The 62,269-nt window shown below is 44.2% G+C and overlaps 2 protein-coding genes across 8 annotated transcripts in view; one reads left to right on the top strand and one right to left on the bottom strand.

Moving 5' to 3' along the window:
• Positions 1 to 3,220: 3,220 nt before the first annotated feature.
• On the bottom strand, positions 3,221 to 34,913 carry PASK (PAS domain containing serine/threonine kinase). 2 transcript variants are annotated; one of them, XM_019543032.1, is made up of 17 exons: positions 34,710 to 34,913; positions 31,957 to 32,189; positions 30,349 to 30,519; positions 26,951 to 27,091; positions 26,215 to 26,349; positions 25,578 to 25,871; positions 25,019 to 25,172; positions 20,717 to 20,864; positions 18,152 to 19,431; positions 17,200 to 17,381; positions 14,651 to 14,818; positions 13,877 to 14,002; positions 10,759 to 10,893; positions 9,609 to 9,808; positions 7,309 to 7,442; positions 5,794 to 5,940; positions 3,221 to 5,231 (listed from the first exon to the last, which is right to left on the bottom strand). In XM_019543032.1, exons 1-17 carry the CDS (start codon positions 34,879 to 34,881, stop codon positions 5,107 to 5,109), a joined length of 3,945 nt encoding a protein of 1,314 aa, XP_019398577.1. In that variant the 5' UTR covers positions 34,882 to 34,913; the 3' UTR covers positions 3,221 to 5,106. The 2 variants fall into 2 exon arrangements, with proteins under 2 accessions (XP_019398577.1, XP_019398578.1); XM_019543033.1 differs by lacking the exon at positions 3,221 to 5,231 and having other exon boundaries at positions 5,795 to 5,940; positions 9,536 to 9,808.
• A 2,692-nt stretch (positions 34,914 to 37,605) lies between these two features.
• PPP1R7 (protein phosphatase 1 regulatory subunit 7) overlaps positions 37,606 to 62,269 on the top strand; it is a 26,399-nt gene continuing 1,735 nt past the window's right edge. For 2 of the 6 annotated variants that reach the window (XM_019543029.1, XM_019543026.1), the window contains exons 1-9: positions 37,606 to 37,708; positions 38,382 to 38,504; positions 45,076 to 45,131; positions 46,186 to 46,251; positions 50,106 to 50,236; positions 51,558 to 51,720; positions 56,483 to 56,599; positions 57,749 to 57,853; positions 59,667 to 59,753. In XM_019543029.1, coding sequence (XP_019398574.1) covers positions 37,666 to 37,708; positions 38,382 to 38,504; positions 45,076 to 45,131; positions 46,186 to 46,251; positions 50,106 to 50,236; positions 51,558 to 51,720; positions 56,483 to 56,599; positions 57,749 to 57,853; positions 59,667 to 59,753 — 891 coding nt within the window. In that variant the 5' untranslated portion in view covers positions 37,606 to 37,665. Of the gene's footprint in view, positions 37,709 to 38,148; positions 38,227 to 38,381; positions 38,505 to 45,075; positions 45,132 to 46,185; positions 46,252 to 50,105; positions 50,237 to 51,557; positions 51,721 to 56,482; positions 56,600 to 57,748; positions 57,854 to 59,666; positions 59,754 to 62,269 lie in introns of all 6 variants that reach the window. The other 4 variants (XM_019543031.1, XM_019543027.1, XM_019543030.1 and 1 more) reach the window with 4 other exon arrangements.

Genomic DNA, 62,269 nt, shown 5'->3' with positions numbered 1-62,269 from the left:
TCCCTGCCCTGCTGCATGCATGCCTGCCTGCCAGCGCCCAGCCCAGCCCTCCCCGGCCAGGGACCAATTCAGCGCGGTAGCTGGGGGCGCCGCCTCCTGGCCCGCCCTACTTCCCCTTGCACACACACCCCCACCCCTCCCCTTTCGTCACACGTTTGCCGCACACCAACACGCCCCCACCCAAGGCACACCGCCCCTGCCCGCCCCAGGCGTTCGCACCAGCCACCCCGGGCCGCGTTCCTCTTGCGCATCACCAAGCTCTTGGAGGCTGGTAGCATCTGAAAACAGGTACTAGGCCCCCCAAACCTCCGGCCAGGGACCAAGAAAGAAGGTCTGACTGGGCTGCATGCAACAGCAGGCATTAGGGAGTTGCAAACAGGTCAGAGGCAGCTGTTTTATCTCAGGGCATTCTGTTGACTGACGGAACGTGCTGCCAGGCGACTGCTCAGCTTCGTTCTCAAAGGGCTTGCTCAGATTTTCAGAGGAAAGGGGCACTGGCACGAATTTCGCAGGGTAGCTAGGGGCACAGGCTCCACAGGACAACAGCTGAGACCTTCACCACTGGCAGCAGGGTAGAAAGTGACAGTCATCCAAAAGAGGACTGTTCTGTGCGTGAGTTAACACCGGTTCTTGGGGAGGAAGCAACACAGGTCTGCCCAACGTACATTACAGGTCTCCAACCTACAGGATTTCTCAGAGGGGTAATTAAGAAGCAGATGGGGGTGGTCTGCTTGGCCCCAGCCTTTTAGACTTCCACAATGTCTCTGGCAAGTTCCTCTACCTGGATCTCTTGTCTAAATTACCTAGTCAGGGGACTACAGCTAATGTGCACTTGTAGACTGTAGGCTGGTTTAGAGGCCAAAAGCTAAGTGGGCATGGATATAGCCCTGTTTCAGGATAGAGAGATGCTAGAAGGCACGCTGGGAAAACAAGTGCGGATCTCCTAACTGCACCATGGAAGTTGTTGTGAAAAAGTTTGCGTTTCTGAACCCTAGAGGGTTTCCAACCCGAGTCTGATGTCTAAAATATATATGCGCTCCAGCGGGGATTTAGAGGTGTACAGGGAAGGTGCCAACGAGACTACTAACTCCCTCTCGTGAGACCAGGCCATGTCCAGCTTGTTATTTTCTTGCCTCAGCTATCAGAACCTCCAGTCACTTGTTGACAATGGGGCCAGTACCCCAGGCAATGCCAACTGCCAGTGGCACTGACTATCCCCACTTCATGGCAGTGTTCCTCCAGCTCCCACATGCTGGCCTGGGGGTACCTGACCCAGGCTGTTTCTTTCCTACCACTAGACCCACCTTCAGGTGTTGGCCCCTTGCTTACTTCTACGAGCCTCAGGGGAGGGCAAGATGGATTTGAAGGCCTTCCAAGCTGGCCAACCACCCCAGTCAGTAAGGCACCCGCAGCTGTCTGGTGCAAACCAGGCCCAACATGCTCTGCGCCACCGAGGACCCCCCTGCCCCTCTTCCTGGCACAAAGCATAGGCACAGAACTCCAAGATACCTGTCAGGGACAAACCCATGAAGCTGAGAGAAGCAGTGCGGGCAGTTGCTTGCGTCCAGGCGTTCCTAGCTGACCTCCGGCCCGCTTCCTCCTCAAATGCTCTTCTTTTGCTTCCTGCTCAAACTGTCAGGTTCTGCAGCCGAATTCCAAGGGCTCCAAGTCTTGTGTGCCATGGCCACTTAACATTCTTCCTGTGGGAAGGGAAAAACCCTGGCACTGCTGTAACTTTGGAAAGGAGGAAAAAGCTCTTAAATTGGGATTGGCATAATGGACTGGGGATACAGACAAAGGCACCTCCACTCATCTTCTCAGGGGTCTCCCAGTTGAGTACTCATCAGACCCAATCCTGCTTGGCTTCTTTAATTGGGTGAATTCAAAGTGAGGAGACCCTATCTGCCTCCTCTCTCCTGTGCTATCTATGCCTAACTCATCTTTATTGCTATTCTGGTAGTTTATTTTGCAGGGCACCTGACTTCATGCTCTAACCAGCTCCTTCACACACTCCCACAACTCCTGTTCTTCTCCAGAATAAACAGGAAAACACTGCTTGATGTTATAATTAACTAGCTCTTTGTTTCATTTTACTTGCTAAGGAGAAAAAACAAAAACAGTTGTTAGTTATCACCAGAAATTCTTTGAAAGCCCTGCCTGGCCCAGCCCATACAGAGGTCTTTTCTGACCCAGAGATTCCTTTGACACACAAGATCTAAAAATAATGCACGTGTATAAATATGACCAGTATCCCTCAATACAGTCACATGTAAAAATGCTCAAGGGGAAAAAAAAAAAAAAAAAAGGATCATGTTTAAACACTTAAATAGGTACTAGAATGAAAGGAAAGGTAACTGCAGTGCTACAACCAAGCTACACAATATTTTGATTTCCAAGCAGTTAAGAGCACTCTCAGCAATGCTACATACGATATGACTAAAATTAAGATGAAACCTGAGCTCAATTAACTTTGTTTATTTTTGTTCAGTTTTTAAATGTTTTAACATTAAGATTTCCCAACATATTCTGTAATAGATGACTAGTTGTCATCAGACACCCAAGAAATCATTTTTACCACCAATGATGAAAAAATATTTTTTTTTGGTTAAAAGCAGGTTCTCTCTTCTGGAAGGAGAACTCAGATTCAACATCTCCAGCCCTTCAAGTTTAAGGAATTATCCTGAATTCCTGGATGACAGAGTGGGAGCATAGCATGATAAAAAAGGAAAGAAACAACTGTGAACTGGTAAGGCTTACAACCAGCTACTCTTGCTGGACTTACAGTTAAACTTCTTTTAAGTTCAGATTAGGTCTTTTATTCGAAGTCCTCCATGGAAAATCACAATCAACAGAAAAGCACTTATTTCCCCAGGCTTACAGAACAAACACTACCTATCTCTGGGCTTTAAAAGTAAGCCATGCCGCCTTCCACCAGGCTGCAAAAGCTTTCCAGACTCGCACAAACTTCTTCGCCCCCTCTCTTGCAGCCAAGGCCCTCTCTTTACTACTCCCAGCTGGGAATCCACCAGCAGCCTGATTCCCTACACCTGTCCCTAGCTGTACCTTCTGGCTTCTTAGAAGGGCTCTGCAGCTTACTTTTCAATAACAGCAACAGCAACAACAACAAAAAAAATCATTTTTTTTTAGAAAAGGAGAAGGAAACAACGTTTAAACAAAAGGAGTGAATAAAATGAAAAAAAAGCAGTCAACAAGACAACACTTTAGAAACTAAAATGTTTATTCTGTTCACCGTTACAGCACTAATTGGATTAAAAAAGCAAATAAAAATATACTCTGCATTGTAAACATTTGAACGAGGCATTAGAAATCCTTCACTCTGAGTTTTAAACTATGAACTATACAATACAATTACGAAACACACATTGGTATAGAGTTTTCCTCAAGAAACATGTTAGGTGCATTAGCAGCAAAGCCACCCTGCAGAAAGATGATCCAAGCCCAACTGCACACACCATAACCCTTCATACTTCTTATACTAATCCCCTGAAGCATCAGGCTTCTATGAGGACAATTTTTGTTAGTACTCCTAGCAAGCCAGTGCTCACACAAAACTGCAACAGTGCTTATTCTCCAAGGAGTTAGATGGCAGAGTCCCATTACAGCCCTGGCTTGTGTTTCCAGTTTCTCCACCTCCTCAGCATGCATGCACATCACACTAAAGCAAATCTTCAAAGTATTCCCTTTTCCATTTACCACGCAGACTGACAGTTCCTTTGAGGCTGCAGAAAGGGCTGAACCCAAACAGCACAGCCAGAATTGAGAAAGTTGCTCCACACAAGAGTGGTAGCTTCCATGGACTTTATATAAATTATTACAGGATTAAACCAAGAAAAAGTTATTACTGAAGTCCTAGTGTCCCAAGTAGCTATCTACAGCCATATCAATGCATACGAGCCTGTTCCTGAAGATGTGCCTACCACCTTATTTACAGGGAATTACAGAACATGATGAATCTGGGTTGTACTGTAGCAAGGATCACCTGAAAAAGCAAAACATGCATTTCTGAAATCCTGGAGATGAAACAGAAAATCATGAGCCAATGTAAGTTTATAAGTTTGCCAACATCTCCATCTTTTTTGCATAAGTAACTCTAACACACTCAGGATCTTCCAGCATTTCCACAGGACAGAAATAAAACAGAATCCACACAAAGTACTTTTGAACTAAGAAACAAAAGGAAATCAACAGATTCCACCAGGGCTTTTTCTGTAGGCTTCTTTCATTACTAGTTGTCAGAAACCAATCACTTTAAGAAAACAGCTCTTAGCTTCCCAGTACTATTAAAGATATTGGGACCAACAACTAATCAAGACTTGTACAGAAGCACAAGTTCTCCTCTCTATTCAGAGAGCCTCAAACCAGTCAAACAACCAGAAAAAAAGGCTCTTTAGCCTCCCATGTGCTAAGATTATTTCATATTAATAGGATTTCAGCCAGAGTCCTAGTTCCTAACAGCGCACGTTCTGAAGTAGCTTATGCTGCAGATGATTCTGCCTCCAAACAACTAGATAGGAATGTTGAGTTTCTAAGCAGGGGAGGTCTGGCCCATGCCAGAAACAGTATGCCTTGGAGTATGCACATGAGAGTCTACTGCCATAGGTTTTATCTTTGTATTAGGAATTAAAGCCATCAAATGCCCTGTCCAAGACAAATCCTAAGGCCAGTGAAGACTATTTGATAAACATGTAGTTGAATTAGCTTCATGGACAGTATTTACTCCTTGCAGGTGAGCTGGCCAGACTGTACCTTCTCATAGGAAGTGCTTATAGTTTCAAGGAACGGATAAAGCTAGCAAGAGAGGAGACTATCTTACAACTGACTTTTAGGGTGAGACTGTTTGACTTTCTAGGGCACTATGACAGTAAATCCATGGAGTCAATGTTGTAACATTAAAAATATTTTTCACTGGCCAGGAGATAATAAACCTCTATCACTAAGTGCTTTAAAATGATGCTTCCATCAGCTTACTGGGAAGAGAGTAGGGAGATTTCCACTGCAAAGAGCAGATTTTGTGGTATCTTCAATACACTAGTCCTGACACTGAAGAGAGAGAAACAGCTCTTGCTCCAGAGTAGTGAATGTTCCTTACAGCTGGAGATCCATGAGTTCATTTTCACAACCGCTCAAGTTCTGCTCACTCCCCAGACCAGGAGCTGTTGGGCCATCTCTGTGACTGTGCTCAGAAGAACCATTTCTGACATTGTTGCTTTCTATGGAAGAAAGCAAGAATGGAACAGGATTGAGGGACAAGCCATGAACACCTTTTTTCCCACCAGTCAAAATGCAGTGGCCTTAAGTTCCAGAAAATGAGCCTACGCAGACATAACAAACCTCTGTATAGGCTAAGGGTCTAACATAATAAAGTCATATCAGCTGGTGCAGTTTGAACATTGATCAAATTACCTGAGATGTATGCATGCCTACTAGAATTCTACTTATGTAAAAACTTCCCCGCTACACTACTCCTCTGTCTCTCTCTCTCTACCAGCCAGTCAGGAGTTCACTAGGGAAACAATCTTATCCAGAGTCTTTGTCATTCAGGATTTTACTGACAGTTCAACTTGTGTGAAAACCATACTCCTCAACAGCAGCTACATTTGACAGTCATAGTGGTAACACAGACAGTTTATGCATTGTTATGATCTGCCAAGTCATATGTCTAACAGCTATAACCTGCTAGTCATACTTCTGCTGCTTCTTTTAAATCTCACTTTTTAGAAGTAGTACTTGGAGTGGTGGGATGGGGCAGTCCTCTTCAGCGTGACTTCTTACCTGGCTTACTAAAGACATATACTTCTTCCCAGGCGTAATTAGCCAAGTTCACAGGCTGCTTCAACCAAGGATCCTCTATCAGTTTTTCAAGAGTTGTGCGCTGCTCCAAAACAGGATGTAAGAGTCCAGAGATCATATTTATCAGATCTGTGATGTAGAAAAAAAGAAAAAACTACCATGGACAACAAGGAGTATGGAGCTGCTGGTAACAACACAGTAGTGCATGCTGGCTAAGCAAGTTTGTGTTCTATACCCCCCAGCCCATTCAGCTTCTAATCACAGATCCTTCTTGCCATCACCAGCCCCCCAGCCTCTCCACTCTTATTTCCAGTTATTTCAGTCTTTCTTCATTCACTATTTGCTTGGTGGTAAGAATGATTTAAGGTAGGGGCGGCCAATCTGCAGCACAAGTGCCACAAGTGATACGGACAGCCTTTGCAAGTATGGCAAGCAGCAGGCAGGACAGCAGCAGATAGAGCAGAAAGCAGAGCAGGCAGGGGAAAGGGATTGGAGAGGCACTCAGAGAAGATACAGAGCTAATTGTGGCATGCCTGCCTAAAAGGTTGTCCTCCAGTGATTTAAGGCTTCCAGATTATACAAAGAGCAAACCAAAAAACAGGTAAGATACTGGTGCAAGAGAAAAAAAACAAGCCACCCACATACACACAGATCTTTTGTGCATGTTATTTTTATTAACTTTCCTTGTGCCCACTAGCTGCCCAAGTCACTTACTCTCAGATTGCTTCCTTCCTACACATTCCTAAATAAGCACCAGCTTTGGTTCACATTTTTGGCTTGGCAATATACTTACAGCTCAGGAAAAGCACCAGCAAATTCCTGCAGTGTTAGAGGCACTTAGTATGAATAATAAAATTCTTCTAAGACCACCTACAGAGAACTTGCTGATGAAAGACTCATCAGCCCACCACCTGCTTGTTATTTTCTATATGGAAGCAAGGACAACCATATTTTCCTTTTAGGCCAGGTCATGACATGAATTCTGAAACCACAAACACAAACAAGCAAGCTGTTACCACATTCCAAAGGGGGTTCATAGAGGTAAGGAAATTATTAGTAAAACACCTTACACATCGAGATGTATTGGTTGACAGTGGTTCAAACAGAACAAGACCTTCATTTGAGCCATGCAAGTGGTTGCTAAGGGCCTTAACTTTATCCAACAGACTGATCTTTCCCACCAAAATTATCTGTCTAGACAACTCTTTTTTTTTTAATTAATCTGTAAGGTCCTCCAACTGAAGCTTCTAGTTCGAAATGCTGCTAATGCACATAAGCAAACAGATGCTTCTATAGGTGTAAAACGTGAAAGAATATTCATTAATCAAAGCAAGGGAAGGTGCCAATTTAGAAGTCAAAGCCAGATGACAACTGACTTAAACTGAAAGCACACATAAGAAAGAACAGAAAGGAGTGCTCTCAAAAACAGAGGACGTAAAGAAATTAAGATACACTGTGCACTTTCTTCAGAGCTCCTGAGATCAGTGCAAAACTAACCTTCTGATACAGGGCAAGGAGGATTTAATACAGCCTCCATGGTCTCCTCCAATTCGCAGAAGGGATTCTCTCCAAACACTAGGGTGTAAAGGGTGACTCCAAGTGACCACATCTCCAACTCCGGTCCCTCGTAACTACAAAGAGGAATACAAGCCAGGTTACATCTCTTCCCCCACCGTGGGGCTGGATGAAGCCCCCTCCCCATTGCTGATGGGTAGGGCTCAGGCTGGGCTGCCCCCACTCTGCATGGTCAGATGTTGTTTGCCATACTGGCCTCAGGCACTTGATTGGAACCACCATTTAGCCTCATTCAGACCAAGCGCTGTCCATTTGGTCCACCAGGGAAAAGGGTTGAGCACCACTGGGTTAAGCAGATAAAGATGTACACATACCCTGTTAGGCAACCCATATTGCCTTCATCATGACAGCCATGCACACAGACTCTCACTTTTCCCTCCCACCTTTTCCTCTTTATAAGTTTTGCAGTCAGTCTGGAGAACATTTTTGCTAGCAAAAGTGAAGTCAGTGTTTGTCACTGACAGTTACCACCCAAGTCTCCCATGCACAGTTCCAGATCTCAATCTCACCTGCAGGACTTCCTACTCTATTAGCTGTTAACCTCTCCTAAATAGAAACTGATAAATTATGCAGTACTGCAAAGCAATTATGTGACTCAAATTAACAGACACTTTAAGGAAACAGCCAGTTCATTTCACCTATTCACTGTGTAGAGTGTGACACTAAGGCCCCTGGGACATGTCCATTTAAAGACACCATGAGATCTGTCTAATCCCCAATCCCAACAATGGTGCCTCCTGCCATAACACATGCACATGGCCGGAGGCACGATTTTGGGATCAGGGATCAGATCCCAATCACGCTGCTTCTACTTGCCAGTGTATCAGCAGCCCGGAATCATAATATTAAGCGCCCCACTGCACTACCAAATTGAAGCTGGGTGCCTGTGGGATTGGGGTCAGGGCCGACAATCAGCTGATTATCAGCTGCAGCCCTGCTACACATTCAATTTAAAGCATCATACTAACCAGCCATAAAAATGTTCCACATTTTTATGGCTGGTTTGCCATTTTCAGCACCTTAAATTGGGCACACAGGTACATCCCTTGCCATTTGTGCTGCAACTAACACATTAAATCACAGCATAAACACAATGAGTAAAGGAGGCCTAAGCCTCATTCACCACGAGTAAGTACATATATCTGCAACAAATACCCGGTAGTCCAAGGACAAGATTATTTCCTCCTTCTTCACCCCAGGTCAAAAATTGATGGCCGAAGTTCCAAGACACAGTTAGCTCAGAGGGGGTGTTCCCTGCACATAATTCTAACATATCCTCTGCCAGCAGAATCCCATCATTTAATACAGCTAGAACGATGGTAGCGTGCATCATGCAGAGCTAGAAGTGCCGTTTTGCATATCTACAGGCACCAAAGCCCACACAGGTTAGGTGGCTGAATAGGTGTTCCAAGGTTGTGCTACATCTATAACACTTGCTGGTGGCCTGAAGAAAATAATGGTTCATCCGCTCTCTTCCAGTTGCTATACAAGTAAAGGTTATTCATTATTAAAACCTACCTGGAATCCCATGTAAACAGATGGAAATAAGAAGAAAAGGCTACCAGTCTCTACCAGCAATCCACCACCAGTGTCAGGAGGTGGCAAGAAAAGCCTCCTTCAAAGACTGGACCTACAAATGGATCTGAAACCAGCAGCCTCCACTTGGAAAGATACATTTAAAAAAGAAGGAGAAAAAAATTGATGCCTGGGCAGTACATACAGGTCAGTAGTACCTGAAGCACCAAGAAGGTGCTTGCAGCAGGAGGACTATGGAGAAACATATATTGAGCAAGAAACAGATGTACGGGGAAGCAAGCAGGAAGAGGGGAGCAGAGATGAGAGTGGGAGATGATAAGGAAACCAAAGGGAAGTTCCCAGTGAGAACTAGGGCCAGTCTATATGCATTATCCCCAATTAACATCATGTGTAGACTCTGACTGCAGGTCAAGAGAGTCTACAGCAGTGTCAAAAATCAAAAATATCTGTATATAGAGAAGCCCTTAGAAGTAGTTTCAGCCATAGCATCTGTTCCAGAGTCTTCCTGACATTTTTGTTGATTTGAGACAACCCCTTTCTCTAATAGATCACAAGAATCAAAAGAAATCTGGCTGTTTCCTTCCTTGTACGATGAGAAGAGCTGTGATCTCACCCACTTGTTTTCCTCTGTCTTAAGTGCATAGCTGACATGGAAAACAAGTATTTTGCTCAGGTTTATTACATACGGATTGCCCGAAAGCACTTCTGGTGAGCAGTACTCAATTGTTCCACAGAATGTGTAGAAGAGTTTGCCAGGTTCCAGATAAGCAGCTGAGCCAAAGTCAATCAGTTTGATCGAGAAGTCTTCTGCAATGATTATGTTTTCATCTTTGATATCCCTGTGGATGATATTTCTGCAGTGGAGATAACCCACAGCCGACACCATCTGAAGCAAAAGAAGAACAGAAGTCAACATACACCTAAGTGAAGGGCTCTTCCAGAATAATACACAGCACATCAGAATTTTTTTAGGCACATTATGTTCTCAGTTTTTTACTTTAATAGACAGTCCATAAGACAGGGAACTATATCAAACCGGAAATGGCTGTCCTAGTATCACATCAGTGGAATTAGAAAGCCCTTTGCAAAGAAATGTGGATGCAAATTAAAATTTCTCCCTCCAAAAACATCAGGCATGATTATGATGCACCGTAGCCATGTTGTGCTGTTTACCTGGGGTTCAGAATGCCTGCAATTGCTGTCACTTTCTAGGCTTTTTTTTCACTAAATCTAAACTTTGACCAGTCTCATTTATTTTTCCAACAGCACTGTTCCCATCATTACAGGCCAACAAGGAATTTTAGAAATATTTTTCATGTATAAACATAAAAAATAAACATATATACAATTAAGACAACACACTGAGATTTTATATGAAGAAGATGTTTTCACTCCTGAATATGCAGTCACCTTCTGCATGATTGAGTCCACGGTGCCATAATTAAGTCTCACAGTTTGATCACCAAGTCTAGCGCTGAACATTAATTTTGTGCTACCATAATCCAAACAAGCAAGAAAAGCAGGTAAGCAGGGGACAGCGCTCCTGGTCATTACACTTATACTGACTGCCAACAGAAAAGCATAATCTTTTAATGAGGCTTCAGCAACATTTGTGAAGTTCCCCTCCTGTCACCCCAAATCAGACAGTGGCCTTTTAAAAATTTAGTATTTCAGACCACTAGAAATCAGCACTTCAAAATATCCAAACAGTGTTGAGCACCATCACAGAAGTATAGCAAAGCATACAGATTAGTCCTTACAAATGAAATAGAACTCCTGTGTTAGCCAAGTTTCCCTGTCATATAGAGATATGCTTTATTTCAAAACAGGTCTCACCTGTCTGAATATATAGCTGACCAAGGGCTCATCCAAGTTTGGTTGATTGTCAATGAATGTAAAGAGATCCAGACCTGATCCATGTTTCTCCATCACTAATTGAAAAAAAGATCCATTTTCTAATACGTCCAGCACCTATAAACAAAAGGCACCCTATAAAATGCTTTGGTCCTCAAACCAGTTTACAAATAGTAACCTCTAAGTCAAGGGTAGGCAACCACTGACCCGGGCACCAGACTGTGACATGCAAAGACATTTTGTTTGTCATGCACATCTCAGAGCAAAAAGTAGGGAATGGGCCAGGGCACTGCCACCAGAAGGATAAGGCCCCTCGGTGCTACCCCACCGTCCACCCCTGGCATGCCAACATATTACAAGTCAAGGTTGTGGGTGTTTTTGGCACTTGGCCCAAAAACATTTTCGAACCCTGTTCTAATTATTATAATTTTTTAAAAAATTAAGACTAAATGACTCATTTTAACATATACTAATATTTTTGTTTCAAAGGAAAGATTTTGCTTCAGTTGAAAAAGTGAAGGACAGAAATCTAAATAAGTAAATTACTTCTGAGAATAATACATGTTAAGCCATTCCCATGCCATGCCAAAATGTGAATTGTTAATTTTAAAAATCCACTATTTTGGTGCTGAAAATATAAACCTCTCTCAGAGCCACTTTCATATCTGTGCTCCCAACATATGTCTGGGGCAATGGTCACTAAACAAGTGATAACATGCCACAACATGTTTTCTGAAGGAAAGCATTACAGCCAATTTCCTTTCATCTTCAGGAAGCAAGGTATGATGTGATATTCCTATTCTTGCAGGCAGAGATGAGTCAGCTGCTGGCTCTTACAGGGGAAGCCACTACTTGCATTTTTCAAGCAGCCATCTGTGCTCCAAATACAGCTGCTCAGCAAATTATTTAAACAAAAAAATAAGCAATTAGAGACACTTAACAACTCTTACAGGGAACCAGGCACTATTATTTGTGACATACTAACAACCAGGGGTTAAACCTGGACTTAGGTTAGATTAGAACAAGGGTTAACAACCCCCAGCACGTGTGCTGAGCATGGCACACGAGGCCATTTTGCTCAGCACACCACAGCCAACCCAGGCTCTGGATAGCTGCTGCCATCAATGGAGCCTGGGCTGCTCCCAGCAGGACTTGCAGCATCCCAGCTGCCTGCTGGGAGCAGCCCAGGGCTCCCGGCTGGCAGCAGCTACCCATAGCCAGGGCTGGCTGCAGGTGGGAGGCTGCAAACAGCTGCACCAGGCTCTGGAGCCCAGGCATCAGCTCTGTACCAGCATGTGCACGCGCACCTCAAAGCAGGCAGTGGGGGAGGGGCCTGCGGCAGCACAACCCTGGTCTCTCCCCTGCTCCTGTCACAGAGCTGGTGACTGGGCTCCGGAGGTGCGTGCGCAGTTGCCGCCACTATGGAGATGATGCCGGAGCTGTGGAGCCCGGTGCAACTGTTTGCAGCCTGCCTGCTGCTTGCTGCAGCTGCCCAGAGCCCAGGCTGGCTACAAACAGCTGCGCCAGGCTCCAGAGGGGGCGGGGGGGAAAAGGGCAGCAGGGCATCCTCCCATGTACCCCATGCCCTCATTTTGTTTTTCTGGCATGCCAGCACTCCGGCACCTTCCAAGGTAGGTATTGTGGTGTTTTTCGGCACTGTGGCCAAAAAACATTGCCTACCCCTGGATTAGCACAATGAATCAAGGCAACAACGTGCTTTCTACAAGTCAACTAAACTGGTCTGCCAACACTGCACTCCTACCCCACCCCAAAATGGCCTTGAACACATACATTGATATTAGAACAGTCGCTGTATCAGAATAAGAAAAATTGAATGGATATTTCAGCTTTGTAACACTTTCTGAATAAGAAAAAGATAGAGCCTGTCAGCATTTTCAGTGCCCAGTATGGAGTCCTACTTCTCTTTAGCTCAAGAATTTATAAAGGGAACAATCAAACTCTGGTTTTAAGCTCCTTTATGTTATCAGCTCACTGCAACCAGAAATAAGTCCACTAAGAACATCAAAGTAACAGGTATGCAAGATGTTCAGAAGAAGGCTTCACCAGTTTCGTGGTGATCAGTTTGAGCTCCTGATGAGAACCAATGTCAATAAAACAGGTCCTTCACATCTTGTGTGAATTACCCATCTTTTTCTACATATCCCCAGAAATCTAAATTGTAAATTAATTTCTCAGCAATCAACTCTGAGACAGGGAGAGTCCTAAACAATCATTATCTACTCAGACCTTTCTATAAACCTCAGAAGTTTCCTTTCAATTAAAAATCCCATAAAAGAACTCATCCTCTATTTAAAGAGAACAGTAGCTAACCAGAATGAGTCAGATGAACACTGTGACAGTCATGCAAAATTTAAAAGCCATTCTTAACTGAAAGGCAAGGATTTTTTGTGGGCGATAGATTTTACTGGATCAATTGCATGGCTGAGATGAAGTCAGACAAGGCAAGGCATTCTTCAACAGGTCTGCTGTTGACGAACTGTAAATATAATCCCTAGACCATCATGACTGCAGCCTCACTCCAACACTACCATTTTCAACTGTAAAAAGTCTGTTTCCTGCCATTAAAGCAATGTGTCTTAGAAAGAAATCTGGACACAAACTGAATCAGAGAACTCCCGTATGGCATGAACGCAGGTACTCCTAATTTTGTGGAACACTCACAATACTCCTCATGCTGAATAACACATAGTAATCAGTCTTAATATCTGCATGATCAGATTTGCATAAAGATCATTAACCACAGTAAACATTACCAAATGTTTGTGAGCTGACTAGCCAGAGAGCAAGATTCTTAAGTTATGCAAGTCTAACCAGTCTGTTAAAGACCCCAAGGCTGTTTTACTGTGATGCGAGAGTGTTTTGGTCAGTTTGTTTAAAATCTCAGAATTAATTTAAGTAAAATCGTATTAAGCATATGCAAAAATATGAATATCCATTATGATTGCTACTTAAAAATCTAAAGGACAAGGAATTCTATCCATGGAAAACTACTTCCTGATCCAAGATTAGTTTGAAAGGTGGGAAAAAACTGAAGGCAGTTTGAATCTTAAAAGCTGGGTGCTCTTAATATGTTATGTACCTTAATAATGTTGGGGTGCTGCAGCCTTTTTAGGACTGCAATCTCCTGAGTAACTTTCCCCAGCTCAGGATCTTCTACCCAGCAGTCTTCCAACACCTTCTCTTTCCAAATGAACTTCACAACAACCTGTACATATAATAAAATACAGGATGGACTAAAATGATTACAACCTTCCTAAGTTCTCTAACAGGCTGTTTTGCAAAGGGTACCCAGTAATTCAGAAAGTTAATGACAGAAATTCTGGTGATTTTCACATTTGCATTAACTGCAAGTCCTTTCTTAATGCACCAACATTTGGATTCTAGAAGTAATCCAGTATGTGTTACCCATTGCTCTTAACACATACATCACCACTTGCTTTCAATTGGTTCTCTGAACTTAGTTCTCCTTCTCTTATCAATCAAAACTAGGGCACTCCCGTTGAAGTTATGGGAATTGAATTGTAAAGCTAATGATCTATTCTATTCAGGTCACTGAAGGATCAGGGCCTCATTTGCAGTTTGCCTCTCTATCTCTCTATACTTCTTGAGGAGCTAACTCCAGGGTATTTGTTGAGATAGGGCCACAATTCTCTCAGACTTTCAATTAACTGAATTAGACCCAAATTGGTTAGCAGCGTATTTGCCCATAGCCTATTTAACAAGGACATACGAATCCCTTCCTGGCTAAACTGCCAGCGGCAGAGGGTTTTGGTAGCTTGGGGTTGCTATTCTGTTCCAGGATACCCTGGCTCGTTCAATAGTTGTTTTACATGAATAAATATTTCTCCTTCACCTCCTCATCCTTATTCTTGCACCTGGCAGTCCAGACAAAGCCAAAAGCTCCTTTGCCAATGAGACTAATTGTATCATATTTCTTTGCATATTCTCCCTCGCAAGCCCTCAGTCTTTCCAGCTCTTCAGCTCTTCGGGAGTTCTCAAACAATGGTGTTGTTCTGATCACCTGAAATAGGAAGTATAGAAAGAGGTGAATGAGAAAATGAATAAAACATTTATAAAAAGAAAGATAAAGCTATTTAAATGGAAGATTCCTTTTCACAACTACAGGGAAGATTGCCAGTTTAACTCTGATAAAAAGACCTACATATTATAGGAACCGAACTAAAAGTTTTTTCCTTTAGTTCAGCAGCTCAACTCCCACAGTTACCTAGACTGGAGAATCCAGAGGATGGAAGAGAAACGGAAGAAAATGCACTTTGATAATTATGCAAATTTCTATAGGTAAAGAAAAATCACCTTAAATTACCACCACAAGATAGATGGCCACATTATCATATGAACAAGGAACCAGATCACTTAATATTTTAACTTGTTCAGCTGTAGATGTTCTCAACAGTCAGAACCATGAAGGTTTTAAAACCCAGTCAGGATAATTTATTTCACTGACCTAAAATATAGCATAAAATTCCACAGCTGTGCATGCCACGTTGAAGTGTGAAAGCATGTTTTTAATGGTTCTAAATGTAATGCCCATTAATTTAATAAACTATTCTGTGCCACCTTTCATTTAGTAATCATTAAAGAGTGACTGAAGAGGTTTTTTTAAATTATATTCTGGAATTTGGAATACTTCAATCAAGCCCATTCTCTTTTGTTCTTTATATAATTAAAAAAAACCACTTTAATTGGATTACAGTTTAAATCCCATAGTACTGTATATTGTTTTGGCAGGGAGAGAGAGAGAGAGACTGTACACATCTAACTGTGCATTCACCCGGTTTCATACTTTGTTTAAAAACCACACAAAGAAACCTATTTGTTTTTTTTAAACCATTATATGGTGCTTTACATTGACCTATCTAGGAAAGTTTCTCTTAAGCATATACAAAATACACCATTGTGTTTCTCTGTACTGAGGAGTGACATTTGTAACTGCTGAAACTTAAAAAAACCCCTAAGGCATGTCCCCATGAGCATGCGAGTTCAGGGGCACACATTTCCCGTGGGACAAATAGCAGCAGCACATATTTGTGCTGCTGCTATTTGTCCTGGGCACACCCCTGCACACACTCCAGTGTGCAGCAGAGGGACCTGGGTGGGGTAGGGGAGGCTGGGGCCAGCACCTGTGCTGACCCTGACAGCCTTACCTGGGGTCCTGGGCCAGGACAGTGGCAGCACCAAGTTGGCCGCTTGGAGCCTGGCTGGCAGCCAGAGTATGGGTCTGATTGGCCAGGCTTCAGTTTCTGGCAGCGTGTGCTGCTGCCACATGTGCTATGCCACTTTTTCTTAGCAGTATTTTTTTTTTTTTTTACACTAGAATCTCCTGGTGTCAGAAAACAAAACAAAACACCCCCCTACAAAAAACACCATGCTGCAAATTAGAAGCACCACATGCAGTTTGCAGCACCTCAAATGGCTTTGAGGCACTACAAGCGGCATGTGCACACTTGTGAGGATGCACCCCTCTGTCTATATTCCTAAAACCCTAGAATAACCATATCATAATCTTTACAAAATCCAAGTTTAAAAAAGGTAACCTTGGGGAATCACCATTTATTGGATCTAGAGAAGTCACTAATGTCTGTTTCTATAAGATTAAAATAATGCTATTTTCCCATTAGAGGAATTACACTGGTTAGAGCATGTCAGATTTGCAGCCTACTATTAATAGAACAAGCTATGTTCTAACAAACTAAAAAATAGTCCTAAGAAATGCTGTTAGGTTCCACTCTGTTTAAGGCATGCATTACCATGTCCTTGATAATTCTCCATATTTTGTGCTGAAGACTCATTATGGCAGCTGGAACCAACAGCATATTACCTTGAGATAAGTCAGTTTGCTAATGTTTCTTTAGCCAAGTATTTCCTTTTTTTTAAACTTAGCACTTCCATAAATCAGTACTAAGAAAGATGAGGTGATGGGGAATGAGGAAAAAAGGCTCCATTAGTAAGGCTAAGGAAAGTCATACAAATCTTTGCACATGGCCATGCAGTACACCCGATACAAAGCTTTGGATGAAATGTGCCAGTGTAACTAAGCTGATTTGAAAACTGGTCTAGTTAGATTGGTTCAAACCTCTATTCTGGACTTAAAACACTACACTGAACTAAACCAGTTTATCTTATCTGAATATTAAAGACAGTTCAGAACATCTAAGCTCTCCAAAAAACTTGCGGAATAGAAAAGTTGTTTAAAAAAAAAGGAAAGTTTGTTATGCTAACAAAATGTCCTTCATTTCTACAGTATGCATCATGGGTCAAAACAGTAACAATATCTTCCCCAACTTAAAAGCCACTACAAAGCATATTTTCATTTCAGCTTCAGCTTGGGGAGGATGCAGAAAGAAAAGAGACTTTCAATCATTAAGTGATAGAGTTACTCACTTCTCCCAGACTGAATGCAGACAGATCTGCTACAGACTGGGCAGAACTGGTTAGACTGGAGAGCAAAAGCTGAGTCTTTGCTGCTGCTTCTTTTTGGCTCTGAAGGAGGTCTCTCACCACCCAGACGCAAAAGAGTGTAGCAGGGTCCTGCAGTTCCACACGCTTCACTTCAAAGAGTATGCCTTCAGAAACACAGGTCCCATCAAACAAGCATTCAGACCCACTTAGAACAGTGTTACATCAGAATAAAACACCCCCACAAACAGAAAGAGAGTTAACTAGTACACAGAAAGGATTCAGCCAGCTACTCTCATACTTAAGATTAGAAGCCATTAAGATTTTCCACTTTATGCTCAGATTCCAAAACTCCTTCCTAAACTAATTCCTGTTGACATGAAAAGGACTTTGCCATTGAATAAAGTTTAAGAAGTGACTGTTAGTCAAACTGTTATAGATTTTTAAGAACAACCAGGGAACAGAAGTGACTTCAACGTGAGAAGTAGCAAGTTGATATAAAGGTCTGTCACAAGGGGAACTATGGAGGAAGCCATCGAACAACAAACTGTATGCATAGGAGGCCACTGAATTGAGCTGAAGGAGCAAGCAAAATCTGTTTCAGCAGATTCACACAGTTTTAGCAGCTTTCAGTTAAAAAGGCTATTATAACAAAGAGTCTCAAGTGTGTTTTGAACAATATCTGAGACTATTACACAATTAATTTTTAGAATAGGTTACTTTTCGTCCTTTGCTATTTACTTTTGCATTTCACACCGTGTGGAAAATGAAAAAAGACTGGCCCTCAGCATAATGTTTTTCCCTAAGAAATGCCAGAGTCTCCTTTCTCCTGACTTTGAACCTCTAACCTACAACTCACTGTATTTCTTCATGAAGGAAAGAAATACCCAGACAAGAGCTTCAAAAGGACAGACAAAGTCTCACTTTTTTCACTCACTCAGACGAGAACTATCCCTGTGATAGCAGTTCCCAGCATAGCTGCCTTCCAGGATCTCGGTCAGGAGAGGTGCTGATGGGGAAAGCATGCCTTCTTGTTTCACAGGGGTGGACGTTACTTGTGTCTTTAAGTTCTGCTGCCCTAACATTGGATGTTCTTCTTGGGAATTCACAGCAGTGTTTAGTGGGCTCCTGCTTAGATGTTCCCTCACGTTCTCTGCAGAGGTTTCAGACCCTGTAGTAGAGACCTTAAAGGATTCCTTCTGAGCATTTTGTAAATGTTTACTGGAATTCTGCCAACACTGGCCACCAGTGGAGGAAACACCACTTAACAGCTGTTCTCCCTGTTCACTTGAAGAGGCACTGTTCTTCTGAGCATGGATGCTGTTCGCATTTAAACCACAGTCCACTGCATAAAACAAGGCTTTCTTCACAAAATCCAAAGCAGCACTTGAACCATTGGCTGATGGCAGCCCTGCATTAATATTCAGATCTAGTTCCCCAAGGCCAGAGCAAACACAATTCAGTTCAGTGGCCAGTTCTTCATTTTCTTTGTCCTTAGTGGCAACTGCTGACACAGTGGCATCACAAACTGTTAGACTTCCTGAACACATATTACGAGAATTCTTCTTTCCACCTTGTGGGAAGAATGAAGTAGCATTCAGCATACAGGTGTCTACTGCAACATACTCAGAGCTGGAGTTTTTAAAAACAGACTCTAAGTTTGTATTTGACACATGGACTTGCATGTCTTGTTTGCAGTCAGTTTTTGCTCCAAGCCAAGTTTCATCCAAAGTTGGTGTCCCAAAGGAGAGACAGGTAATGTCAGAAGGTCCAGTCAAAGTGGTATTGGTTCCTAGATGGTCTTTTAAAGTGCAGGGAACAGGACTTGAAGCAGCAGCAGCTGAAGTAGCCATTCCTGAAGATTCAGTAGAAAGCTGACACTCTGTAGTTTCACATGGTGATACAAAGCTCTGTTGACTGTTCAGATCTGGATGCCCATCTTGTAACAAGCCAGACAAGCTACTGGCACCATTGACATTCACCTTCAGTGTCTCAGGTGGTATCAGACATGCATTGTCTCTCAAATGGACTTGTAAGCCTGGACCTATAACAGATGGCTCTGAAACAGATGGTTTAGAAGAGTCTGCTGCAGAAAGGATCTGGTGCATGTTATTAAATTCTACAGTTTTGTTTGCACTGAAGACTCTGTCATATTGGCTGTCAAGCAAAGACAGTTTGTCATGGGCTGGCAAGTCATCAGCATCAATGTAGTCCACACTGCAGGGATAAAAAAGTACTGGTTGTGTAAAGGTTGCAAAAAGAACACGAAAAGTCAATGCACAGACCTTCACTAACCATTTAACCTTTTCATTTGTCCTTTTTAAGACTCAAACAAAAAAAATGAAAAACACTTTTGGTGCTAACTTTGTACCTTGTGGCAAGTTGAAAGTTTTAATGTTGTAGAGCAGCAGATGGGACTGGGCACTAAATGTAGTTCCAGTAGAGCCCTAAGAAACAGATCTAAAACAAGAAACAACTTTCCACAACTTCCCTTTAATTAACTTATTTCTGACTGCTTAAGTTCTCAGGTTTAATTTTATCTAACAGTATTACTATTACTGCAGCACCTAGGAACACTAGTAATTGATCAGCAACCCAAAGTGACAGCCACTGCATAAATACAAAACAAAGCAACTGCCCTTGATTCAGAGAGCACACACTGTGGTTATAAGACAAGAGGAAATAAATGGATGTAGACAAGGGAACAAAGGAAAACGGAGACCGTATAGTCAGGGTAAGAGGCCAGTGTCATAATGAAATGGTTGTTTATCAGCTTACTGCTACTTTTCTAAGTTTACTATTTTTAATTCAGGGAAAGCATTGAGTGAGGTACAATATGGCCAGATACAAGAAGCTTACATTCTCTACTTAAACTGAATGGACAACCAAGTCCTTATGCAGAATGACTTTGTGCTACAGGGGAGCAAAGAAAGGGAAGAGCTGTAAGAAATGCAGTGTGACAGATAGGCTGCCTTGCTAAAAGGATACAGAATTCTACAGGCAGGCTATTAACTAGATGAGCCAAAACTAGTACAGTGATACTTTGTACAGTAGCCTTCAAAAGGAAATAGCTGCCATTATAATTTGGTTCCATTTAAATTGATTTCCAACACTGGCTGGACAAGGGGCCAAATAATGTTAAAAAACAATACAAATGAAACTTGCGAGAGCACTTCTTTACCTCTGTTTCTGGTTTAGTGTCTATTTCTCTCTCCTGGGCTAGAAGAAAGTGACCGTTGTGTGTCAGAGTTGGGAGTTTGATAACTGAACAGTCTTAGTGTGGGTAGGACTGAGTAAGAAATGAAATTAGGCAAAAGTCTTTTCTTGTCTTTCAGATGGGGCCTGAGCTCTAGAAAACGAATGTTCATGCTCCATCTACTCACCCACTGAAGCTTTACAAATAATGGAAACCACTCTTCTTTGCAGTTGCTGCTAACTGGTTTGGGTTTGGCTTTTTTTTTTTTTTTTTAAGAAGAGTTGATAGTGTGTGTTTAATATCTACCCTTTAAAAGTTGTGGATGCTACTGCATGGGATGAGACAGAAGATGCCAGGTGACTCCCACGCTCTAGTTGGGTCTCTGCCCTTGGAAAGAAGTCTTCTCCCTGACTTGCTGCTAGCTTTGCTTCCTCCTCTTGTAGCAGAACTGCATCTGTACCAGTAAGTTACAAAACAATCTTGATTTAGTCTTTAATCCATACTAAATTAAAAACCTAGGAGTTGCCCTCCTGTCTTTGTCCCATACTTGATAGGTTACTCAATGGACTTGACCATGGCAACAAAGCAGACCACAACTCTTGCACACTCCCAGCATAGCAAAGTGCTCCCTTATCACCAGGGATCCTGGTTTTCTCTGATAAAAATTGCAAATTCTCTGATAAAAACCCCCAAATCCATTATTAAAATTAAAAACCCCCCACAACCTCCCCCTAGCCCTGCTGGTGCCCCTCACTTGCCCCCAAAGCCATCCCAACCCTGCTGGTATCCCTCATTGCCCCAACATCCCCCCCGACCCTACTCGTGCCTTTTCCGCCACCCACAGCTCCTGCCCCCTGGCCCTGCTGGAGAGGGCCACCAGCTGCCAGAGCTATGGGGCCAGGGACCCAAGTCTGCAGCTCCCTGCCCCCAACAGCACAAAAGCAGCATGGAACCAGCTCCCCAATGCTCCACCTGCTCAGGTACGGGCAGGGCTAGCTCATGGCCCCTCCACCCCTGCCGGTGCCCCACAGCCATGACCTGCAACCCCCCAGCCCTGCCAGAGGAGCCCCCAACCCCCTAAAAGCCCCACTTACATCAGGCTTCAGGACAGAAGAGTGAAGCTGAGCTGAGTGGAGCTGTGGCCGACTGAGAGCCTCAGGCCCCACCCTTCCCCTTCTCCCTCCGGGCAGAGTGGGGGGTTTCCTGCCTGGTTGCAAACAGCTCTTGTAGGCTGGAGCTCAACCAGCTTGCAGAGCTGTTTGCAAAAGCAGGGAATCCGTGGGTTTCTCTGCTAAAAGGAGAAATCCATGTTTTCTCTGATAAAAAGGGGAAATCTGTGGTTTTCTGTTAATCTGTGGGAAATGGAAAACCAGGATCCCTGCTCATCACATACACAGTAGAGAAACAAATAAAGCGGGACTGCTATTTAAGACTAAAACATGAGCCAATGCTCAGAGGCCTAGGGAAATCCTAGGGCAAATACATGAGTTTTAATATTGGGGTAATTTTGGAGTTTGAACCGGAGAAGAAAATTTCAGAGTTGCTCTTGTAATCACACACAGGAGAGCAAAGGGTACAGCTGGCAATCCAGCCAATTGACTGGTCAAATATTGTCAATTGACTGCATATTTTTGATTGGTCAAAGATTATAGCAATTTTACAAAAGCAAACTATACTTTTTTTGCAATTTTGCAATGGAAAAGTTGTGCTTTTTCTGTGTCTTATTTGGAGCAACTGGCAATTTTTTACAATTTTTGACCAGTATTTGACCGGTCAAACTTTATTTGACTGGTCAAATACGCAACCCTAGGAAAGGGTAAGCAGCTGAGAAAAGACACAGCAAGATGGGAACTAGAACCCCATTATGGGGACGTGAAGACAGTGCAAGAGTGAAGAGGTAACATAAAACAAACACAAATTATAATATTTACAGATAAACTATGCTGAATGCAGCTACAGAATAAAAACATAATGTGAATAAGCTAAGACTAATTTCCATAACTGTTCCTGAAGAACCAACGTAGTAAAAGATAAGTCAGTGCTTCAATGAGGAAACACATGAAGACTTTTTTTTTTTTTTTTTTTTTTAAGATGACTGTTGGTTCTAAGCACAAACATCAAAAGGAATGCTCTATTCCTAGGTGTCAGAACAGTGTAGTAGATCCAAAACCTAATGGAAAAGTGAAACATTTACTCAAGTCTTGATCTAGCAACCATTTGCTTCATGTATTTTATGCCAGTCATTTACTCCCACCTCACTTCTCCAAGCTCATGGCTTTAGAGCCAAGCTCTCTGGTGGCATGATTTCAGCACCTTCAGCGGAATCCCTCCTGAAGAGAAGTTAGCCTTAATGTTCAGCTGCCAGAAAGTGTCTTGGCACAGACTCATGCTACAATAAGAAGCTCTATCTTTTGCAGTATAAGAAATCCAAATCCTTTCTTGAATTATTACAAAGGAATGCTAGTCAAGATGGATTTTCTTGTAGGAAAGAACCTTCTGAAACAGTTTGAGTTTAAGACTCATCTAGCCTACTTTCCAAGTTACTTCTTACCTCTACAAGATGTGCGCATACGTGAAGTTGGGTTTTCCTACAAGAACTGGATTATGCTCAAATTTTCCCTAAAATACATTCCAGGCCCAGCATGGAAGAAACCTACACAAAAGGAGAACACTGGAAAGTATTGACCTTAAGATAGGAGTTATAATGGAAGCCTTCATAAAACCTTATCCAAAATTCTATCAAACAAATGCTAACCTAAACAGTGCTAATTTACAATTTGAATCTACTGTACTGATAGAACCTATACAGATTGGAAGCCATGGGTTTTATTCCAAAAGGAAACCCATGAATTATGTTGTTAACAGATGCTGACAGTATTATTTAATACTGATCCTCACCCACACCTGAAGACTTGATGCCAGAGACCAGCTATTAAGACAGAAAATAGTTCAAAATAAGATGATAAACAAAAAACACTGTGTTGGATGGCAAGACACACCACTGAAAAGTACTTGGTCTTACTTGAACTGGATACTTTTAGTAAGGCATTTTATAGAAGGGTTGTGGTGAGCAATGACCTGGTAACTAAAGCCAGCCACACAGTTTTTTAGTTCAATATGGCTCCCTCAAAATAAAGCATCCAGCATTCCAAGTTTATAAGAGCTTGTTAAAAGGAGAAAAAAAAGTTACAGGCAAGATACCTCCAATGCCAGCAGATCTGTGTTTGTTCAAAGGACTGAGTGTACTGAACGCAAATTTCTGAAACAGTTTTCAGAAGTACAGGCCAATCTTTCTAACTGGGCATGATTTCAGTAGAGAATGCCACTGCCCATCTATTTCCCAGAAGCACTGAAGAAGCGCAATTCTTCAGATGCAAACCATTACCCCAGAGATGCTGCACCAGAACAAACACATGAAAAAGCAAAGAACTAAAAAACAGGTGGGCAGCACCTTACAATTACTTTAAATGGTTATGTTAAGGACCAAAATTAACCATGCAAAATATCTTTTGCTAAATCGAGATGTTAACAGCAACACTGAACAAATGGAGTAGATCTCACAGGAGCGCAGTAAGTTCTTTGTTCTTCCCTTGCTTTCATATCAGAGTAGTGATCCTCAAGGTGGAACCTGCTATCAATTGCCAGTTATCTTGTCACATTTAAAGTACTTTGATCTACTGTTTTCTTGTAGCTTGGTTTAACAATTGGAATCTTTTTATAATGTCATGCTGGAAGGTTTTGGAAGCAATCAGCAAGTGTGCCTTGGCTCTGTAGTAATAACAGATCTCTGACAAGTATGTTAGTCATCCTTCACTCTGGATGAAAAGAAGTAAAATTAAATTTCCTTTTTGGCATAAGAGAGTTGAAATAGAAAGCCACTGCTGACATTACTGTCCATACAGGAATACTAAGCAAGTACTCACTCTGAGAGATTTAAGAGTAAACCAAAATCCAAAGGCTGGTACATTGTTTAAAAGATGGCTGTGATTTTCAAAGTGAAAAATGCAAGAAGAAGGAAGCTAGTAGTAGCAAGACTATGTTAAGTATCTGAGAAAGAAAGAGAGAGAGAGAGTGTATACAGTCCTTCCAGGCAGCGTTGTCTGAAAAGGTAGGCATGGAAACTGAGCAAAGAACTGCCTCCTTTGGTTCCTCCTGTGTTCAGGGTACTAGCACTTTAGTCAGTCTTTCTAAATACATAGTATTGGACCAAAAAAACCCAAAAATTCAGCCTCTGTGAACAAAAACAGCCCAGCAACATAGTTCTGAATGTTGGCTACTCAGTTAAGACTAAGGTACAAAATATTAGGGATTTAAAAAATGTTAATACCATAGGTATGCAGAACTCTACAGTAATGTTGTGTTTGAAAGATCTGAGACATTGAAAAAGGTGCTATACAAATTCAAAGTATTACTTACTTATGGTGTAGTCATTTCTGAGTTGACAGGTTCTTTGTTTCTTGTCATGAGGAATGAGAAGTACAAATTTCCAACTATGTTCTGTTACTGATTATTTCAAAGATATACTTTCAGCCAGATAGAAATCTACACCTTTCACAGAAGAGATGACCACTTTCTGAGATACACCACTATCTTTTCTAGTAATTTTACCTTCACTACTGCCTGCTGGACAGTCTCCTTTAATGTCTCCAGAGATGCTTCCATTTTCTGTCTCTATGCAGTCATCAAGAGAGGGCAGGGGCAGATGGTGGTCATCGGGTTTCCCCATGTTGTTATAGAAACCAGGGATCAGGAACGTGATGTTCTAAAATATAAAATCCAACATTTTGAGCTTAGACTGCCTGTTTGCTAGAGGAGAGCTGGTACCCATGACTGGGTGCAGGGAAGGGGAAGAAGGTGAAGAAAGCAACCCAACCTCATCTTTGTGGAAGGTAAAACATTAACCACATCAACAACTGTGAACAAGAAAATGCAGTCTGCACTATCCAAAATTCATTCCTTCTAATTTCTTCACATCAGAGGGCTGAGCTTTTATGACAAATTTACTTGGGCACATTCCATACTAAGTTCTTACTGAACAAGAGGAACTAATTATTTTGCTGACAGACAGACTCAACATCAAAGAAACTTTACAACATTGATAGACTTTCTGATGTACACCAATCATTTGAGGATGGGGAGGTAGAGAAGTTTAAAATCAGAGCCTCACCTTTCCCAGCAGCTCTTTTTTCTCATAACCAAACAGCATTAAAGCAAAACTGCTGTTGATGCCATGGATGGTGCCATCTGGTTGGAGCAGGATAAGCCCACTGATGGTGGTGAAAACCCAGACTGTAGCAGAGTAAGAATAGTCCTTGGAAGGTCCTGTGTTGCCCTCTTGTCGGACTCCATCCTTTAGCTCTGGGGCTTTGTCCTCATCAGGAAAGGTAGCATTCAGCTTTAAACTGAGGGGAAATGTTGTGCCCTCTCTGGCTCGGCCTACAGATCTCTGGATCTTGAGATTCTAAAGATACGCATATACATATAGCAGATCAAATTATGCACACAAAAGCATTTGAGACACAAGGACCAAACCCAATGTCCCCCACACTCTTTTTTACCAAAAGACCCTAAAATGAAAGTGAGGGGCCTTAGTTTAATTCCTAGCTAGGAAATGCCTGAACAATAGCCAAAAATCCCATCTGGAGTGGCTGCAAACCTATTATCAAGTGATAAATCTGTCATCAAAGGCTGCATTTGTTTCATAACTGGTAAAACCAAATCAAAGTAAATCCAAAGAGAAGTGGAGGATCTAAGTCACCAGTGTGAAGAGCAGGACACAGGTTTGCTGGTAGCCTGTACTGTACCTTTGGAATTTTCTTGCCAGGAGGAGGGATTTGCACCGAGGGAATCAGATCTGTTATATAGAGCCCAACTACTTCTTCCAATGATGTGTAACCATGGAGATGAGTAAAAAGAAGGTCACATGATGTAATCTCTCCCTTAGGAAAAAAGTGCATATGCATATTGTAATCACAATGTTTTAACTACAGTCAATCCCATTCCCAGAAAGCAGTTTCTGATGCTATCAGACAATGCTTATAAAAAGTGCCTATAGAGACAGAAAGCCAAAGACAGTCCTGGAGTCGCTATACAGATGTGGCATGAAGAAAGGCCATTGTAATGCACACAATCCATTGCCTGCACCTCAAATCCTCATGTGGTAAGTGTGTTGGGAGGGCAGGGCAGGGTGAAGAGTGAGATTCCTTCTATAATTTTCCCCAGCTAAAAAAGACCCAAGAGGTTCAGGATATTTGTTAAATCCTTTGCAGTACTCTAGCTATTCTAGCCCAAGACATCCTTTAAGAAGAAGTTGCACATTCCAACATGTTTAGTTGAGAATGTCAAGAAGGAAATGAACTGGTAAAGTTATGTGGGAGAAACCTGCACAGGGTCTACTCATACTATCCAGCTTCAGCCAGTGCTACACCCAACTTTCAGGTCAGGACTACCCAGCTGTTTACTGAAGCTTTTAAGACTTCATAACTTGCTCTTGTGCCAAATTGCCATCTCATTTTGTGGCTAACCGACCAGAACACTCACATTGCTTCTGAAGGAAACAGAGGCAGAGAGTCTTTCCACTGGTTCCATCACAACCATGCAGCATTGATTATCCTTGCTTCTCATTCTTCTCATCCAGACTGAGACGGGGATCTTTTCATTCCTACAGTCTATAACATCCACCTAGAAACAACAGGACCAGCATTGGATGCAGCATAACTCTATGCCTCGCCCTTACCTGTCAGCTTTCAGATATGAATTTTGATTTATGATCTCTGCCCCTCCCAGTGTTTTAAAAATACTTTTTGTTGGACATCTAATGTTTCTGAACTGGGCAAAGTCAAAAAGTCTCATTGCTTGTTGGCAAATCCCCTTGCATTCATTAAAAATAAAATAGTTAAATGAGAACCTCTCTTTGTATTAGAAGGACTTTTATAAACTGTTCTGGCCAGGATCACAAGAATGCATAGCTGCGTCATTGAATCAAAGATGAACTAGGAGTAAGACAAATGTAAGTCTTAAAGCAACAGTGATCCCAAACTTATTATAAGGCACTGAAACCTGAAAAAGTGTCAAAGCAAGCTTTCTCTTTGTGTGTACCTACAATGTGAACAAAGCACAGGAAACTGAGGAAGTCTTGCTAACGTTTCCTTCCCTTCCCCACTTACTCATCCTTGGGGCCTGGAAAAAGTAAGTTATTTTCTAAGTTACACCAGAAACCTAGGCCAGTACATAAAAGCCCAGGATCATAAGAGACCAAAACAACTCCTTTATATATATCCTATTCCTAAGCTGCAGTCTGCAACCAAGAATTTGCCCAATGCATGTGTACCGGCCCATTTTCCATCTTTCCTTTTATTGTATAAACATGCACGAAGGCACTATAGATCTATATATTTCTCTCCAACGTTACAGCTCAATCGAATTCTCCCTTGACACCCCCCCCCTTCTTATTCTCCCGACAAAAATCCTGTTTAGGTTTTCCAAATCTGAAACAGTATGCAACATTAAGACTTCTTTATGCTTAAATCAATCAAACAGCTTTGACTTCTAAACTTCATATGTGGCATCCCCAATTAACATGAAACCTCAAGAAACAGTACCTTTGTTTTGCTGGAAAAATATGGCATTAACATATAGGGGGCTGGCTGTATACAGCCTGTTATTTTCTTCAACCTCAGCTGAAGAGTTTCCTGAAATGTCATTAATAAGAGTGTCATTCCACTTAAAGTCTCATCCAGAAAAAAGTATGAGAGGTTACCTTGTGAGGGTCATAGGCAGTTGTCAAATCCAGAACAACTACCAGACCTTTGAAACAAGACAAGTCAATGGTATTAGTGTAGATTCCACCTTTAAGAGATAGCTGTATTGTTTTCAGCAGCAAAAATGCTACTTTCATGTTTTGCTGATGTAAAAGGTTCTTCCTGAACAAGAGAATTCTTTCCTCTCTGTTATCTGTACCATCCACGCCAGGCCATTTACCGTTTTACATTCCCTTGAAAGAATGAGTTTATGCATTATGCCATGGCTCCATAACAGTGAGCCTATAAAGTACTTGAAATTGCAGCAGTTTAGAGTTAGTATCTCTGCCGGATGTTTAATTTTTGTCCAGGGCCTGATCTAATCAAACCTAAACTTTTCTTCCCAAATTTGGTGCAAGGCAGAGGAAGCTAAAGCTCTGAAGTGCTACAAATCTTTTCAGAAAAAAAAAAAAAAAACGCCAGCAGGGAAAAATAGATAGAAGTTCATCTTTCTTCAGAGCAGGGCTGTTCAATTGGCAGCTTCTAAACTCCATGTGACCCATGAAATGTTAAGCTGCAACCCCTGGGCTCCTGCCCAATGACCCCTCTCCCTATCACTCCAACTACAACAGCAGCCAGTCTTCAAGGTCCTCCTCCCTTCTTCAGTTTCTGCTGCCTGCTGAGAAAGGTGAGAGCGAGCCTGGGACCACACAGATGCATGGTGCAGCAGTGGTCAGGAGGAGTGCCTGTGTGGACATGAAGTGCAGTGAAGGATGGGTACAGATACATGGTGCAGCAGTGGTTGGGGGCAGAGGGTGAGGAGAAGAGCTCCCACACACTGTAGCAGTGAGAAGGGCTCCTGCATGGTACAGCAGAGAGGGGCACATCCAAAGAGACAGCCATGACCCACTGGCATGTAGCCCCTGCTGGTAAGGCCCATGGGGCATTCAGCCCCCAGATGCTTAGTACAGTAAAAGTTCTGTTAACCAGCATTCTATAAGCCAGCACGCTCAATTCACCAGCATGCAGGCTTGTAAGATAAAGTAAAACCGGAAGTGCCCACCGTGACACTACTGTTTTCTCTAAGCCCCCATGGCCTGGGGCAAAGCTGCCTGCACTGCCGAGCCCCCTGTGGTCTGGGGGCATAAACAGGCTATGCGGGGCCCACCTCCCTGTCCCATGGGAGGGGCAGCGATGTGGCGGGAAGGACGGGCCATAGGAGGGGTGGCGAGAGAAGTGGCGGCCTAGGCTGCTCAATTAACCAGCATATTTTGTTATCCGGCATCCCCCATTCCCGGGGGATGCCGGATAACAGAGCTTTTACTGTAGTTGGACAGCCCTATCTCTGTTTTCACACAAGCACAGCTGACAATACCAGGAACAAGTCTTTTGGGGCATTTTTTTCTTAAATAACAAGTTATACCTCCTCGGAACCTTACGGGCAAAATATCAACTCTTCTTTTACTTTCACGGAAGTGTTCGGTCATGGATTTTTCATAGTATTGACCAAATCTGACAACCTTATAATTCATGGAATGCCATTTAAAAGAATGGTAGTGTTAGAGTAATGTTGTAGTCATGACAGTCTAGGAATTATGCACGAGGCAAGGATTTCCTAGGGTGATATATTTCATTAGATCGACTGCATAGTTGGGACAGTTAGATAAGTATTCTTGTGTAACTTTGAATATCTTGGATTTGAAAGCTTCTCTAACTCTAGCCCAACTACATAGTTGGTCTAATAAAAGATATCACCCTAAGAAATCTTTGCATCGCACATAATTCCTGAACCATCATGGCTACAAAAGAATGGAATTTTTTCTTTAAGGATAGTTAAGAAGACAGGTCTTGGGGGAATCTTGCTTTAGCAAAAAAAATGGTTCCATGTTAAGCAATTTGCATTCATTCTTTACCTAACATCCATTATGAATTCACATGGTCACAGTCATCCTTACTGTACATATCAGTACAAGGAAGAGTCTTGCAGGTGCCTCCCAAGAAACATGTATACTTTTTTCAAACCCATATGAGCAAGAAGTCAGTCAAAGTTTAAAAAAAACCCTCTTCTTCATTGTCACAAGTATTAAGGAAATCAGATATAACCCAGAAAGATGTATCAAAGTATACAGAAGATTTCAATTGGAATAACTGTACAAGTATACTTATGTACAGGAATATCTGTTCGAGCATCTCACATACCACTGTCCCAGAAAACCCAGCTGCACATCCGTTGGCCTCCAAGTGCTCCTCTCCCAGGATTTCTACTGTACCCTGACTGAATTTTGATATCAAGTGGGACAACCTTTGACCAATCAGCTCATGACTACTATACCCAAGAAGCTTGCAGGCTTTGTCATTGGCAACCCGAATCTAAAAGAGAGGAAAAAATAGTCAGGAGTCTGTCTGTAATTCTTCTACTGGGTTGTTGCTTTAGTAGCTCATAAGGTTACTTCCCCTCTCAATGGCAGCTGAAATTCATAGGTCCTCTTCATTATGAATCCTGTTACATGTTTTATTTCCTTACTTCATAGTACTCCTAGAATGTTTATGATGTCTACCAAAATCTGATGAGGGACAGAGACATTCCTCTCACTAGCCTTTGTCTTTACTTATATATTACATACACCCGTATGCTGCTTGTCTTGTTGAAATAAGTATATCAAGTGGAATAAAGCTATAAAGTAAGGATTATAAGCAAACACTGAGTAGAACTATAGTTTCAGAAATCTAAAAGTAGCAGAAGTGCCTTAACACCATCCAAGACTTTCACTTCACGGCTTCTAAAGTCCAATTAGCTAACTCTTTTAACTGAACAGCAATTACTTGAAATGAATCAGAGTAGTAAAGTAGGTCATGTTAGCATAGAGAAAGGATCCTTCTTTACAAGCTGTATCAAGCCACATTTCACTCTTCAGTTCAGCTTCCATCTACTTCAGTTGTGAATTCTGACTTGGTAGTTTTAAATAAGTAATTATCTATGGCATAAGATGGGCTGACCCAGATCCAAAAAGGTACAATAGCGACACAACCCCTGTACTTCTTACAGATAGTTTACAGGTCTAAATAGAGAATTAAATATTGGGCCTCCATCTTTCTGTTTGTGGAAAGCCTGAACTCTCAGTCATTGATATGCACTACAGTAAGATTAAAGTTGCATAGCATTAATACATTTAAAACAAAACAAAACAAAAGTTTTAAGAATAAAACTTTTCTTAACAATTGTTGTTACTCCTCTGTATCCTACTTGGGAAATGTTTAAGATATCTGTTGTTTGCTTTTTGTCTTGTATATTCAGAGCAGTCCCTGGGGGGGGTGAACTGGGGCAACTGCCGCAGGCCCTGTGCTTTGGGGGGGGCCCCCAAAGTGAGGCAGAGAGGCCACAGCGACGCCACACTGCCACTATCTTCACATCTGGCTCCTTGGTATTCCCCTCCCACCCCTCTGCCACTGAATCTGGGGCCTCTAGCCGCTTGGCACCACCTCCTGCTCACCGCTGAATCTGCCACTGGCTTCCTCACATCCGGGGGTGGGGCCCCGCACAGGCTGATTTGCCCTGGGCCCTGCACCGTGCTTGGGTCATCTCTGTGTATATTTCACCAATTACAGAAGACAGCTGAGATCAGTGGGTAGTTAGTGGTCGTAGGATGATAATCTCAAGAATTTAAATAAAAGAATGACCAAGTCCACTTAGCAGTACAAGTAAAAATAACACAACTTTTGAGCCTATATAACACAACACTATATGGCATAACAGAATTATACACGGTTTATTTTTAACAGTTAGTACTAGCAGATACAAATAGGTACCTCTGTTGTTCTGATATCCACAGTGAATATAGCTTTGTTTGGGTTGCGTACAGCAGTCGGGAAGGACTGGGCATACTCCTCTACAGTCAGGGCATTCAAGAAGGAATTAGAAGTGCTACCAAATGAACTGGATAGGGAGTCTGATCCCAGTCGAACCCAAGAGTTACTAAGTTTGCTGGTACTAATGTTGTGAGCAGCCAGTGAAGACAAACAATAAGAACTCCATCCATGCCCTATGATAAGGAAAGAGAATCAGCTACAGAAATCTGCAAATTGAGCATTTACATGAGAGAGAATGTTCACAGAAGATTAATCATCAGCTGAAACAAATTTCAAATAGTTACACATAAAAACATAAATTTTGAGGCTAAGGTAGGATCTTAAACTATTCATAATGACAGTAATAATAATGAAAACACTGCTAACTCATACAATTGCTTGGACTGGATGTAGCAAGTATTCCAGTGGCTATAACCCAAAGAATGAAAAAATTGTGCTTTTGCGTGATAACCATTAACATAATTCTGCTTGCCTTTAGCTCAAACCAAGTAAAATGCAAAAAAAATCTGTTGTTTTAATAATCTAAGCTCCAGTTATTTTAAATATTTGTTTAGTCAGAAGTCAGTTAATTAACTGTTCATAACTAAAGCAGATCTGTGATTGAAATGCTACCCTAGTCCTCAGTTCTCATAACTATGTGAAAGTGCACATCTTGCCAACCAACTGTGCCAAAAGTCTTGGCAGCGCTGCCTGTAAACTGTACTTCAGGAAGTGGCAGAGCATCAACCGTGAAGCCTCACCATTTCACTCCTGAAAAAAGCAGCTTTCAGGAATAGACAGCATTGACAAAGGGGTCAAAATTGGAGCAGTCTGATAGTATCTATACCAGTTATGCCCAAACTTTTCATTCCACAGGCCAGATTGGCAGTGCTAAATCCATCTGTGGGCCAGACCCAGATGATGGGCCCAATCTGGAGCATGGGGCAGAAGGGGCCCTGCCCCAATTCAGCTGGGCAGCAATGGCTCAGCCCCATCCCAGCAGGGTGGGCAGGAATGGCCTGGCCCCATTTCAGCTGCAGAGGGGAAGGCAGCCCAGGCTGATACAGGCTGATAGGGGCATGGATGGGCAGTAGGCCTGTATGAAGTGGCTGGCATTCGCTTCGGATTCAGCCGATTTAGGAGACAGTAATTTGATTCAGTGATTTGAATCACTGTCCTGAATTGATTCAACTGAATCTAATTCGGAGATTTGGCTGCTCCCGAATCAGCAGAATTTCTGAATCACACAGGCCACATCCCCCGCGCACTCTCTCAGCCCCACCCCAGCTCTTTGAAAAATAAAAGCCCCTACTCACTGGCTCCTGCCCAGTGAGGGCTGATCCCCGCTGCCCCCGACTGCCCTTTGCCACATGGTAGGGCTCTGCTATGAGCCCATGGACCCCCGCCCACTCTCCCAGTCCCGCTATGGCTGCCTGCCTGCCTCAGGTCCTGGGCTTTTAAAAAACAAAACAAAACAGCCCCATATTTACCTGCTCCTGCCCAGCAGGGGGTGGTAATCCCTACTGCCCCGCAGTGCATGGTAGGGATCTTCCATGAGCCCCCAGAAGCCCCAAGGCTGTTGCAGCAGCTGGTAAGTCCAGAGGTTTGGGGTTTTTTTAAAGGGCCGGGAGCTGTGGTGAACGGGGCAGCCATGGGCAGGGGGGAAATACGTGGGGGGCAGGGGAGGGCTTGTGGCAGAGCCCCCCCATGCAGCACGGGGCAGTGGTGGGCAGCAGACAGTGACTGGAAGCTTTTTTTTAAAGAGCCAGGAGCTGGGGCTGGGCAGGGCAACCATCAGGGGGCTAGGAGAGCGGGTGGGGGTTGGGGGGTGCTCAGGAGGGCTGTGAACCAGGCAGGGGTCCCCCCGTGGTCCCCTCTCCCTCCTCCAGCCTCCCCTCCCTCGCCACCTACTTACTAGCATGGAATCCGGGTCCAGCTCCCTGCTGCAGCCAGCCAGGACTGCCCAAATCACCGAAGCTCTCCAAATCTTTCCTGAATCGATTCAGAGAGCTTCAAATCGATTTGGACCTTTTAATTGGTCCCAATTTGCTTTGGATTCAGAGGTTCAGCCACCAAATCGACCGAATCTCTTCTGAACCGAATCAGCACCCAAAGCTCTGCACAGCCCTAATGGGCAGCCCAGCTCCATCTGCCCCATGCTGCATGGGGTGAGGGGGCAACCTGGCCCTGATCCAGCCACATGGGGGAGAGGGATAGAGGAACCAGCCAGGGCTCAATCTAACTGTGGAGTGTAAGGCCAGCCTGGGCCCCATATAGCCACATCGCAAGAGCCTGAGCGAGGCCTGATTGACTGTGTGGGGCTCAGTATTTTGGCAGCAGGGGTGCAGTGGGAGTATTAATTGACACTGCTCCCTGCAACTAAATTTTCTGACCTGTGGGGACCCATGGCTCCGAGAGGTGGATTTGGCTTGCAGGCCAGGGGTTGAGGACCCCAATCTATATAGTTACACTGTCTGCAACTAGTATATTGTAACAGATGTACCCAGCCCACGAATACATTCCAAATTCAGTTCCCTCCCCTCTCAATTCCCCTAGTACCAATATAATCTTCTCCCCGTTCCTTCCTCCCCCTGCCAGTTATTTCTTTAATTCTGTCATTTCTGATCTACAAGGCAAACCTTACAGACATTTAAAAGCATGCACATCTCTTCAGTTAACAAGTTCACATTGACAGAATACTGTGAGATAATCACCAGACAAAGATGCTTTACTCCGGCAGAGTTGAGAAAGCTGGCTTTTCCTGCTCTTGTTGGTCCAAGGATAGGATTTGCTTAGCTCATCAGAGTCATTTAGTCCTGGGAGGGACAACCCCGGTGAGGAGCATCCAAGCCCCTGTTCACCAGAGCTGTGTTCCATGACTGCCATATTCAAACTGTCACGTCACCCTAGGGATCCACCATCTCTGAAGGAAATACAAAAGAGTTCAGTCAGATTTACAAGTTGTAATTCAAAGCATAAGGGCACCTTGTCAGTGTGCCTCAGACCTAGCCACAATGAGGAGTGAGACAAGGCCTTGGGTAACGTTTTCTGAAGCGTTTTATCATTTGTGTCCAGTTTTCAAAAGGCCCCAGGGTGTCTAAATGACCTCACTTAGGACCATTTTACCCTCAAACACCACAAGGCAAATAAAACACCACCACCACCACCATGGCATCCCATAGGAGGACTAGGCCCAATGGTCACAAACTCTTGGAAGACCATTTTAGGCTGGACATAAGGAAAAACTTCTTTACTGTCTGAGTCTCCAGGACCTGGAATAGACTCCCCAAAGAGGTGGTGCAGGCACCTGGTGGATTCCTTTAAGAAACACTTGGATGCCTATCCTGCTGGGATCACTTGACCCCAGCTGACTGCCTGCCTGCCCTCTGGGCAGGAGGCAGGACCCAATGATCTTGCTAGGTCCTTCCAGCCCTAATGTCTATGAATCTACGAAGGCCAAGTTTTTCCATGGCTGTATGAGCCTTTGATCTCTGTTCTTAACACCCATCTGGCTTTTCCAAGTTACTTCTAAAGAAGGAACCCACCCCTCAGCCAGCCCTGCTTCTCATTACTAGGGTCATTTTCAAACACAGAAAAAGGCTGTACTAGTGACAGGCTCTTCCTTAAGCCTAACCTTTACTACATGTTTCTGATGAGCTACATGGAAATTCCCAGGAACACAAAGTAAAAGTGTCCTACAACAGAGGGAGACACAAGGTACCCCCACACCTAGGTACCACTTCACCACCTTCCCCTGCCTCGAGGGCTGCTCTTCTTGCCCTGCGCTCCCTGCCTGCCCAGCTGCTCCCAGCTGGATGGGCAGCTCTGCCCTGCCCTCTCCTCCCTGACCGATCCGCTGCTCTGCCGTCCGCTCCCTGCCCTGCCTGCCCCCCCGCAGGGACCTGCGAGCCTCCTTGAGCCAGTTACGGCCTCACCAACCCGGCGCCGCCGCTCCCCCAAGCCACAAAAGGCCGGGAGCGACTCCGTGCCCCGCAGCCCGGAGACACGGGGATGAACAAGACACCTCAGTGGCACAAACCAGCCGCAGCCCCGCCGACTCCCTCAGTCAGGGCAGCGCCGCTTGCAGCGCCGGGAAAGGGGCGAGCCGCGCTCACCGCTCCGTCCAATCCGAAGGGTGGAGGGGGACGGTTGGGATTGACAGCCACAGCAGCCAATCAGCCTCAGGGGCGCGCGGCCCAAACGGCTTCTCCATGGGCCAAATCCCCGCGCGCGGGGTTGCTAGGGACGCAGTTGCCTCTGCCTACGGGGCGCGGGTGGAGGCAAAATGGCTCTCGTGGAGTCTAGTCGCGCTCTTCCGGTGTGTGATGCTCTGTGTATAGCGCTGTGCGTATGACAGTGTATGTGACTGGGTTGTGTTAGGGGCAGTCAGAACAGAGCCTGCTGCGGAGTCTTATTACCCCATTCCCCTGGACTCGCTAGGAGGAGCCCTTGCTGAGTTCCTCAGCGGGGTAGCTGCTTTGTTTCCCTCCTGCCCACCTGCCCCTTCGTTTTTTCGACCACAGCTGTCTAGTTGAAAACTCCACGTCCTGCAGGCCCTTCATAGCACCGGAGGAAGTCAGCCCCTGCCTGGGGAAGCTCATGCGAGGGGCAAGGACGTGTTAGGGTGGTATCTTGTACTGAGCCAATTTTGTAGCCAGAATCAAGTCAGAGCTTTGGCACGGAAGATTCTTCCTGCCCGGGCCCTGGTGGCAGGAAGGCGGGCACGGAGCGAGCAAAGCACAGGGGAGGGGCTGACACAATTAGGGGAAAAAAACCAGCGGGTTACTGGGAGATCAAGGCCTATCACAAGGAATGGCGGGGGAGGCGGGTAAGTCTCGTCTTTGCGTGGGAAAAAAATCAGAATTAAAATGGGCCATAAACCGTTATCAGAGCTGGTTCTTAGTGTCAAACCAGTTTATGCGTTTTTATTCCCATCTTTGCCTTTTACAGGTAGACTTCTCGTGAGCTCGTGGCTCTCCACTTACACGTCTCTGAGGTAGTTAGTCCACAAAGTGCAAGTACTCCCTGCCTTCGGCCCCACCCTGGGCTGAAGCTATTTACATTCACACCCCTTAGTCATTGGGCAACTGATCGGAGTCTAGGTGTCACGTATGGATGCTGGGCACTGAAGTGGCACTGAAGGGCCTCCATCCGGGGCCGAGCGAGGTAGTGTACAAACCTACCTCGGAAGGACCAGAGTGAGCCCTGTGACATGAGGGTCGTAGCACCCCGGCTGCCCAGCCCTGGCCAAGTGCTCTGCCTGCGCTGCAGCGGAACTGGTTTTACTGAAGGCTGTGCTGAGCCACCCACAACACTGCACAGCGGGATCCACCGAGAGCCCGGCCGGCCCCGCCCCCGCCCCCGCTGCCGAAGCCGTCAGGGCTGCTCCTGGGCCGGGGGAGGAGGCAGCGCGGGCTGGCGCCATGCCCAGGTCCCGCAGTACCTCTACCCCTCGCCCTGCTCTGCGTGAAGGCGGAAACTACATCTCCCGTAAGGCTGCGGAGCGCTGGGGCGGGCGTACGTATGCGCAGAAAGACCCCCCGGGCGTCTAGGCGAGGAAAGCGGAGACGTGAGTGGCTGGAAGGCTGGCTCCCTGTAGCCGGGGATTGGCTGCGCGCGTGGCAGCGGCGAGTTCCGCAAGGGGGGTGGGACGGAGGCAGGAAAAGCGACATGGCGGCGGAAAGCGGAGAGGGGTCGCAGGAGATGATGGAGGGTGAGAGGCCGGCGGCGGCGGCGGCGGGCCCGGCCCGAGGGGAGGGACCTGCGGCCCGGCTAGGCCGCATGTTGGGGGCCTGGGCGGTTGGGCCTGGGGCAAGAGCGACGGGCTGGGGTAGGACCCGCAGGTGTGGAGTACGGGGTCGGGCGGCCCTGGGCGCGCAGGCCGAGCGGGTCCGAGCTGCTTCACCTCCCCCCCCCCCGATCGGCCCCTGATCGTGAGGCCTGTGGGCGAGTCTGGAGGCTTTGCTGGTCCTAGCCAAGCCACAGCCTCTCGGGCTCTGGAGGGGCTGGTAGGGGGAGGAGCAGCCCTCCTTGAAACTATGGTGGAAGTTACGAGCCCCCTCGCCTTTCTTTAAATGTAACCCGTACTAATTCAGTCTCCTTAACACTTGGATTCATACTCTGTTGATCTAAGAAATTTCCTTTTTCCTCCAGTCTTCTTCCCAGATTGTTGGTTTTAGGAAGATGTGAAGGGAGGAAAAAGTGCATCAAAAATCAAAGTAAAAACAAGGGGTAAGAGGCCTTTTATTTAAGACTAAACCTTTAATTTAGTAAATTTAGGATCTCTACTAACCATACGGTGGTTCGTGTCAGTCTTCATTGTTGTACCTGCTTGGTGCTCTTTCTTCTGAAAGCAGCCTAAGCCTGCTGTTCTGTATCTCTCACAGTTGACAGGCGGATTGAATCAGAAGAGTCGGGGGATGAAGAAGGGAAGAAGCAAGCAGCTTGCATAGTAACAGACCTCAGCCAGCAGAGCCTGAGAGATGAGCAGAATGGCGAGAATTCAACAGGTATACAGTCAAGTTGCATCATCATTGCAGGGAGGGGTTTCTGTGTGCTCTATGTAACAAGATGCTTGTACCACTTCAGGTGGTTACAGTGATTTAAAGAGTGTCCACTAAGCACATCTGCTTTAGTTAATAAGTGAATCTGCTGTGTGATGTTCTATTCTGGAATCCGTATTGTGGCACTGCATTCGTTTCCAGTACTTCATTTTAGAGGACCGTTTAAGTTACAGGCTGTTGTCATATTTCCATGTTTATATGTCTCTGCAAGCGTATTTGACTTTGAAAGAAACCCTCAGAGTTTAAAGTACTAGTGGGTCTCATTGTATCTCTGTTACTTTTATTGCGGAGAAGTAGCTAACCCCATTATTAATACTAACATACTTTTTATGGCCTTTTTTAATTTTGTCTGGAAATATGCGACTTAGTCTGAAACCTGCTAAATTGCTGGAGGGGAGGCGGCAGATGTTTTCTGGAGGGCTTGAAGTAAATTTGTCAAAGAGTTTTTGAGTTGCAAGGCACTTAATTACCCTGATGTAAAATTTATTTTCTGATGGTACTTGTCTAATGATTTCTTGAATCCTTTGGCTCAAAGCTTACCCATTATTGTTATTTATGAACATTTTGTATTGCTTACACAGCAGTCTGAATTGCCTCAGTCTTGCTTTAACAACTCGTGTGGGAGCTATCTGAGCAGACACCTGCCAACCTCATTTTATATTTCTGGCATGTTTTGTTTTTTTCCCAAAGAAGAAGAAAAGATATGGGATATAATGCAATAAAAGTGTTACCCAAAAGAAAAAAATAGACATTGCTCTTTAGTGCTTAAATGAGAGGCAGCAAAGAACCAGAAACATAATTGTACTTTTTGAGTAGGCATACTAAGGAATTTTAGAGATTGTCTGGAAATGAAATAAGATCTCTGACCAATTCTTCACTGCTGCATAATCATTTCTGATGGATCATTGCCACACCAGATTTGCAGTGTTCATCCCACCCTAATATTGTTCCATAAAATTTGCAAAAATATACTCAAAATTAGCAAATTACCAGAAGTGCTTAAAATCTCTTTTTCTATTCTATTTCATCTTTCCATTATGACCTAACAAAGTGGTTCTTACCCTTTTTGTACCAGGACCCATTTGTAAACATTGATGGCCAGGCCTGATCCAGTGCCCCTCACTCCTGACCTGCTGCCCCAGGCCCCCAGTATGTGGGGCATGTGGGGGGCAAACAGCTCCTTGCACACAGGGGGAAAGTTATAGTTTCCCATGTTTTTTTTCCTCTAAAGGGGAATCCATTTTTAAAGTTTGTTCATGACCCTTTCATACATTCTTGTGACCCACTTTGGGGTCATGACCCACAGGTTGAGAAACGCTGCTCTAACACAAGGGTGGCCAAACTGGTACATATGCCACAGGTGGTTGTGACAGACTCTGTTTGTGACATGACAGCCTGGGGGGAGGAGAGGTAACAGATCAGGCACAAAGCATGGGAGGAAGTGGAACACAGGACAACAGACTAGGTAGGAAGCTCAAGGGAGGGAGCAGAAAACAGAGCAGCACTCAGGAAGGATGCTGGGCTAACTTATAGCATGGCTGCCAAAAAGATTGTCCCCACTACGTTAATCATGAAACAGCTACGTATGTTACCAAGCTTGCAAGATCTATATGTTCTTGCATAAAGCTTGAGCACAATCTAATCAACATACCTGATAAAACCAAGTAGATCAATCATTCATTAAATTCTTCCACTACCAACACAGCAAATCACCATGGTTTAATTACACTCTGGGGCTATATTTTATATATTGCTTATTAAGCATATAGTAAAGATTTCAAAAGAAACTAACTGTGTCCATCACGTAGCACATTCCTATTATGCAATGAACCAAGGGACCAAGTTCATGTTGGATAAATAGATAAATTAGGACCTATGTTTAATTTTTAATTCTAGATTTTCATTGCTTAGCTACTAGTGTTCAGGAAGTATTTTAACCACCTAGGACTCTGCCCTAGTAAATTATTTCTGGAAAGTTTGCATTAAATCCAACCAGTGTTCGAGTTCTCCAAGTAGAAGGTAAATATGTTTTTTCCATAAAAAATCTTAAGTACAGGCAGCTTAAACAGTTGAGCTTTTAGAGAACTGGTTGCATGGGAAATCTAAGACAGGACTATCCAACTTCTTATTGGCTGCCCCTCCCACCCCCCACATTTTTTCTAGATGCAAGCTCCTGCTGTACTGTGTAGACAAGAAGTTCCACGCTTTTCCCTTCCCTTCCCTCCCCCCTTGGCTGAAGCTCCCTCCGCACTGCTGGCTTCCCCGCCTTCTGGAGAGAGATGGGAAGGGAGCCTGGAGATTCTGGTTGCTACTCAGCTAGAGTAATCAGGAGAACTATAACTAGGAGGAGCCCAGGGCAGCCTGTGAGCTGCTAGTTGCGTTGTCCTGCTGTAAGAAATGGTCTTTGAAAGTTTTCTTAAATCACTAAGTTGCAGGCAATCTAATAAGCATGAAAAAACCTAAGAGTTAAACATGCAGTTAGGCTTTAGTTATGCAAATGTCTGTGGTGTAATAGAATTGCATAACCCAGTAGTTCTGTATTGCAAACCTCTGTCTTCTAATACATACTTTTTTTTTTTTCTGTAGTGTTCTGTAACTTGTAGTCTGTGGGGGTGCATTAAAATTGTGAAATTTCAGTGTTGGAACAATTTTCTTTCTTTTCCTTAAGAAAAATTAAAATAATTTGTGCTAAAGCTGCTTGCATATTTTAGTACATAAGAGTAGAATTATACTTCCATTTAATGAATGACTGAAAAAATGTCAGTCTAGGCTTCCATAACTATCTCAGTGGGGGGGGATATCACATTTACTCACTTCAAGTAAAAAGGTACTGTTTTTCAACCTGCTAATGCTGTATTAGTATAAAGTCTAGTGATGCCTTTTCTAGCCTAGCTGCCATCACTGGTAACAGCAGATTCTGTAATCACAATATAGTAGCTTTGCTGATGATGCATTAGCCAGTATTGGGCATGGTGCTAATCTGAGTGAGGACGGTAAGACCTTTTTTATATTAGAATATTAAGATTTGCATATATAAATGCAACAGCCTAATGTAATGAATGCAGTTTAAAACTGAACACTCCAAAGTCAGGAAATACCAAGAGTTACAGTTCCCATAACAATACAGACTCCCCCACAGTTCATATAGAGCATACAGAATTGTTCTGAATCTTTAATCAGTAAAATCCATTGTATTTACAGTGTGGATCACTTAATATTGCTATGGGAACCTTAATGTACTTGTACTCTGAAAACTGAATATGTAAAAATGATTCTAGCAGTTCTACTGCCCAAAGATTTCTAAAATGCCAGCCCCATTGGAAGAATGCATTCCCAAAAAAACAGCTTTTTTTTTTTTCTTTCTCTCTTTTTTTCAAATGGTTTCCCAAATGGGAGAAAGGATGACTTTTAGAACTCTGCCATTATCACGAGAATTCTTCAATCACAAGGAAGTTCTTCCAGTTGATTGTGATTCCCTGAAGTTATGGGAAAGCAGGCCAACTGCTGCTGATTTGCTGTAACCAAAATGAGGATACACTCAAGGGAACTAGACAGAAAGAATAGAGAGGGTTGCTGTCAGGTTCTTCATATTTCATGGAAAGCTGCTTATTTTAGCTGGCTTGCCCATATACTAGTGACTCTTGTTCTGTTTTTAGGGCTACATAGCTTTAAGTTGCATGACTTCATATTACTGAGGCAACCCAGCATTGCAAGCAGAAAATGCCTCCTGTATTTATTTGTGACTTAGTAATTCTGAGGATTGTCTGTAAACGTGGCATAAACAAAGATGCTGGCATGGTGTGTAGGCTTTATTGCTGCTTGATCACAGGCAGATGGGTAGCAAGAGCTGCAAGGCATCAAGCTCTTCCATGCTGGTGCCAGTAAAATCTCAGCAAAGATGCACAGTAACAGCACTTTATCAACACGCATTCATATGTAAAATGTTGGGAGGAACAGTTCTCTGCTAGTGTAAGCCATTATCATTAAGGGGATCCATTAAGTAATTAATTGTTTAGAGGCTGGGAGCTAGGAGTCAGGCAGCGTAGTTTCTATTTCTGCCTCTGCCACAGAATTTCTGTGTGACCTTATTTAACCATCTAACCCATATGTCACTTGGCTTACCCAGCTGTCAAATGGTGAAGTTATGGTGACTCTGTGCAGTTTTAGTAATGTCTGTAAAGGGCTGTCCATCTAAGCATCTCAGGGTAACGTATCTATTACCTCTTTGCCAAAAGTAACTGCACCTAAACCACCTGTACCAAGATATCCCTAAGGGAATGTGGAAGGTTGGAGAGAAGGGAACATGAGTTTGGGAGTAATGCCAGTGGTTGTTAATTGCAGTTATCTATTAATTCTATCACTCTGGTGTTGTTGGCAAATTTTGGAGATTCCCTACGAGTGGCTTGCTGTGCCATGTTCCACGTAGCTGGTTCTGATGCTCTTTAACACAAGACAGTTGATGGAGTGAGTGTTCAGGAGGGGAGATCTTGGATAACAGTTGTCTCAAACTTGGACAGGCTGCAGCTGTATTGTTGTCTGGCTGTAAATTCAGTCGGACTGACTTTGTTTCAGCATGATTTGTTTGGGCCATGGCTGTTGGCAGCTTGGCTGCCTTCCTTGCTCTAGTTATCTGCTAAATGTGGACAGCCCTGGCAGTGATAGTGCAAGCTTTCTCGTGCTGCTTTCCCCAAACTTGAGCGGCTGGTGGATTCACAAGGTATTTGTTCCTTAATCTCTATTGAGGCTGCCAACAAGTTTGCTTATTAACGTTCCTTTTGGTGGAGGTTTTGTGACCCCCGTCAGTGACACCAAAGTTCCCCATTCATTTTGCATTCTGCAGATATGAGCTTTGGTCACTGCTCACTTACGCTGCATTTGTATTAAGAGGAGAGAGAGCTGCGTTTCACACTGATTCCTCCCCCTCAGTTGTTTCTCCCCATGTTGAGTTCCTGAACTGTGGACCAGAGTAAAAATAAAACAGTGAAGTTAGGTTACAGAAGTTACTGGGATACTAGCAAATCTGCCTGCCAGGCTCCCAGGTAATTTAAATCTGTCCAGAAAGAGGTATAGGGTATGGTAATAAATGGATTTATGGGTCTTGATACAAGTATAGAGGTCTGAGTTTGTCTTCCTCTGACTCCTGCTGAAGGACATTTCAATTTAACTTAGCTGTGTATGGGGACTCATCATTTGGGTTAGGAAGTTCTAGGTGGCTGGATCTGATGCTAGCCATGTAATGCTTTTATATGCCATTGGCTATCCAAAACCACACTAGCCTAGTGTGCCAACTAGGCTTAGGGCATGCCTTTGACTGTTAATTCTCTAATGTTGCAGGTCATGTGAGATGTACCTAGGAAATGCATTTGTCTTGGTGTAGCTAGATATTCATCATTTAAATGCATGATGGAACCCCTGCCAAGATGTAAATATGATTAAGTGTTACTGAGTTGGGAGGGTGCTAAAAGAGTAAGCTAACACATAGCAGTGCTGAAGTTGATCTGAAGTCTGGGCGCTTGGCAACTGATTAATGGTCTTTGTAGTTTTCTTTCTGCAATGTATAAGTGGACCATGCATTTGAAATGGAAATGATACATGTTGTGCATCCGTCTTTGGAGATCTAATTAGGCCTGCATGCTGAAATTGATACAACCAACTTGCTCTCCTCACCAATATGAATTATTCAGCATCAGCTTATCCGTTAAACCCCACTCCCTCTTGTGCTGTATTAGGAGAAGTGCATTCAAATCCTAGGCTTTCTTCCAAAGCTTTAAAAGCATTTATCAGAACAAATGTACCCGAATCAGTACACATTGCATTTTCATATTGTGGATGTGTTTCTCTATATAGGCAATATGGTACATAAGCCAGTGACATAAGCATGTGTTTCTTATGAAAGAAGAGAGTAAGCATTTGAATTCCTTAAGGGTGGAGCATTGCATTTCTGCATACAATCTGTGTGGACTAGTTCCTCCTTCAGTGCATTGTACTGGATTATCTACTGGATTATCTAAGGGAGGAGAATATCTGAGCAATTATGGATGTTCAGATGATAGAGAATGTGCTTGAGTAAATCAGTGGGCTTAATGTCAGGGCAACTGGGGGGGGGAAATGTTCTGTTCAAACCAGAATGACATCCCAATATTAATATTGGCATAGAGACAGTAATATTATTATTTTGATATTAATCCTTATGCTGTCAAAGATCCACCACTCCTGACTATTTGCCTTTACCAGTTTCATCATAACTAGCTTGAACTTATTTCTGTTCTTTGCCACACCATTCATCAAGGTAAGAAATTCTGTTTAGTTGGGGAGAAAGGTGTCCATTCTTGACTAGATGAATGTTAGGGTCGATGAAGTTGCCACTGCTATCTGATGAATCAGAGCTTCAAAGCTGTATATTCCTTATCTTCCTAAAGAACATTTGTTTCCCTCTTTCCAGTTGATAAACACTGCAATCTTGTCATCAGTTAACATATACTATGGATTTCTACTAAACTGTCATCTTCCGTTACAGGAGAAGCAGAGACACCAGTGGATATGGAGACAATTAGCTTGGACCCAGAAGCAGAGGTAATTCCAGTTATACTCATGTGGATGCTATATGTGTGTGGATGGGGGAGGGAGGAGAGTAGGAAAAGGATGACTAATTCTGTGGCAACCTGCCTGATCTGGACAAGGGCAATGATTCTTCTGAAAGTGTTGACTGTTCCATTTTTCCCATACAGTGGTTGAGTTTAAAGATTAGATGTAAAGAGAACTTCTTAATTAGTACCTGAATTTTTTTTGTGACAACTTGGAATCTTGGGATAAACATGGAGTCATTTTCAGGCAGAGACAGAGCATAAACAGTTAAAAGCAACAGGATTTAAGCCTTTCTTTTAGATTTCTTTAAGGACACTGTTTCTGTTGCAAAATATAGTGCTGTCAACAAGTATAGGTAGCTACTCAGCTAGCTTGCAATATAGGCAAATTGTGCAAGACTGCTGATAGGGAGATTAACTGAACCTTGGCAGGTGTTCAGTTTCATTTGTTTTTATGGCTTACTTTTAAAAACTGAACAGCTGGAGCTAGGCAGAGCAGATGGTAAATGCATTTGCTCTTCACTAGTGTGGACTAATGGTCACAAAACCATTAAATAATTTGACACAGTTGATGGCTTAAGCTTCAGAGCTATATATCAAATAATTTGACACAGTTGATGGCTTAAGCTTCAGGGTTACATAGCAAAGAGTTCTCCAGTAGGGTGGAGGCACCATTACAAAGTTGTGCAGAGCCTGGCTCTGGCCTATGGAATTAATACATTACCTGCATAAGCTTAAAATGCACTCAGAAAAGCTTTTCCTTCACTTAAATAAACAAAACACATGTAGGATGCTGTGACCTCTACACTCATTTGCGTTTTGCTGCGGAAAGCCCTAAACTGCGGCTCCCCTTCATACTTAAGTCACCTGCTAAACCAGTTTGCTAGCTGCTCAAGAGAGTGGTCTTAATGATATATGAGTTTTATGATCCAATAGTCTCCTCCTTTAAAACAAGGTGCAAGGCTGATCTTTGAAGACAGTGTATGAAGTATGCTTCCAACCCTACAACAGCCAGCAGTGAATCAGATTCTGTTTTCTTTCAGGATGTTGACCTGAACCATTTCCGAATTGGCAAGATTGAAGGATTTGAGGTGCTCAAAAAAGTGAAGGTAAAACTTGTAAGGCCTAGTTAGCTTCAGGAGCAAAATAATACCTCTAGGGGTTTAGAACCTTACATAACAGTTCCTTATACTGTGTTGCATATGAATCCATCTCTGACTGAGAACCTGTGGAGATTCTAATGTGAAGAAAGTAATATTTCCCCTCTGCTGAGCAGTAGCAGGTGATATACTATCATAAATCATCTCAGTTGCTGAGGAGAGATCAACAACATGGACATGACTGGATTTAGACAAGTTTAGCTTGCGTATTTGCTAGGTCTGTGTGCTAGCTGTTTCATTTCAGAGGTGTTTCAGGCTGTTTTGGCACCCAAAACACCAAATCCAAAATGAAATGGAAGACTCCAAAATGTTTCAGAGAATTTTGGAGTTTCAGAGCCAGGCTTGCAGGGAAATGAAAACTAAGAAAAGGGAGGGGGAAGAGGGTGAGAAGCACTGCTCTGATATTGACATCTAGCTCTCTGATTGTTTCCCCCAGCTCTTCCCGGGGGGGGGCGCGTAGGCCCCAGGATCTGTACGCGGGGTTTCAGCAGACTGCTGCTGCAGGCTGGGGTCAGTGGCAGCCACTCGGCGCAGGCCGTGCCAAGGGCCGGGAAGACTGCATGTTGCCACTGGCCCTAGCCTGTAGCAGCAGCATGCTGAAACCGGATGCACAGATCCAGTGACCCGTGCCCCCCAAAGAACTGGGGAATCTAACCAAAAGCTGGAGAAATGTTCGGGGAGGGGGTGTTGATCCCCACTGCCCTGCGTTGTGTTGGGGAGGCTCTGCCACAAGCCCCCACAGGCCGCAATCATCACTGCTGAAGCTGGTGAGTGCAGGGCTTTTTTTTTTTTTTTTCCAAACTCTGCACCCACCAGCTATGGAGCATGCAAATGACAGTATGCTGCTGCTGCCAGGTAGGGCCAGTACCAGCACACATCTGTCTGGCATAGCCTGTGCTGAGAGCCAGGAAGAACCCAGTGCTGGCCTCAGCTGGCAGCAGCAACCTCCTGTCATCCTGCATACAGATCAATGGGTCTGCACCCCCTGGGAGGGCTGCAGGGCTATTCTGGACTCTTCCTGGGGGGCATGGGCCCCTGGATCTGCATGCGGAATGACAGCATGCTGCCGCTGCCAGCAAGTGATACTAGGTTTGCTTTGAACAGTTTAAGGTGCAGTTTCACAAAAAACGCTTGCACCTATATCATTGAAACTTGGCAGGCTTCATACCCTTAGAAGGGGCTACCATCCCTGCAATGTTCATCTGAATCAGGCAAGAAATGACAAAGTAACAGGCATTTTAGTGATTCCCCATTATAGCCTATGGCCAAAACACCGAAAGAGCATCAAAACTCAAACAGATTTGGCCAAATCGAAATGGGACAGTGATCTGAAACACTAAAACAAATCACTGTCCCCCCAAAACGCCAAATCTGAAACCAAAACGAAACAACCATTTTGCACAGTCCTATTATTTACACTTGCCCAGTACTTAGGAGTACAAATGCAGGCAATTCCTTTCAGGGATTCGGCCAGATACCGTTGCCTGGTTCCCAGAGAGTGCCTCTCTTGGGTTCTGATTAGAATTGACTCTTGAGACAGGGCAGATTCTTTTGCTGCTGAGACTGTTCCCTCTCTACATAGATAGGGGTGCACCAATAGATTTTTGGGGCCGATACCAATAGTTGATATATAAGGAAGCATATTGGCTGATACTGATCTGATATCTGATACAGCTGCTATCAGCTGGTAAGTCTGTTGTGGTGGAAGGGGAGGGAAGGGGTGTGGGGGTGCAGATCAACGCCTTTGCGGTGATTGAGGGGGCAGAGGCAGGAACAGGTGCTGCCCAGCCAGGGCGGAGCAGGCATGGGACAGCCGGGGCTCAGGGGAGAGGGTGGCTCCTGCTCCTTGCACCCCAGGAGGGCATGTACCTCCAGATCTGCATGGCACAGGGTGGGCTGCAGCTGCAAGGTAGAGCTAGAGCCAGCGCTGCACAGCTCTTCTCACTGGGCTTGGAGCAGGCTCCAGCGGCACTGGGAAGAGGCTGCAGCCACCCTAGATTTTGCCACAGCTCTGCTCCCAGCCCCGTGCCACCACCAAGTGCAGCCCTGGCTGAATGCCCACTTCCATCCAAGCACTGGGAAAAGCCATGGATGCACTGGGCAGTGGTGTGGGGCTGGGAGTGGAGTTGCAGCAAAATTTGGGGTGGCTGCAGCCTCTTCCCAGTGCTGCTGGAGCTGCTCCAAGCCCAGTGAGAAGAGCTGTGCAGCGCCGGCTCTGGATCCACAGCTGTGGCTTGTCCTGCACCGCACAGATCCAAAGGCACATGCCTACCCATCCCCCTCCCCTGCCCTTCCAGAGTGCAAGTAGTGGCAGGAGCCACCCCCTCCCCACAAGAGCTGTGTCTCTGTCCCATGCCTGCCCCGCCCTGGCTGGACAGCACCTGCCCCTGCCCCTTCCCTCATCACAGGGGTGTTGATCTGCCTTCCCACATCCCTTCCCTTCTCCCTCCCTTTATCACTTACCAGCTGAAGGCAGCTCTCTACACTGCCAGCTCTGCTCCGTGCTGTGCTGCAGCTGTGCACAGCACGGGCATTTATCAGCCAAATTATTGGCCCCATTGGGCCAATATCCAACACAAAGAATTTTCTTTGTATTGGTACCGATCTGATGTCAGACCAATGTATCGGTGCACCTCTATACATAGACTTGTGTAAAGACAGATTACTACAGATACTTTTTCCAAGTTTTAATATTTATTAAGGGAAAAAGATTGGAAGATTATGGTCATGGGCAAACTAACAAGACAAGGTGGTCTTAAGCCCCACCCTCCTTTGCTTCACAGCAAATTGTTCCATGTTCACGCCCTGTGTTTAATACTGCTGCCCAGTGCTATCTGCCATAACAGTAGCATTTTAGGGCTGTGGTGCTCAACACCTAGCCCATGGGCCAGATCCAGTCTGTGGTGCTGTGTCTCCTGGCCCGTGGGGCTCTCCATGGACCCATTGGGAGCCCTAGGCCCTGTACAGTGGATCCAGTGCCCAATCCCAGTGTGCAGAGCTAGGTGGGGACAGTGCTGGGCCCCAAAACTTAATTCGGCTGTGGGTGCCAGGTAGAGGCAGTGCCAGACCCCTGTGGCCCTGTCCCTGTATGCAGGAGCGAGGGGGGGAGCCTGTAAAATTCTGTAGGAAAATGTACCAAACAAATATGTGCTTTTTACGGTGCAGTAAGAGTTCTGACTGAAGTCAGACTTGCCTGTCCTTACTCTGGAAGTCAGTGACATAGTAAAATCCTTTAAACCAGGGGTTGGTGACCTTTTCGGAGCAGTGGGTCAAATTAGTACATCCAGGTCTTAACAGAGGATACCACTGCTCTCCCTTGCCATTGCCATCCCTAGCTGCTAATCTGCTGCCAACAGCCCAGCTTCGTGGGCCAGATAGAATTGCTCGGTGAGCCAGATCTGACCTTTGAGCTGTAGGTTGCTGACCCCTGTTGTAAATGAGCTAATAGAAACCAAGCTTCCATATCTGTGTCTAAAATTGTTCCCTCAGCTCTGAATCCTGCAATCCTAGAAGCCATGGCCTAAATTTCCATCAGCTTGTGGTGTTAGTTAATAGGCTGGCCATGGTATCTGTTCCATGTGCTCTTTTTTTTAACCTCATATTTGGAATAGACCTGCTTCCTAAAAGACCAGAAGAGGCAGATACTTCCTCCTTTTTGTGGTAACATGGGTCCACCCTAAAAAGTAACATGGTAGTTGTTGGAAGAGTGGGCCCATGCCCTGGCATTCACAGATGCATATTTTTCTTGCAAGCTTGTTTTTAATGACACTGTTGTTTTGTGATAATTTCTTCCCAACTCTCAGACTCTGTGTCTGCGTCAGAATCTGATTAAACACATTGCGAATCTGGAACAGTTGCAGACTCTCCGAGAACTGGATCTCTACGACAATCAGATTCGAAAGATTGAGAACTTAGAGTCCTTAACAGAGCTTGAGTGAGTATCCATTTAAGGTGGGATACCAAGGTTGGGTGAAGAATTAAACAAGGTTGTGAGTCCACAGGCTTCCTGCAAAGCAACTTCCTGGCAAAATGCATCCATTGAGAGACCCTTTTTTTAGAACTGCAAACTGAATGACACATGCTGTGCCTACTTTGCTTTTGGTTTTCTGTGGTGGTCCACTTGGGTGCTACAACTGTAGAAGAACTGGTGTTCTTTGTGGTGATTTAGTTCCTGCCAGAACATGGCTTTATTGTTCAGGAGGCTGTTGATGGCATGCAACAACTTTATAGATTGAACCAGGAGCAACATGCATAGGCTATTGGAATATTGCATAGCTGCAGTGACCTTCAACATCATGCATGCACAGCTTAACTTTTCCTTGCTCTGTAGTGACAACCAGTATTATCTACTATTTGCATTATAGAATCGGCTAAAGGCTTTTAGTCAGATGAAGGCCCCCCTGTGCAAACACAGAGATCCTGCCCTGAACTGCTGCTCATCTAATTAAGGGAGAGGAGAAGAGGAGTAGCATCCCCATTTTCCATGACTTGCCCAAGGTCATGTTGGAAGTCCACAACAGGAAATTTGACTCATCTCTTCAGAGTTCCCATCCAGAGTCTAAACCACAAGCCCAACATTTCTCTCCAAGTCTGAGTTCTGCTCTGTTTTCCTGGCCAGAGTAGGCAGGGCCTTACAGGAAGTGATGCATTTTTGGGGTAGTGAAGATCTGCTTCAATAAACCTGAGTGTAAAACCCTCCTCTGGTTAAAACCGTCCTCTGGTAGTGACTGTGCAGTACTTTAAGGGAGGCCTTGGTCTGACTTATTCAGGGAGAATTCTCACAAGTGGGCTGGGTCAGGAAAGGCATGCCAGAATAGCACTTTTCAAGTCAGAGGCTGAAAACTGTCCTGTCTTCATAGTTGGGTTGGATTTGAGTGGTGATGTGACAGTGGAGAAAATGGTGCCAGTTGTTGTAGGTCAGTGTCTTTTACATCCTGTGGGGTTTTTTTAAAGTCTGTATTGACTGGACAGGCACCTGGCTGGGGTCATATGACCCCAGCGCTCTTTTCTGCCTGGGGTAGGGGGCCAGACTTGATGATCTATTGAGGTCCCTTTTGACCCTAACAACTGTGAAACTATGACTATTATGTGATAAAATGAATGCCATTTCTGACTGTTACCCAGTTGCCAACAAAGTGGTCTAACTCCCCAGCAAATACATTTTGTTGAGATTGTTGCCCAAGTTCGCTTTCTTTGGTCTCTCTTCAGCTTTTGCCCTGGATTGAGGAGACATTTGTTTGCTTTTTCCATGCCAGGATCCTGGACATCTCATTTAACATACTGCGACGCATTGAAGGACTAGACCGACTCACCCAACTAAAAAAGCTGTTCCTTGTCAACAATAAAATCAGCAAAATTGAGAACCTGAGCAGCCTACAGCAATTACAGATGTTAGAGTTGGGATCCAATCGAATCCGGGTGGGTAGCAAGCATGTTGTTTGTTTTGCTTTGCTGTCTTCATCTAGTTTGTGGTAGGATGGGAAGGATCTGGTAATATCTGGCTAGATGCAGCTGAGAGAGCTGCATGTGGAAGGGGCAGATGTGCACTCATTGTCTGGAGAAAAAGGGGGATAATTGCAATATCTGCTTCTGCAATAGGTGGAAGGGTTTGAGAGGACTGAATTAATTGCAGACCCCATGCCATTGTCCACTTGCTTGTCGGAGGTTAATCAGCCTTGTCTCCAGGTGTGGGGTCATTCTCCATCCTGCAGAAGAGGTAACTGCTGCTGTCTTCAGTCTTGGTTTGGATAAGAGACTGGAAAGTTCTGCTTCATGTAAACTGTCTTGAAGCAATTTTTGAAATGGCTTTTTATCAGTTTTAGACTCCAGTGAATGTATACAAGTAAGATAGCAGAACAGAGCAGTGTAGTTCACTTATCTGCTTTTTATATCTTTTACTGTGAACCAAATTTTTAGGACCCTGTATCCAGCTGATATAATGCCTAACTGACATAGACATCCACAATGCTTCTTTAAAGTCTTATCTTCAATGAGCCTATTTGGGCAGCACACACTGAGAAAAGATTATGGGTATGTTGTTTGATTCCATCTCTGTAAGGAGTTCATGATGATCCAGGGTAGTCCTCATGACTTGTGGAAAGCTCTAAAATAACAATGATGGGTAGACAGAACTCAGCTGTAGTTATCTCTTACCCTCTTCACACTCCTAAGGAAGGGATTTGGTCATCTTGGTGTGTGCTTAACTAAAATTTAGGATTAGGTAGTTGAACCTGGGTTGAGGCCAACACATAGACAGTGCTGGTGTTTGGGTGGGTCAGAGAGGAAATCTGAAGTGTCTTCCTCTTTCTGAGGTTCAAGTTGATGGGGCTATTGGAGGTCTGCAGATGCAAGGAATGCACCTGCATAGCATAAGGCTGATGTTTTTTCTCGGCTTCACAACCATGGTGTTTGGCCTTAAAGGTTCAGGTTCAGCTCATTGGTTTTATTTGTAGTTTTATGTTATAATTGCGTTCTCTTAATCCATGTTAAGTGTACTTATGTTCTGGAGTCTTTAGCACTGTGTGTGTGCCTATGTATGTAGTGCCCGTTTGCTGAATAACTGTTAGTTCTGCTCTTTAATGACTCCACAAATCTCCATGTGTTCAGAAAGGCAAAAATATGCTCCCCCAGCTGATGCTTTCCTTCTAATGTGCGCAAGAAAAGCCTCTAAACCGGTCAGGCAGATTCACGTGTTTTTCTTTATGGAGGCAGGCACTGTGCTCAGGTATCCATGTTTCTGTTCTATAATTTAATTCAGTTTCTATCTGTTCTCATTTCTAGTTTATCCTGCAGTCCGTGATTTGGTAAACTACAGTGAGAATCAGTGTCATGAAAGAGACCATCTGTTTTATAACCTGAAACAGATGTAAAAACATTCACATCATGCTATTAATTTTCTGCTTTCAACCAGGTTTGGGATTTTTTTGTTTAACACATATGGTTTTCCTGACCTTAGAGCTTACTGTTAATTGAAATCTGGACAATTTCAAGAAAGCCAAGTGCTCTTTCCTCTTCCTAGTGATGCATCCTCACCTGCTGCTCTGTGAAAGATCCACCTGTTAACAAGGAAACTGGAATTGATGAAAGTTCTGTCTCATGCACAAGGCAAACAATATGAAATAGCAAGACTTTTTTTTCCTCTCATGTAGCAATTATAGGAGCCTTCCTAAGTACCTGTATCAATAATACGTAGAGAAACTTCAGACCAAAGAGGGATATGCAAGTTGACAGTATCCCTCTAACCCAGCTTCTTCTGCAAATCATCTGCTGTGCTAAAGGGTGCAAGTGAAAACAGAGTTTCTCAGTAAGCAGCTCTCTGCCCAAAATAAATGCCCGCTCCTGCTTTGGACTAACACAGCTACAACCTCAGGATGGACTTGGGAGAAACGCCGCCAAGCCTAGGGTCAGGGAGGACCGGGTTAGAGAGCTTCTGGAGGGGCTGGATGTGTTCAGATTAGCAGGTCCAGATGCTCTCCATCCCAGGGTTTTGAGGGAATTGGCAGGGGTTATTGCGGAGCCCCTGGCATGGCTTTACGAGCACTCGTGGTGCTCTGGCCAGGTGCTGGACAACTGGAAGAGGGCCAATGTGGTTCCCATCTTTAAAAAAGGGAAGAGGGAGTACCCGGGCAACTATAGGCCTGTTAGCCTTACTTCAATCCTGGGGAAACCCTTTGAGAAGATTGTCAAGGAGCACATCTGTGATGGGTCAGCAGCGGGGATGATGCTCAAGGGCAATCAGCATGGGTTCATTAGGGGCAGGTCCTGTCAGACCAACCTGATTGCCTTCTACAATCAAGTCACAAAATCATTGGGCGCAGGTGTCGTGGTGGATGTAGTCTTTCTGGACTTCAGGAAGGCCTTTGACACTTTCTCCCACTTTTGCATCATAAGCTCTGTAGTAGCACACTTTTCTTCAGGTAACTGGGTACAATACACATCTCCCCACCTTGTAGCCTGTCTTTGACTGAACACAGGAGCACTATGCTTCCTTTTAAAGTGGATGTATTTGTCTTCAGCACTGAAGCAGAGCCCAGGATCTTCCCTTTGGGGAATAATTCCATAGCTTGGGAGCTTCAGCCAGCATCATGATTGAAGATCTTTGACTTTGCTTAGACAGGGAAAGATTATGTCCACAGGACACCTAGAAAGAAAGATCCATTCTTGTTATAGAGGCAAAAATCCAGCAAGCTGAATATACAAGTATGTAGGAATCTAATCTAGGTTTGGTAGGTAGATAAATGGAGGTATATCCCATATCCATGTCTGTTTGTCTTCTACTACCTAGGAATTTTTAAGTGACTGAGGACAAGTATAAGGAAATGATTGGAGGCAACTAAAACCTTTTAGTAGCTTTTTGTTTGCAGTCTAACTTGAGGTATGTGCTTTACACCAAAACAGATCCCTTAATGTAAATGTAAGGGTTGAAGGTCCTCTGAAATTTCTCTTTTTAACAGGGCCTTCTCTATATTTTGCTTGGAAATGGGGATTTTCTGACATGCTAACAACATCATACATTAGAGCTAAAACATGAGCCCTGGAACTAGCAGAGACTAATACAGTCTTGACCCCTGGCCTAGAGTTCATAACTTTTTGGATGCACAAGTAAAATTGTGTTCAGTCTGTCCGTATTATGGTAAAAATGGACAGGAAATTTTTTGCACGGGCTGGTAAATCTTCATGTTGAATCTTATAAGTTAGAAGTAAAAGGATTATAAAGCATATGCCTGTATTAACTTAATTTCTCAGCTCAGGTCACATCTACATCTGTTTCATAATATTCTTGTTAGAATATAGCAACTCATTGATTCTCTCATTGCTTTAAGCAGCTGGATTTTATTTGTTTAGTTGTTGGTTCTCACTTTTCCCTAAGTCCTAAGCATGGTCTTCCCCATTGCTACAGCAGGAGCTGCCAGTGGTGGACAAAGCTTGCACCTCTCACTGATGCCTGCACCTGGTGAACTGTACTGAAGCAGGCTATTTAAAACATCCCTGGATCTAGCAGTAGCTTTCCTGTAGAATTTGTTCATCAAAAAAGTCAATCCCTGCCTCCCTACTCTATAAAGGATTCCCTACACTCCTGTCTTTCATGGTCTTCTCTCTGGCATTCTTGCTGTTTTTGCTTTGCCCAAGGGGGCTCAACACACACCTATCTTTGGAAACAAAGTGTGTGCTTCATTTTGTCACCCACAGGGAGATCTTCACTCCCTGCCATCTAGGGCTGAGGACAAGTTCTGCACTTAAATCACAGTGCATGGGTGGTACTTGTAGTGGTAAGGCTTAGCATATACACAGCACCTCTGTCATACAGGAGTATTTAAGGTAGAAAAGCATTATTGCTACTCATAGTAGGGGAACTGGGGCACAGAGTCCTGCCCCCACAGTCACTGGCAGGATTAGGATTTGGGAGTTCCTCTCTCTTCCCCTACTGGATTCTCTCTCCCAGACCATGCTGCTACTTATACTGCTCTTGGCCCAGGAAACAGGCTCCGCCTTGGATGTTTATGCACCACACAGAACCTACAAGCTTGTGACTCTCCAGAGCAGAGTAATGGCTGATAGCTGTAGCAACCCTCACTATAACATGTTCTTTACAATGCCAAACACCATAGTTTCCAACATCCTTTCTTTTAAAACTGATTTCCATTCTTGTTGCAGGCGAGTGGAGCCAGTCCAGTATGTTTGTCTCCTGAAGTCGTTTATTGCATTAACAAAGTGCATTTTCTAAATGCATTCTGCTTTCTGTTTGCTCTTCGTGAGCTGGGATAATGGCTTCTCCATTCTGACGAATTGCCCATCAGACTGTTATGTTTCTTTGGGAGTTATAAAGAGTAATGTGAACTTCAACAGAAAAAAATGCATCTCTCTATAGACCGTCTGCCCTTTCCCCAGGTGAGGGTGCCAACTCTGCTAATGTTTCTGATATCTCGGGTTGCTTGTCTGCACACTCCAAGGTGGAATACATCTCAGTCCCTGGGTATGAGTTTTCCAATTTGAATAATTATCATTTTACAACTCCACAGATCCAGAAGAATGAAACGTGTGTGGAATAGGAAACTTGTTTGCTGGCTCTGTATCTTCCATCCTCAATTTTCTCTTTTAAAGCAGATCTGTGGTGGTGTCTAGGCTGGGGTTTGTATTGGTACCTGGATTAGTAACATTGCCTCCTCTGGTTGTTTTACAGGCAATTGAGAATATTGACACACTGACTAACCTGGACAGTTTGTTCCTTGGGAAGAACAAAATCACCAAGCTCCAGAACTTGGATGCACTGACAAACTTGACAGTGCTCAGTATACAGGTATTAGTCCTACTTGGGTCTTTGCATTCCACCTGCACAAAGGAAGACATAAATTGGTGCATGAGTTAAAACAGCACCTGCTTCAACAAGTCTGCACTTCTCTTGAGATTATTTTTTTTTTTATCCTAAGAACTCTGACATCCTCTGTGCTCAGTACCTTGTTTTACGTCCCTTGAAACTGCCCCTCCAGTCCATGCATCTAATGAGTGTCAGGCTTTGGGGATGAGTGAAATAATTCTGCATTCCCTGCTGAAATTCTGTTTACAATTTTTTTTAGTAATATTAGTAAATTATAACAGGTCAGGCTTTACAACAGCAGTAGGCAGAGGATAGTTTCTGCAGCATTAATTGTCTACTGGACTGTGCTAAGTGAGGAATTTACCCTTTCTGAACTGGTACTATGTTTTATATTTCCAGATGTAGTGCTAATAAAATATTGGTTTGCGTATCTTATGGTCTTTTCCCCACTCCAGACATGGTATAATAACCATATATGTTCTCGTTAGAGGGGCAACAGTCAGTTTGTAGATACAGATTGTTTCACTATGTATTATAACTTAATGGTACGTATGATGGACGTGTAACAGAATGTATTGGGTACATGTTTATAATCAGTGCAGCCTCCCTTCCATTGGTTTCCTAAAATGGAAATCTAAAATGACTGGTAATCCAGTCCTTGCTTACTGCCCTAAAGAGTCCAAATGGAAGGTCTTCATGTGGCTGCAACCATTATAGGGAAGAGGAGAGCTGGTGGACGCTGGCTTATCCAGAATTTACAGATGTGTCAGTTCAGAACCAAGCCCTTCCTCTCCACGTGGCTTTTTCTTTCCATCTGTATTATCCAAATCACAGGTGGCCAACCTATTGCACCCTTGCTCCAAGTGGCACTGGCAACCTCTGTGGGTGGCTTGTAGCAGACTGGGGAGGGGGCAGGGAACAGAAAGCAGAGCAGTGGATCAGGCAGGGGAAGGGGATCAGAATATCTCTTGGAGAGGGCACAGGGCTTAATTTGTGGCACGTCTAACAAAAAGGGTTGGCCCTTGCTGAATTATAGACTTCATAAACGTGAGAATTTCAACAAATGTAAGAACTTATGCTGGTTTCATTAGGTCTTCACTTGGTGACTCTTGCTTCTCTTAACATTTTCAGAGCAATCGCCTAACCAAGATTGAGGGTCTGCAGAACCTGGTGAACTTGCGTGAGCTGTATCTTAGCCACAATGGCGTAGAAGTCATTGAGGGACTGGAGAACAACGTGAGATTCTTGTTGTCTTTCATTAAGCTTCTTTCTTTAGGAGACCCATAGAAAGTTGAGCCTCTTAAAATCTTGGTTCCTTACCAACCATAATTTTAAAAATAGTCTGGAAAGCTGAAACCTCTTTTACTTCTGCTGGAGCACCTTTGCATGCTAGTTGGAGTCAAGGGTGGACTGTTGGAAAGGGCCAGTTAAATGAATTGCCTTGAAACACCATGTAACAGCATGACTACTACCTACCTGGGTGGAAGGGATAGCTAGCTAAATTCTAGGTAAAAAACAGAATTGTCAGCAATAGGTAGCCCATGAGTCTCTTTCAGTAGAGGCATCAAGATGACTGCTGTTGTCTTGGGTCCATGGGGACAGACCTTTCTTTGTGACTCTCTCAATCACTTTAATTTCTGTATTTCTGGCTTGGATTGCTGTAGTGCACAAGTCCATAATGTGTGTTTTTGCCCATTTACCATCAGGTGGCACTGTGGGGCCCTCCTGTGGAACAGGGGAATTGGGGATTTAGTTGATTCCCTGAATATGCACGACCAGAAATAAATCTGAAGCTTGTGGGCTTCTTAGTGCAAAAAATTCCAGTTTTAAAGCTGGCCACATGAGAGGCTGCTTCAGTCACAATTTCAATAGATTCCCAAACTTTCCATTTGAAATATGTGATTCCTTATCTGAAGATAGGGGTGTCAAACATATGGCCCACAGGTTGGATCTAGCTTGCAGAGTTGGGTCATCCAGCCTGTGGCCTTGATGGAAAAATGTCCTGCAGCAGCAGGCAAGCATCTGGGTGACACTCACGGTGTTGGAGTCCCAGCAGAACCACGGGAAGAAGCCCAGCATTGTGGGTGCTTGGCTGTCACTGTGTGGGAACATGGTGCGGTGCTGGGCTGCTTCCTGCAATGCTGCTGGGGCTCTTGCCCAGAGGCTTGGCTACCCCTATGAGAGGAGGCCATGTTGCTTTTGGGATTTAAACGCTACAGCTCATGGACTTGGCTGCCAAGCGTGTGGGCAAGAGCAGTGGGGCTGGAGTTCTATCAGTCCAGCCACTCTGTGGGAAGAAGCCCAGCACTGCCACCTGTTTCCATGGCTGCAATCAAGTGCCTATGCTGCTGGTCATCTTCCTGGATTCCTGGACTGGCCACAGCAGGCATTAGCTTGATCCAGCATGGAGGGGCAAGGGTCTGTACACCCAATCTGCCCTGCAGAGCCAGCTTCATGCCATCCATCCTTCTTGTGGTCTGGTCCCACATCACTGTTCTACAGGGCCAGGCACGTTTGATACCCCTGTCTTAAGGTATTACAGGAAATGCTTGATCTTCAGGAGGAATTGGTTCATCAGGAACTGTTGGCCAACTAGCAATTGCCTTCTTTTGTTTGACTTGACTTCTAGGCACTTGGGAAGCTCTTATGTTAAGATTTATCTTCTCCGTTTAAAAAAAGTATCTTCTCGTATTGCATGTATAATCTCTCTGATATCCAGATGGCTCATAGCCCTAAACAGGGATCGGCAGCCTATGGCCCACAAAGGGATTTTATCTAGGCACAGTGGGTGGAATTAGGGCTACATGGTGGCAAGTCACAGGTGGTGGTTCACTTTTGATCAGGCTCCATTAATTCAGCCCATCACTGCTCGAGTGCTGCTAACCCTTGGTCAAGGGCAATCCTGGCCCAATTAGCTGCTGTCCAGTATAGGCATTCAAACAGCAGGCAGTGATATATTACTGGCTTCTAATATTTAGTCCTAGGACTCAAACGGGATAGAGGAGAAGGAGAAGAAAATCAATCTAAAGTTTTTATTTGCTTGCTTTAGAATAAACTTACAATGCTGGACATTGCATCCAACAGAATCAAAAAGATCGAAAATATCAGCCATCTAACAGAGCTCCAGGAATTCTGGGTAAGTGCAGGCCTTGTTGAAATTAATATTCATGCACAGATACTCATGTTGAAAGAAATTCATTTTCTTGACAGGGAGTTTCAGGGAGGCTTTAAAAGGCTGGGTTGTACATATCTTAGATTTTAGGTTCACCCCTCCACAGATCTCAGTGGACTGTTCAAGTCCTGTCTTTACTCTGGTGACAAGGTTTTAAGGCCATCTTCCCCTGACTGCCCAGCTGAAGGGAAGTAGTTACATTACTGTACATTAAATTAATTTTACCATGTTTAGTAGTAGCACACCCATAATTCAGGCCCTTCTCTCTAAGGTAGAGATCCAGCTGGTGCAATCCTGACTGTGACTGTTATGAAATGCAGAGTCTAGCCTTGCCCTAGGGTGTTGCACAATTCTACTTTTCTGTACGTTAATGTGGCTGTGTAACAGGAAAAGTTGGTACAAGGGACTTTAGGGCAGTGGTGAGCCAAAATCTGTTAAAAGTGCCAAGTCAGTCTGCGATGTTCCTTAAAAACATTAGCTCTCCTTTGAGGTATTTCCATTCCTGCAAGCTAATTTAATAGGGAGCTGACTGTACTTTGTGGTATCCTGGACTATTAAGCCCTTCCTTTCCTCTTTTAGTCTAGTAGGAAGTGCAAAAAGGTTGAGCAGAGGAGCACACACAAGCCCCTGGGTTCTTAGTACTACAGCATCCATGTTGGAAGCTGTCACAGTCTGCACATTTGCCTAATAGCAGCAGGCCTTCCTAGGAAATCTCCAGCTCCCTAATGGAAGTGCCCAAGACATCAGTTTTGATTAGTGCTTGCTCTAATTTAATCTTCCTTTGGAGCTTTTCACCATTGAAGCCTTTGGACTGGGGGTTGGTTTGCAGGACTGGAAAAATAGTTGGAAATGACATTAAGTAGGAGTCCAGTATCTTGGCTGCTTGTGCTGTTCTCTTCCGGTCCTTGAATATGAGCTGGCTTACAGCATCTGTCAGGCTTACACTACCATCTGGACTCATTCATGCTAATGTGAGCTGCCTTTTATATATCAGGGAGCTTGGGCGCCCTGCCTAGTGTGACATCTTTAGTCCTGAAAGGAAAGCAGTGCAGATTGGATTGGTGTGCAGTGTGGGCTGTCATTCCTCACAAGTTTCTGAAATCTTCCCATTGAACTGAAAGGGGAAAGTGGGAACATTCACCAGGCATTTTGCTCCCATAAGAAAGAGCTGCTGCTCAAAGGAGGGAAGGAACCTAATTCTGTACAATTCTGACATTGCAAAGAGTCCATTCCTGGAGTAGGGAACAGTGTCTTGGTAAACCTCTGTTCATACCTCAGTTCCCTTCTGCAGCACATCCTCCAAAGTACCCTCCCACTTTACCCTTTCTTGAATTCCGTTTCAACAAAACCTGTATCCTTTCTGATGAAGAGAACAGGCCAGAATTCCCTTCAAAGCACATCAGCTTTGTTCCTACCTCAGTTACAGTTTTCCTGAATGTGGAGTGAAGCCTAATTTAATGAATTCCTGTACCTAAGAGACAGGATCCCAGAACTTGCCAGTGCTGTAAACTGCAGGCATATCGTACATCAATTTGTTAGGTACAGAAAAGTGGCAGACAGAAGCAGATCCAGGACTTTACAAAGGAGGGTGTGGCAGTAAGGACTGGCATTGTAAGGGTGGCTGCATCCCCACCCCCAGCCTCTGTCCCCCCCACCCCAACCTTCGTCACTGGGGTAGGCAGACCATACCATGGGAGCTGCGGGTAGAGACTCTTTTAAAGTCCTCAAAACAAGTAAGAATTCCTTCTCCTTGCTCAGAGGCCTGTCTCCCCTTCCTCCTGATGCCACTGTCCTGGGGTGGAGGGGAGCTCTAGAGCTGCTGCAGCTGGGTTGCATGGGGTCTGGTCTCAGCAGCAGCAACAGTGGGCAGGTAGCTTCCACCTCCCTGTGTCTGCCTGCAGCTGGTGGGAAATACCCAAGGAGACCAGACAGGGAGAAGGAACCTGCCTACCCATTGCTACTACTGTTGTCCCAGCCCCTGTGCAGCCCAGCAGGAGCAGGACAGGAGCTCCCCTCACCCCCGGAGCAGTGAGGACAACAGCAGCAGACAGGGGAGAAGATGGGTGTGCCTCTGAGCAAGAAGGGGAAGGGAGGTAGGAAGGAATTCTCGTCTTTGGGGACTAAAAAAGTCCCCAGATGCTGCTCCTGCCCTGTGGTCAGAAAGAGGTGTATGGCCATGCTGTTGCAGCCCCCTGGATCTGCCCGCTCTTTCTGAGATCGTTCATACAGTACTAACAATTTGGCAAGGTGGAGAAGAACTGCTCCTATATTAGATGGAGCCAAGAAAAGAACTATGGTCACCAGAGTCCCAGTTCCATGCTGTATCACAAAACCAATCTTTACTGAAACACGACCCTTCATGTTAGTGCAGTCTTCTTTCCCTGGGCTTCCTGAAAGAAGGTATCTCAAGGAAGCAGACTGTGAGGTTGGAAAAGAAACTGCAGTGTGGGGGGTTGCAGGGAATTCAGTGCAGTTGACTT

This window comes from Crocodylus porosus, unplaced genomic scaffold, assembly GCF_001723895.1.
Source record: "Crocodylus porosus isolate Cpor-Errol unplaced genomic scaffold, CroPor_comp1, whole genome shotgun sequence".
NCBI classification, from domain to species: Eukaryota; Metazoa; Chordata; order Crocodylia; family Crocodylidae; genus Crocodylus; species Crocodylus porosus.
The sequence above is the reverse complement of the archived record's forward strand: the minus strand, read 5'-3'. Positions and strand labels throughout refer to the sequence as shown.

What these genes read in the sequence shown, in the direction of transcription:
- PASK (XM_019543032.1), bottom strand. Translation starts at nt 34,881, where the DNA reads ATGGCAGTCATGGAACACAGCTCTGGTGAACAGGGGCTTGGATGCTCC. An exon ending in GCAAGAATAAGGATGAGGAG is followed by an intron (nt 14,003 to 14,650) that starts GTGAAGGAGAAA and finishes TTATATGTACAG; the next exon opens with GTTGTTGTGAAGTTCATTTG. An exon ending in TCAGCTATATATTCAGACAG is followed by an intron (nt 9,809 to 10,758) that starts GTGAGACCTGTT and finishes CTTTTGCTTCAG; the next exon opens with ATGGTGTCGGCTGTGGGTTA.